Source organism: Rhinatrema bivittatum, chromosome 15 (genome assembly GCF_901001135.1).
Source record: "Rhinatrema bivittatum chromosome 15, aRhiBiv1.1, whole genome shotgun sequence".
In the NCBI taxonomy this organism is placed as follows: domain Eukaryota; kingdom Metazoa; phylum Chordata; class Amphibia; order Gymnophiona; family Rhinatrematidae; genus Rhinatrema; species Rhinatrema bivittatum.
Genome location: NC_042629.1, coordinates 31,284,784 through 31,343,369, shown reverse-complemented (window position 1 = coordinate 31,343,369; position 58,586 = coordinate 31,284,784). Strand labels below are relative to the sequence as shown.

The 58,586-nt window shown below is 45.4% G+C and overlaps 1 long non-coding RNA gene and 2 other non-coding genes across 3 annotated transcripts; all 3 read left to right on the top strand.

Moving 5' to 3' along the window:
• Positions 1 to 3,704: 3,704 nt before the first annotated feature.
• Positions 3,705 to 52,425, top strand: LOC115076936. The gene is made up of 3 exons (XR_003852903.1): positions 3,705 to 4,029; positions 26,473 to 26,738; positions 51,314 to 52,425. It is a non-coding gene; the product is annotated as an uncharacterized LOC115076936 (long non-coding RNA).
• On the top strand, positions 17,103 to 17,218 carry LOC115077130. The gene has a single exon (XR_003852959.1). It is a non-coding gene; the product is annotated as a U5 spliceosomal RNA (small nuclear RNA).
• A 171-nt stretch (positions 52,426 to 52,596) lies between the features above and the next one.
• On the top strand, positions 52,597 to 52,710 carry LOC115077129. The gene has a single exon (XR_003852958.1). It is a non-coding gene; the product is annotated as a U5 spliceosomal RNA (small nuclear RNA).
• Positions 52,711 to 58,586: the final 5,876 nt, after the last annotated feature.

Sequence of the window (58,586 nt, the reverse complement as noted above, 5' to 3'; positions counted from 1 at the left end):
CACTGGCTGGGCTCACCAAGTAGGGCTTGCCTGGCTGAAACCGGCTGGGCCTGTAAAATAACAAAAACCTAACTCCTCTCTACCTTTTGTACTCCCGTATTAACCCCAAAGGATTCCCTCCTCAGCTGTACCTGGGAGCTATTATATAGCATTAGTAGTGGGATAGCCATGGCAAACCCTGCAGGAGGGGGCTGCATCTGCATGGACCCCCCCCCCCCCCCCAATATCCATCCTACTCTGACTAGCTGACACTGTCACTAAATACCCAGGGCTTACTGGTAACCTGAGAAGTGCCCGGGTTACAACAGTATCTACCATTTTGCCTGGCACAGACGTCAGATTCACTGGTCTGTGGTTTTCCGGATCCCTTTTTAAAAATTGGCGTTACATTGGCAACCCTCCAGTCTTCAGGTACCATAGACGCTTTTAATGATTAGTTTACAAATTACTAATAGCATGCCTGAAATTATTGGGGTAGATTTTAAAAGCTGTGCGTGTGCGTCCATGTGTGCACGCTACCCGGCACGCACACATGGACATGCGGTTTTATAACATGAAATCGGAGCTTCCCTTCCCCCTAGCCTGACCTTCCCACCCCTTCCCCTAACCTTTTCCTCCCCAGCCCCATTCTAACCGCCCCTTTAGTAAAGCCCCGGGACTTACACGCGTCCCGGGGCTTTATGCGTGTCGCCGGGCCTTTTTAAAATCCGGCCCATCATTTTTAAGTTCTTTCAGCACTCTTGGATGCATACCATTTGGTCCAGGAGATTAGTTTGTCAATTTGCCCTATAACATCATCCAGGTAAACTGAATCAATATCTTTGAATATCATCTCTGGCATGAGTATATATCTGTTACCTTCATATTGCAACAGAATCAAACATTTTGAAACTAAATCCCATTATTATTTTATAGACCTTCATAACATCCCGCGGTCTCTTTGGGCATTTCTGCTCTTTTTCAAGCTGCTTAAGGGATCATCTTTAATCATAGGTCTTTAAAGTCCACTCCTATTTTTTCTTTTTATGTTTTTCTATAAGATATACCCTCCGGTATTAATATGAATTTTGTAATATTTCCCTTTCAGGGGTAGTTCAGTCCAGTTCGCGGGGGGTACAACCCTCCCGGTGTTGATGCAGAGTACAGTTCGACGTGTCCACATTTCGCGTCCAAAGCTGCCTCAGGAACTCCTCTGACTAGATATAATTACTTCTTTATCTGAATGGGATATCCGCATTTACTCTTCAAATACCTTTAAAAAGACAAAGTGTTACAACTATAAAATAATAATGGGATTTAGTTTCAAAAATTTTGATTCTGTTGAAATATGAAGGTAACCGCTAATTGACATCTTTATAATATTTATAACATTCGTCAATAATTAAAAACAAGAGTAGTATATGACAATATATCTTAAATCTTCCTCAGTGAATACTGAAGCAAAGTATTCATTTAGTCTCTCTGCTATGGCTTTGTCATCTCTAAGTGCACTTTTTACCCCTTGATCGTCTAATGGTCCAACTGATTGCAAGGCAGGCTTTCTACTACTTGGAGCTGGGAGCCTGAACCTACAGTGTAGCATATGCTGGGCGGGGGAGAGGAACAGCGGCTGATGTGGCCGAGAGATGAAACTATGCTGTTGCATGGGGAGGAGGGGAGGCACAATGGGCCCAATAGCTGCCAGGGACCTGAACCTGCAATGTAGCATGAGGCAAGGAACTGAAGGGCCAACTGTGGCTGAAAGCTAAAACCTACACTGCAACACAACTGGAGGAGGAGGAAAGCAGGGTTATCAAAGCCCGAGGAGCACGTGTGTCCTGCTACTACCCTGGCTGGCCTTTCCAAGAGATGACAGACAGCTCCAACAAGAGTGAATAGTTTGGTTGAGAGCAAGAAAGGAAGACTAAGGATAATTGCATGAGGCAAGAGAAGGGGAAAAAGGATTGAAACAGTTCAGTGCTTCTCAACTGGTGCACCAGAGCAATGTCCTGGCAGCAGTGGCTCAATGTTCTTCTCTGCATGGTTTTATCCTCCACTCACACACATATATACATCCTCCAAGACCTGAAGAGCAGGCTTGGGGTGGTGGATAAACTCAATTCTCCTAATCAGCAAAATGAAACGAAGCCAGTATAGAGTATTGCTGCTTGCTGTTACAGTGAGCATTTTTAAAACTCACAGGTTGTTAACTTTGCACAGCCAGTCACTTGTGAGCCTTAAACATGCTCATGGTGACAGCAGGTAGAAACACTTTATATTGGCTGGCATCTACCCCCCATCTCAACCCTACTCTTCACTTCATGAGGAGGGAGAAGGGGGAATGGAGCAGTGGGCCTGAGGGAAGCCATCACTGCTGCAGGCCCTGGCCCCAGAAAACAGGGCAGATTATTTGATCTGTGATGCAATCAGGCATTCCCCCCCCCCCCCCCCAAGAGCCTCCCTGCTGGGAAATATTTTGTCAGGGGACACGGCAAAGGCAACTAGCAAAATTGGGTTTTAAAAGATGTTTGGAAAAAGATTACTATCCATGAAAAGATGTAAGAAGAAATAAATCTAATTTTTGGAATCTGCTGGGTAGTTGGGACCTGGGCTGGTCTCTGTCAGATAGGATGCTGGACTTGCTTGGACTCTAGTCTGACCCAGCATGGCAATTCTTATGCTTGCCCTGCTGGCACAGATGGAGAAGAGAGGCAGGAATAATAGCAAGGGATGACCGAGGAATGCAGAGGTAAGCTAAGGGAAAAGGGGCTGAGTGAAACTAGGGTGGACTGATTGGGAGAGAGAACTTTGGAGCTGGCGGCAGTCAGCCCAGGTATGGAGTTCGGGAGGGGGGTGAGAAGAGAAAAGGCCTTGGAGGAACAGGTTGCGTTATGGGGATGAGCATAGGAAAAAGGTGAGAAGGGGAGAATGGAGGAATCAAGAATGGAAGAATACCCTCAAGATGGAGAGGGGATGAGAAGGGGGGGGGGGGGGGGAAAGAGTTGAGGAAGGGATAAAGCATACCTGGGAATTCGCTGGGTTGGCATGGAGACTCCGGATTTTTAAAGAAAACCCCGAGTCCCCTGCTGCTGGAGAGAGCCCAAATGAAAAAGTGGGTGGAGGAGGAGCGTATGCTCTGCGCCTCAAGGAGGAGCAACTGCCCCCGCGCGGCAGGAGGAAGAAGAGCAGCAGCGTAGGCCCCGCACAGGAAAATGAAACAGGAACAGTGTTGGGCCCAATACCGCAGACAAACATTAATCCCATGGTCCTGGGGAAAAAGATGTGGCTAATGAGGAGCCAGGTTAGGAGAAAGAATGAGAGAGAGAGAGAGAGAGAGTGTGTGTGGACGCTTTTCCCTAACAGCAAAAGGAGCAGTTACTCCGGGCCCCGTATAACAAGGAGCCCAGGGTGCAAGACCAGCAGCCAGTGGCAGCATTCACCGCCGAGGCAGAGCAGCGCTGCATTTTGAGGCCTCCCCGGTAGCACTGCGTTCCCTCGCCCCGCCCCCAGCTCACCATCTGGAGCCGGCACGTGAGAGGGTCCGTTTTGTCTTTTTCGGGCAGCGCGGGGCGGTCAGGTCAGCGAGGGCGGCAGAACAGGACCTGAGCCCACCAACCTCCCACCCCCTCCGGAGACCCAGCCAATCGCTCCCTGCCAGCTCATCCCTCTACCTGGCCGCGGATAGGCTGTTCTCTCGATGCAGCACGTGCCAGCGTCCCGAGCTCCAGCGCAGCAGCTTTTAATTACACCGCGCTACAGGCATTAGGAGGGGGGCCCCTGCTAGAGTTGGGGCCCCGCTGATTGAGGGGAGCCTGGGACTCCCCTGCTTCTGCTGCCGAAGCGATTGTGGTTGTGAGGGAACCTGCTTTTCCCTTATCTGACACAATGGGGGAGCGATAGAGACAAGAATAGGACTGGTTTTGGACCTGGGGAGAGGTGGGGGTACCTCAGAGGGAAAGACAGTCCTGGCATTTCTCCTGGGGGCTTGTGGGGGAATGAAAGGAGGAGAGTGCTGGCTTTGGACCCACTGAGAGAAGTAGTGGAGTACTGGTAAGTTTCAACCTTTCCGGGTTGGTTCTGGGATAAGGGAGAGCATTGTCTGGGGGAGGGGGATAATTTGCAAGAAAGGAAGAAAGAAGAGAGGGCTGGGCTTGGCTCTAGGGACGGGAGAAGGGGAGAAGCGCTGGGGTTCAACTTCGAAAGGTAGGGAGATGGGATGGGAAGAGTGCTACTGAGTTTCAGCGTTGGGGGGGAGGAGAGTGCTAGGTTGGATCTGGGGAGGGGAAAGGAGAGAGCTGACTTTTTGAGAGATGTGAGCTGGGTGCAAGACCTGCTTTCCCTTTCCTTGCTGCTGGCTGTGGGAGCTGCCAACCCTTTTAGCTACCGTGGTACTGTGCTGCCATCTGACCTGCACTGCCTGCTGCTGCCCATAGCAGTACTCTGGGGAGGGATAGGGAGTTATACCATCAATAGGTAAGTGGATGGTGGTGGACAGAGTATGGGGAGAACTGGGGAGCAGGGGGTGTGGTTTGGATGAGAGGAAGGGGTGGGGGCAAGAAGGAGAGAGACAAGAGGTGGTGGTGGGGTGGAGGGAAGAGAGAGGATGAAGGAAGAGGGATGGGTATAGGGGAAGAGAGGAGGAGGGAATGGGAGCAGGGGGAGTGGCTAGTGGTGGGAAGGGAAAGCATGACTTGGCAGAGGTGAGGGCTAGGAGTAGGGGAAGGGAATGGTGGCAGGGTTGGGGAGAGAGAAGAGGGGACTTGGGGCTGGAAGAAAGAGGAGGGGGCTGACCAGAGAAAAGAGATACTGTACCTAGTTTAGTCCTGGGGGAATTCTGCATTACTGCTGAGCACAGAATTTGGCAGATCCCGGCATGCTGCAAGCTGAGGCAGCCCCGCTCATGGAGAAGATGGAGCAGGCCCAGTATGCTGTGAGTGGAGGCCATCCTGCTTGCAGCAAAGACGGAGAAGGCCCCAGTGAGAGTGAGTTTGTGTGTGTAAGATGGTGAGGCGGGGGATGAGAGAGAGCGCATATGTGAGGGTGCATGGATGCCAGAGAGAGGGAGCCTATGTGAGGAGATTGTGAAGGAGTGTGTATATGTGTGTGAGAGATCGGGAGCTGGTGTGTGTGAAAAAGGGATTGTGTGTATGTGAGGGTGCTTGCTTGTTTGTGAGAGAGGGAGCCTGTGTGAGGGTGTGTGAATGTGTAAGAAAGAGAGCCTCTGTGAAGGGACGTGTGTGAGAGAGGGAGCCTATATATAGGGGGGACTGAGCGAGAGAGGGAGCCAGTGTGCCGGGGTGTATAAGCGAGAGACAAATGTAGCCTATGTGAGGGTGTATGTGTTGGGAAAAAAAGGAAGCCTATGTGAGTGTACAAGAGAGAGAGGGAGCCTGCATGAGGGTGTCTGCGTGTGAGCGAGAGAGAGGGAGCCTGCATGAGGTGTCTGTGTGCGAGCGAGAGAGAGGGAGTCTGCATGAGGGGGGGTGTGTGAGAGAGAGGGAGCCTGCATGAGGGGGTGTGTGTGAGAGAGAGGGAGCCTGCATGAGGGGGGGGTGTGCGAGAGAGGGAGCCTGTATGAGGGTGTGTGTGTGTGTGCACAGGAGAGGGAGTCTGAGGGGTGTGCGCGCGCGGGAGAGGGAGTTTGTATGAGGGTGTGTGTGTGCGAGAGAGGGAGTCTCAATGAAGGGTGTGTGTGTGTGTGTGTGTGAGAGAGAGTGAGTGAGGAGATGTGTGCGAGAGAGAAGAGGAGTCTATCAGTGTGTGTGCGCGCATGCAAGAGGATTCTGTATGGGTATGTGTGCGAGAGAGAGGGAGTCTGAATGAAGGGTGTATGTGTGTGTATGTGTGAGAGAGAGTGAGTGAGGAGGTGTGTGCGAGAGAGAAGAGGAGTCTATCAGTGTGTGTGCGCACATGCAAGAGGATTCTGTATGGGTGTGTGTGTGAGAGAGAGGGAGTCTATCAGTGTTTGTGGGTGCACGCTCACACGAGAGGGAGTCTTTATGAGGGGGTGTGTATGTGTGCGAGAGAGGGGGGGAGTCTGTATGAGGGTGTGTGCATGCGAGAGAAGGGGACCCTAGATGAAGGGGTGTGTGTGCGAGAGAGAAATGGAGCTCTGTTTGAGGGTGTGTGTTGTGCCCTAGAGAGAGGGAGATTGTGTGTGTGTGTATGTGAGAGAGTGAGAGAGACAAGGGTGCCTGTGTGAGAGGCAGTACTTAGAGAGGGGTCAAACTCTGGGAGTGGAGCTAAAGTGGAAGGAGTTGAGCTAGAGGGGGAGAGGAGAGAGAGTGACAGATGGAGGAGTTGGGGCCTGAGAGGGCAAAGTGAAAGGAGACTGGCCAGGGGAGTAGGGAAAGAGGGAGGATGAGACACTCTTATAGTGAACTTCTAGGGTAATTTGCTTTAATAAACTTTTTCTGTATTATATTTTAAATTAATTACTTCAAGACTGTCCATGTATATTGTTATTTTGACCAATATAAAGTATACAGAATTTTAATTTTTTGTGAGCAGAATTTAACATTTTTTTGCACAGAATTCCTCCAGTACTAGTTGATGTTGTATACGTGTGTGTTGGAAAGGGGGGGGGGGGGGGGGGGGGGGGGGGGGGGTGGATATTATGTTGGGGCCACCGAGCCTTCATTGGTTTTCTTATGGGAAGGGACAGATTTCTCCCTTCAGCCCTCTCCTCTTTCTTTCTTTCTGCCCCAGCCACTTTCCTTTGGTCCTACCTTGCTTCTCTCCCCCCTTCAGCACCCACTTCCCGCCTCATCTTCTCCTTTCAGCCTCTTCCATTCCCTATCCCCCTTCACTCTTGCTCTCAAACGTTCTCAGGTATGCAAAGCAAAAAAATTGTTTTTATCCTTATTATTTTCATTACTGGGTCTTTGTGTCTGCTATTTTAAATATTTTATTGGTATCTAGAAATTTTTTATTTTTTAATTATTGGATATTCCACTCATCTACTGTTTTGAAATAATCTGTTCTTTTTTTTAGTGTGGTTTTACTGCTACTGATTTTATATTTCTTGATTTGTTTTATAAGGATGGGTGATGTTTCTTTCCTTTGTTGCACTGCATACAGAGACTCTGGCTTGTTGCAGTTTCCAATTCAGTTTTGGTCTCTCTATTCTTTGTTAGGTGAGGGTCAGCACATGTGATTCAGGTGAGGTTCTCTGCTGGCGTGTAGTTTCTGTGTAGGGCTCTAAGGCAGCCTGGCTTGGTCCGTTTTCCTAATAGGAGATGTATTGGTGTCTTAAGGCCTGGTGTAATAGTTTCAGTGTTGCCTTTTCTTACTGTTTGAGTACTAGAAATTGGTGCTGTTTTGGTGTGAGCTGTTTACTATTTATGCAATTTCTGTTCAGACAGAATATGTATCTTTTTTTTGTGTCATTCTTAACAATAAAAATAATACTGGACCTTTATTTTTTATTTCGGTCGTAAATTGTAATGAGCAATGTGTCAAACATGTGAGCATGGTCTGTCAGGTGTGTCACGATGGGAAAAAGGTTGAGAACCACTGCTCTAGAGTGAGGGTATACTTAATAAGCCTTTGTTTGCGGATCTCAGGTTGTGTTGTGGGGTATGAAAGTGCATTGAAACAATCGGCCAGGCTGTCTTTTTGGTTTATGATTTTGTGAGTTAAACATAGTACTTTATAGTAGATATGAAATTTTATGGGTTAACCAGTGTAAGGATTTTAAAACTGGAGTAATGTGATCATATTTCTTGCTTCCTGTAAGCACCCTTTTTGTATATTTTGCAAAATCTGCAGGGATCTGATATACAATTCAGGAGTCTCAAGGTTTGAGAATATTAATGTAGTGTGAAAGTCCTGTTGGGACAAAAGGGGTTTTAAATGGTTTTAACAGCCCTGGTTTGTTATAACCTTCTCTATTCACATTGTTGATGTGTTTTTTCATTATTAAGTTACAATCTGTTACTATTTCCAAATCTCAAGCAAATTCAACAATTTTTATATTCTGTGATTGTATAGGGAAAGACAAAGAGGAATTTATTGTTTTCTTCCTACCTAGCCACAGAATTTCTGTTTTTGTAAGTTGAGGACCAGTCTTGTATGTGATAGTAGTTTCTGACTAGCAGCAAAGTTAATTTTTAATGTGTTACGCTTATGCTCAATTGAAGTATCAACTGGAATGAATCCATTGTGGGCACACAGCCACCTCTCCTGGGCGCCCGATGCATTCGAGCACGAGGGGGACACTCAATTCATCCCTGGGGCGTCCTTTTTAACGTGGCAACTCATTTAAATATTGGCATCAGGCACCCAGGAGACGTGGCTGTGCGCACATTGGGAAAACGGACGCTCAATACGAGCACCCATTTTAATGCTCGTCTTATTGCATCGGCCTGAGAGTGTTTTGCCAGTGTATTAGTAATGTCAAATTTCAGCAGGATTGTTCAAGTGGAAGAGTCCCCGAGGACTGTTGTGTATAGTGAGCTATAGGGGGAAATGCTTTGCACCCACTGTGTGTGTAGGTGGAGGAGGGGGGTCTGTGGATGCAATATTTACTTTTATATGGCTTATGTGAAGAATGTATGTAAGAGAGAATGACATTAAGGGCGCGGATGGGGGCAGAGTTGGTGGTGGGTGGGTGGGGGGACGACCACAATTTGCATGCCTCCTCCCCTCAACCAAAGGGATTTTCTAGTGGGAGATCGGGTAAAAACATTACATGCCTGTGCTAGATTGGGAATCACTCAGCTTAGGCATGTCTTGGGAGGAGATACAGTTATGTCTTTTTATCCCTTGCAGGAGCTATAGCATTTAAGTAGTAAGAAGTTCTTTGCTTATTTGCAGCTGAGACATATTCTTTAATTAGGCTTGTTTATTTATTTATTTATCTTTGCAAAATTGCCCCACACTAGTTCAGCTTGGGTAGCAAAGACTGCGGCATCTTTCTTAGCAGGAGAAAGCTACATTATCTTAGCTATATAGAACTCTCCCAAAAGTATCTTTTGCCTGACTCCTGTGCTCATTTGTTAACTTCATGCCATAGGTATGCTCTTACAGCAAATGGACTGCAAGGTTGTTTTAAGAGACTTTGGCAACTGACAATGTGTGTATGAGAGAGATGTATGTATGTTTGTTTATTTATTTAAAAACTTTTCTATACCGTCGCTAAGTTATACCATTGCAACGGTTTACAAATAGGCACATAGACTAAGGTAAGTAAATCTAGGATATCGTACATTCTAACAGGTGCCAATATTTCTTCATTTATTTATTTATTTATTTTTAATTTTTATATACCGACATTCTTACATCAGATGTAAATCATACCGGTTTACATTAAACAGAAAAGCAGGAAATAAATTTCCATAGTCTAATACAATGAACATTTCTAATTAAAATTGTTAACAAGCGAAAAGATTTTGTTTATGATTTTGGTATTCATACAGCTTACATATCCTCAATCATAACTCATAAAAGAAAATTAATAGACTGATTTATGTATGAAGTGCGGCGATGCCCTTGGTTATGGAAGTTGTTTTGTTTGACGATGTCTCTTCCTTGAAAATAAGGACAACGAGGAGAAATTATTTGTTCAAAAAGCTTTTTTTTCTTGATGAAGACTATTCTATAAGCTCAGAAGGAGACTTTCTAGCTGTCCTTTTGGCTTTGCATAATTTTTCTTCATAACACTATGCAGATGGAAAAAATGGCTAGCAATACGGATTTTCTGCAAAGGAGATCGTTTTATGGCTACCTGAAATAGATATATACAGAGTTTACCTGCATGCTCTTGTAGTGTTATGGTTCTGGCTGCTGCTCAGCCTCCCCTCCACTAGGGCATCCCTGGCGAACTCTGCTCGAAACTGTACCCTCTGGCACGTCTTTGGTCCCTGGCCTGTGCTACAGCCTCCGTGCCACTAGAGGACCTCCATGAGCTCTCAACCCTGGCTGCCCAAGCCCTTCTCTCCTGCCATACCACACCCAGACTTCTGCCCTACTTAATTCTGTCTGCTCTTCCCCTCAATGCTTAGGCAATGAGTCCTCCTTGACTCCCTGCTTTAGCCACTCTCACTTTGCGGCCTTCCAAGGCCTTTCCTCATGTTCTTTTGTGGCCTCTGGCTCTTCTGATTCTAGATCTGCCTCGCTTGTTCCCGTGGCCCTCGGGCCTTCTGATTCTGCCTTCTATCTTGCCCTGAGGCCAGCAGGCCTTCTGAATTTGCCTTGTTTTTGTGGCCTAACCTAGGCCTCTCTGTTCCCTGACCTCTGGCCTAGCCTGAGACTTCCCAGGTCTCTTCCTGGTGTTCTGGGCTACTCTCTGCTTGTGCCATGATGCCTTCCTATCCTGTTGTCTTTGGACTCTGTTCCAAGTTCTGTGTGTCCTATTCTTGTCTTGTCTTGTCTTGTCTTGTCCTAGTCAGTTTCACCCTAGTTCCTGTGTTCCAGTTTCACCCTTATGTGCACTCAACTCCCAGTTTTTCAGTTCGATGCTTACCTGCATCCAGTTCCACGTTTACTTGCACTGTGTTCCTGAGTTCACTCTTATCTCCATGCAGTTCAGTTTGTTCCTGAGCTCCAGCCGAGCTTGCAGTTGGCTCCAAAGCTCTGGCCCAGCCTGCACTTGTTTCTTGTTCTAGTCTCTCCGGATCGCCTACACCTACTTCCAGCTTGCTGTCCTGTGCCACTCCTGGAGGTGATGTCCACAACATCGCCTTTATTGCTGCCCTCACAACACGTAGTTGGTTTCTTAAATTTAAGCGTTTTAAGAGGATCTGCTTCTTTCTCACAGTTTATCTTTGAAGTGAGCTGGACTGCTGAGACCTATGTACTCTGGTTTATTGGAGTATCTCTTAGACTGAATTATAAGAGAAGGGTGAGAGGGAGACAAAACTGTTTTAGGATAGGAAGCTTTTTCTGGATCATAGAGAGATGTATTATGTAATTTTAGTGAGGGTATTAGGAGTGTTTAGAGTTGATTGCTCAATTTGTGTTGGGAGGAGAAAATTTGAAAAAGTTAAGAACATAAGAACATGCCATACTGGGTCAGACCAAGGGTCCATCAAGCCCAGTATCCTGTTTCCAACAGTGGCCAATCCAAGCCACAAGTACCTGGCAAGTACTAAAACATTGTTACGCGTGCCGTCCGCGGCAGACCCGCGGCACGGCCCCCTCACCTTTCCACAAGGACTCCAGCCTCTGGTTCCTCTTCCCTGGCAGCGGTGAGCCACCAGCTCCGTCCTCGGACCTCCCCTGGTGGCTCCAGCTCGGCCACAGTCCCCGGCGTTCCTGGTCATACTGCTACTGCTCCTCAGGCCTATTTGCGTGGCCTGCGGAGAGATGCCACTACCCATGTTGTGCCCCTTCCTAGGCGCGTGCATCGCTGATCCTTAAGTAGGGACCACGGATGATGATGTCAACCTCTTCATATTATTTAAGCTCAGGCTCTGCTCCATAGCGTTGCCTTTGCAACAGGTCTCCTTGCTGGTCGAGTACTCATTGCTATTAAGAGATTAATCTCTTCCCTGCGTTCCTGATCCTCGTCGTTCCTGTTTCCTTGTTCCTGCCCTGCTTATGTTTTGGTTTGACTACACGGACTTTGACCCTGCTTCGCTTGAAAATTGTATTTTATTTTGGCCTTGTGTACCTAAGGAATCAATGTGCACTGGGTTCTTGTTTGCACATCTTTTATGTAATACAAAGTTTAAACATAAAATAAGTCATGTAATAGTATAGCGTCTCTCTGTTCCTTTCATGGTGGTGGGATCAATCTGTTGAAAAGCAATAGGGGGCCCATCTACAAAGTTTGCCCAGGGCCCTGTAAGTAGTTAAAGTGGCCATGTGTGTGTGTGTGGAAGAGGGAGAGGTGTGCATGGGTGTATATGGGTGGATGAGAAATGTGTGTATGTGAGAGTGTACAAGTGAACATGTTTGTGTGAGAGAGAGAGAGGGGAGTGTGCACACATGCTGCTATCAGCCTCCTTCCAGTCCTCCACCCCACAACAATCTCCGTCACTGGACATCCAAATGTTCCCAGGATGAGAAAGGGGGAAGAGCATCTGGAGGTGGGGGGGGGGGAGGAGGGGCGGGTGAGGAGGGAAGAGCCTCTGGAGGGAGCATATCTTCATATCTGAGAACTCTCCAGATTTGGCCTGAAGACTCCAGAATTCTAAAGAAATTGCAGAGTCCCTAGCCCATCACTGGAAAACTGCAGGTGCCTTGCTGGCTGAAGAAGCCTGTGTGGGTCCCAAAAAGGAAAACACCTGGGCTCGCACAGACTGGAAGGAGTTTCATTGGACTGCGGAATAGAAGAAGAGAGAGAGAGTCCAATTGGCCTGCATGAGCAGGAAGAAGGGCACTGGAGTCCAGCCCACGTGAACAGGAAGAAGGGGGAAGTCCCATTGGCTCATGCGGCAGAAGGAAGGGGAGGAGCATCAGTGGCCGCAGGAGTCCCAAGGAGGAGGTTACTGCCACTGGTAGGTTTGGGGTGGGGAGAAAATACCGTTTATGATAAGCAAACTTGCTGCTTCAATTATTGCAGCTCGTGTCAGCCTACTTATAAAAATGATTTGTGGAATTCAACAGGCAGAAAATATTGCTCAACTATTTGTAGGGTCTAAATTAGCCAGTTTTAAAAGTTCTACATTGGCTCTCTATCTTATATTCTCCATTTTAAGATTCTAATATTGGTTTTAAGGCCAGAACAGGTATAGCTCCATTTATTCTTTGAATTATTATATAAAGTGGTATGTTCCTTCACACAGTTTATGATCAGCTATGACAGCATTTCTTGAGACTTCCTTTCTGTCAACAAGAAGACTCACCAGTACTAAGAAGGGGCCATTTTCTGGAATTGTTATAAGCTAGATTCACAATGCTGATGATTTTTGAAAGGCTTTTATGAGTTATTTTGTTTTTAGGGATTTTTTGGCTCTGATTTTTGCTTAATTTTAGACTTATTGATCCTATTGTAGGTTTATGATATTCAGTCTTTACTCTTTGATTCTATTTTACACTTAGTTTTGGATGTTTTAACTTGGTGTTTTGATATTGTTGTATGCAATGGGCAGAAGGAGGTCAATTAAATTTATCTATCTTGGCTGCCTGGTGCCCCATCCTTTATGTTGTTGGTTTGTCTCTCAGCACTGCTAGGCCCTACCTATGACATAATTTGTCACAAATGAACAGAGAAACTGATAACAGGGGCCATGGCCCCACAAAAATTTGAGCTAGCAAATTAAATTAGCCTTCTGGCCACAGTCAACAACATCCCCAGTCTCCTCCTACCGGCATGAAGAAGACAATTGTCCCCGATGCGGTCAGAAGAAGGACTGCCACCGCTCTAGAAGAAAGAGCGTTATGCCTCCTTCCGCAATCAGAAGCCACATTGATTTCCCACCCTGCTTCCTTTCCCAGCAGTCATGAGCAGGAGGGGCAGCATGGCCAAGGAATGGCCCGGAAGTAGCAGTAGCATCCTTCTCCTCCCTGCAGTCAAGAGAAGCATGGCCAGCCCAGACTGGAGCAGCAGTATCAACTTCCCCCAGCACTCGGGAGCAGGAGAAAGAGCAGCACCCTGTGGGGCCAGAAGTAGTAGCATCGGCCTCAGGCAGTGAGGAGCAGGAGGAGTAGTGAGCCTAGCCACTGGAAGAGGCAGAGTCTGGTGGTTGGAGGAGGCTGCTGCTGCTGCTCCTCCTCCTTTTGCCTTCAGAGGGGGAAACAAGTGACAAAAACATGTGTGTATGAATAAATATTTGTGAACGTGCATGTGTTGAGCATATATGTGCCTTTGTGTGAATGAAAGTGTGCGTGACAGCATGTGTGTGGATAAGAACATGTGTGTGTCAGAGCGCCTATGCGTATGTGTGAGAGGAGAAAGCTTGTGAGCAACAAACCCCTCCATCCTCCTTGTCCCCTGCTAATCCATGACAATTTTAGGACATAGTAACATAGTAATGAGGGCAAAAAAAGACCAAAATGATCCATCTAGTCTGCCCAGAAAGCTTCCCAAGGTAGTAACTGCCACTCTGTGCAGGTTTAGCATTTTTATTTATTCCCATCCTCTAGCCTTTTAGGGATCCACAGTGTTTATCCCATGCCCCTTTGAAATCCTTCACAGTTTTAGTCTTCACCACTTCCTCCGGAAGGGCATTCCAAGCATCCACCACCCTCTCAGTGAAGAAATGTTTCCTGACAGTGGTTCTAAATCTTCCTCCCTGGAGTTTCAAATCATGACCCCTGGTTCTACTAAATTGTTTCCAATGGAAAAGGTTTGTTAATGACCATGGATCATTAAAACCTTTCAAGTATCTGAAGGTCTGTATCATATCACCCCTGCTCCTCCTCTACTCCAGGGTATACATGTTCAGGTTCTTCAACCTCTCCTCGTAAGTCATTCAATGGAGACCACCCACCATTTTGGTTGCCCTTCTCTGAACCGCCTCCATCCTGTCTCTGCCTCCTTTGAGATACGGTCTCCAGAACTGAACACAGACATCTGGAAATCAAAAGTTCCTAGATATGTAGAGTGGAGGATTATTTAATCCTTATTAGTTTTAATTATTGGATTTTATTTTATGTATCTACTGTTTTGAAATTTTATATTGCTGTTTGGGAAATTTTTAAAGCATATTATGTATTTTTAATTAATGCATGTTTCCCTTCATTATCTGTTAGAAATAGTCTTTTAATTAGTATGGTTTTACTAAAATGATTTTTTATGTCTTGATTTTAATATTTTCTGAGGAATGGTGATGATCTTGTTTTCCCATTGTTGCAGTGTACTAGAGTCTGGCTTGTTGTGATTGCCACTTCTGTTTTTATCTGCATGATTCTACTTAAACTTTATGGTTTCTTTTTTTTCTGTATTTGGTGAGGGTCTGCTTGTGTTCTACATGCGTAACCAAAAATGTGTGTGACAGACAGAATGGAAGGTGTGTGTGTATATTTATGTCCGGAAGAAAAAGAGAGTAGAAAGATTGTATGTGGATGTTTTTGTATGGGAAAGAGAAAGTGGAAAGGTTTTGTTTGTGTCTATGTCTTTATGTCTGGGGGACAGAGAGAGTGAGTGGAAGGATTGTGTGTGTCAGAGAATGAAAAGGTTTTGTGTGTCTGTGTCTTTGTGTTTGGGAGAGAGAGTGAGAAGGATTGTGTGTGTGTGTGTGTGTGTTGTTTTTTTTTCTGGAGAGAGGGGAAGGGTTGTGGGAGTGTGTCTGAGAGAGAGAAAGTGTAAGTGGAAGGGATGTATGTGTTAGTCTGCCTTTTGTTTCTGGGAGAGAGAGACTGAGTGGAAGGGTTATGTGTATGTGTGTGCCTGGGGAAAAAAGAAAGCATGGAAAGGTTGTGTGTGTCTTTGTATCTGGGGAGAGAGAACGTGAGTGGAAGTGTGTATGTTCATCTTTGTGTCTGGGGGAGAGAGAGAGAGTGGAAGGATTGAGTGATGTTTTCGGGAGAGAGAATGGAAGGATTTTGCATGTGTCTTTGGGGAGAGAGGGACACAGTGGAAAGGTTGTATGTGTGTCTGGGAGAAAGAGAGTTGGAAGGGTTGTATGCGTCTTTGTGTCTGGTAGAGAGAGTGAGTGGAAGCGTTGTGTATGGATGTTTTTGAGAGAGTGGAAGGATTTTGTGTGTCTTTGGGAGAGAGACAATGGAAAGGTTGTGGGTGTGTGTCTGTGTCTGAGAGAGGGAGTATGAGTGGAAGGGTTGTGGGTGTGTATCTTTGTGTCTGGGAGAGAGAGTGAATAGGAAGGGTGTGTGTGTCTGGGAGAAAGTGTGGAAGGGTTGTGTTTGTGTCTGGGAAAGAGTGAGTGGAAGTGTGTGTTTCGGAGAGAGAGAGAATGGAAAGATTGTGTGTGGATGTTTTTGTCTAGGGGAGAGAATAAATGGAAGTGTTGTGCGTGCATATTTGTGACTGGGAGAGAGTGGAAGGATTGTTTGTAGATGTTTGGAAGAGTATGGAAGGGTTTTGTGTGTGAGAGAAAGAGAGAGCGGAAGGGTTTTGTGTGCTTTTGTCAGAGTGGAAGGGTTGTATGTTTGTGTTTGGGAGAAAGAATGAGTGGAAGGGCTCTGAGTGTGTGTGTTTTGTGTATGGGAAAGAGAGTGGAAGTGTTTTGTGTGTGTTTGTGTCTGAGAGAGTGAATGGAAGGAATGTCTGTTTCAGAGAGAGAGAGTGTGGGTGTGGGTGCGCTCTGGGGGGGAGAGAGAGTAGTAGGGTGTGTTGTGTTTCTGTGTTAGAGAGAGAAAGTGGAATGTGTCTGTGTCCGGGAGAGAGAGAGAGTTGACTCTTTCTTTCGGGAGCAGCCTTCCACCCCTCCCAAGCTCGTGAAAGTTATAGCGGCTCTCTGCTACTTTGAATTCAGGTTTTGTGGCTCCTGATGTGTAAACGATTGTCCACTCTTGATCTATAACAATTCATGTAAAATTGCCATACCAATATTGCTGTGAGTTTGAGGCTAGGGATCTAATTTAAACAGCAAACGTCTCTTCCTTTCCTTCACTTAATGAGGCAGGCTGCAGGCAATGAACTAAACTGATTGGCTGCAGGCAGGGGTAGGAGAGCAAGCTCCACCTCTTCTCCATGCCCTACCCCCGTACACAAATAAGGCGGGGGCCGGGGGAGTGAGAATCATTCCGGTTGAGTTGATTGGATGCAGGAAACTAGGAAGTGGGACTGGAAGGTGGGCAGTCAGGAAAGGCTAGTTACTTTAAAGTTCACAATTAAGCTTGTCCCCTGTCTATGCTGCTGCACATGAGGGGTGAATCAGTGAGGAAAAATATAGTTTTGCGGTTCATTGGTTTAGTGATTTTATATTGTATCATGTGCAAAATTATTTTACAACGACATATTTCTGGAGGCACTGCAGCTCAACAAATGGCGGGGGAGGGGCAGCTGGTAGTGTGGTCACTTGATAGAGCACTGCTGATATTTGCATACCCATAATGCTTTGCAAAACAGTGCTTATATTATACATTTATTAAATGCTTGCGGTTATTATAATCCAGTATATTGTTCACTTGAATATGCAGTGACCAGTTATATTTTGTTTTTATCCAGAATGTATATGGTTGTATATTTTTCTTTGTTATTATATAATACTCAGTGTAATGTATTTGGACTTTGCTTTTTGTGTCTTGCACTGTGTGAAGACTTTTAAAGTAATAATCTCTGGTTTCTCTTCATCTCGAATAAATCTTTCGCCTTTTACTAAAGATTTCCGTGGAGAGGAACATGAATGAGTTTCACTCAATTTTTGAAAGTCCTACTTCTGGTGGGGCTAATAAATGTGTTTAAAAATAGAAAAATATATCTGTTGTGAGTTAGTGTTAATATGTTAGTTTATGGTTTGCTATCCATTTATTTTAGGTGTACTAAAATTGTATGGGAAGTTTTTTTTTTTTAATTCCCAATGGCTATAAAAGAATTTTTTGTGGGTTTTTCCTGGTTTTCACTCAACTTTTCTTTCTGCTGGGGGGTGGGGAGATTACCTTTCTTGCACTTTGGCATAGGTGCCTGGAGAAAACAGGCAGGACTCCCTGGATGAGTGTTCAAAATAATATTTATTGATATTGATTGGAGGAAAATCAAAAAAAGTATATAAATAAAATGCCCAAATACATCCAGATTCCTCGTAGAAGTTTAAATGATGTATCCCTCTTTTTACTGAAACTTGGAACTTGTAATCCACGCATGGTAGGCTGGGGTATCCTAATCAGAGCAGATTTCTCTTTTCCTAAACAGTACCTGAATCCGGAAGGGCACTGCTGATCTTCACTTGCCTGTGTCGCAGGGTGGAAACTTCGGCTGGGGGTCTGCTGATGGTTTTCTTTTTCAAACTCTGTCAATGGGCAAATAAGGGGGCGGTGGGGGGCAGCAAAAAAAACCCCTTCCTTCCCACAAAATAGAAAAAAAAACCCCCATAAAGGGTTTCACTTGCTGGGCACTGCAACTTCCTGTTGAGGGGGGTCGAAGTGGTGCACAGGTCCTTCCTGCACCTCTGGAGAGGGGGTTACAGCCTCCCAGAAAGGTGCAGGTCAAATCGGCCAAAATATTCACTTTCAGTCTAGGAAAAATTACAAAATTCACTGTTTCCCTCACTTTCCCTCCAGCCTATCATCAAGATCTGGCAGGGCAGTGTCGCTCCCTTCTTTTGCTAAACTGAGGGCCTAACTCTGGAGAGCACACTGAAACATGTCCTTCCTTTTTGAAATCAAAACTACACTGCCTCCTAATCACATAGTCTAAACCCCTCCCCTGCCTAACAGACTGCCGGTTCCTACAAGCCTCTGGGGGAGGAGCAGATGGACTAAAATTAAAGACTGGGGACTAGGCTTGGTGGAGACCTCATAGTCTCTACATTTGGATGCAGTAAGCTAATAGCACTTTAAAAAAAAAGCCTGTAACCCAAAAATGCATGTTTGTAGTCACAAAAACATTTACTTCAATGATCAGTATGCTTGGTAATGAACAAAGTCTCAGCATGATTATTACTTTATTAGTATTGTAAGTTTTATTGCTATTTTAGACATCTTAGTTTTAAATATCATTTTTATGATCTTTTTAGGAAGAATGTTGTATTTAAATCTCTTAAGGACATAACTTGTCTTAGTATATGATTTAGGAAGTATGAGATTAACATTTTAATGTGTTGTGAATGATTTTTTATTTACTTTACTAATTGTAACATTTTAATGTTAGTAATTTAAGTGTTAGGAACAAACATTGTATTAGTGATTTATGTTTTGATGTAAACCGTTGTGATGGTACCCCTCTCTGAATGACTGTATACAAAACTCATAACTAAATAAATAAAAATGCACATAAACCTTGTTTTCTGCACAGAAATTTCCTGAGTAGAGGTCCTGGTGCGAGAACTTAAGCTTCTGCCCATAGACTAAAGTAGCACTGGAAACTTTACATTCTCTTAGGACAAGCAGGATGTCATTCCTCACATGTGGGGTGACATCATCTGATGGAGCCCGGCACGGAAAACGTTTGTCAAAGTTTCTAGAAGCTTTGACCAGCAGACTGAGCATGCCCAGACTGCTACTATCCATGCGTCCACACAGTCTCTTCTTTTCTGCAGTGCAGTTGCCTCACAGTCCTCCAACTTTTTCCAGCTTTTCCTCAATTGTTTTTCCAAATCCTCGGGTCCCCCCTTCACGGTCTGTATCTCCTCGGTATGGTAGGTCCGTTTTGGCCAATTTTTCCAACCTTGCGCTCTATTCCCGACTCCCCACCCCTTGGTGTCAGTTGGTCATCGACCGCTGCCAGGTGTTTTTTTCATGGCATCGACTGGTTTTCGTCTGTGCCCCCAGTGCTCGCAGACCATGTCTATCATGGATCCACACAAGGTTTGCATCCTCTGGCGGGGGCCTCGCATGACGTCCAGAGGTGCCATCTGTGCGACAAGATGACACCTAAAGGGCGTTGGGTGCGCCTCTATAAAATGGAGAACATTTTCGGGACCCTGAAGTCCTCCAGGCCTGCGTCTGTCCTCTCAACGCCTAGAGATCGCTGGGAGCCGTCTGAACCACTCCCCCTCACGGCCCCTCTAGCTAGTATCTCCAAGGATCGGGGAGGGCATCAATCCTCAATCTCTCCGCTCTCCTGGACCTCGGGGTCATCGGCTTCCTCAGCGCCAGGGAAAGACCAGGCCAAGCGCCAGAAACGATCCCGTAAGCATTGACACCGTCCAGACACTGTTCCAGTTCTGGACCGGCAACGGCGGCCGCCAAGCCACCATCGAAGTGGCACCATCCATTGGAGGTCCCATCCTCTGGTGCCCCCGATGGCCCGAGGCATTCCCCCACGAACACTGGTGCAGGGCGCCATGCCTCAGGGATCCGAGGAAGAGCTGGTGATGCCTTGTCCCCCTCCATCAGTCCTGGCCACCCAGGACTTCCAGGAGGAGTTGGACCGCAGGGTATAATCGGCGGTGCTCAAAGTGCTGCAAAGCGTTGAGCTGCCGGTGCCACCGGCTCCCATACTGGTGCCCAAGTCTCCGCCTTCGATGTTGGCACCATTGCTGGAGCGTCTGGATGTCCATGGCGCCCTACCGATACAATTGGTGCTCGAAGGTCCTAGATGCCCCATCAGCCACCAATGCTCTCCACCGGAGCGATCCCGATTCTCGGGTCCTTCGAGGAGGAAGATACGGCCAGTAACATGTTCCCTCATTCACTGTTCCCTGAGCCTTTGCCGGATTCCTCTGGCTTGCCATGGCTGGTGATCCCCCCTCCATACCGGGGGGACCATCAGTGCCGACGGTGCCCGTACGGCCTCCAAAGCCAGAGCTGATGGACCTTTCCTATGGCGTCCTGGTTCCAGTGAGGAAGAGGGGCCCTTTGACCACTGGGGTAATGACTCAACAGACTCGTCCTCAAATTATTCCGAAGAGCCCTTTTCGGAGCCCTCTTCTCCGGAGGAGCGGCGCCAGTCACCGCTCGAGGACTTGTCTTTTGTGGGGTTTGTAAGGGCTATGGCTGAGGCCATTCCCTTTAAACTCCTTTCGGAGGTAGATGCATATCACAAGATACTGGAAGTCCTCCAGTTCATCAACGCTCCAAAGGAAATTGTGGCAGTTCGAATCCACGATATTTTCAAAGAACTCCTCCGCACATGGGAGCTCCCCATTTCTGTTTCCCCCGTTAACAGAAAGGCCAATGCCACCTACTTGGTGCAACAGGCCATGGTGTTTGATAGGAGCAGCTCCCACACCAGTCAGTGGTCATGGAGTTCACCGTAAAAAAGGCTCGCGTTCCTGTACCCATGCCTTTGCTCTTCCAGGACGTGAGGATAGGGAGCTGGATGCACTGGGAAAGAAGATTTTCCAAGGCGCCAGGCTGGTTGTCCGCATTGTCGCCTATCAACTCTATATGACCCATTACAACTGCAATCTTTGGAAACGAGTCCAAGATTTCGTGGAGGGCCTTCCCCAGCAACAGCAGGAGCCCTTGCCGCTATCGGCGTGCTGGGTCTGGAAGCGGAAAAACACGAGGTGCGTTCCATTTACGATGTTTTTGAGACTGCAGCCCAGCTTAGCCGCCATAGGCATCGGTGCCAGAAGAATAACTTGGCTCCAGACCTCCGGCTGGAGGTCCAGGACAGGCTTGCTGACCTCCCCTATGCAGGCGAGAATCTGTTCGAATATAAGGTCCGGGATGCGGTGGCCAACTGAAGGACCATCATGATACCCTTCAGCAGCTGTCTGCTAGTGCCTCGGAAGGGCCATCCTCAGCCAGGAAATCCTCCAGGCAGGGTTCTCGAAAATTCTTTTATCGGCAGAGGAAATATTATCTTCCGGCCGCTTGGACTCGTCCGCCTTGAACTAGTTCCAGGGGTTGTCTCCGCCAGCAGTGGGCCCCTAGACCCCAACCGGCCCCCCCAGCAAGCCCTGGCCATGGGCTTTTGACTGGCATCGAAGGAGCGTAAGTCAGCTGGCAGTACCCCTGGCGCCAGATCCCTCAGTTGGCGGCAGGCTCCTCAGCTTCGCCTGTTGCTGGGAAGAGATATCAGACCGCTGGGTCCTCTCCATCGTTCACCAGGGGTACCATCTGCACTTCAGCTGGCAACCAGAGACCTCTCCTTCATGTCCATCATGTGGTTCATATGCCTGTTTGGTCGTCCTTCAAATGGAATGATCTGCCTTCCTTGCAGTGGGCGCAGTGGAACAGGTCCCTCACCATCAGCAGGGGCAAGGGTTCTACTCAAGTTATTTCCTCATCCAGAAAAGGAATGGTAGCTAGTGCCCCATTCTTGACCTCAGGGCATTGAACAATTTTCTCGTAAGAGAAAAATTCAAGATGGTCTCTCTGGGCATGCTGATCCCACTCCTCCTAAGAGGAGCCTGGCTTTGTTCCCTCAACCTCAAGGAGGCATACGCACATATTGTGATTGTCCTCACCACTGGAGGTAACTCCGTTTCGTGGTGGGGAATGCACATTACCAGTACAAAGTGCTGCCCTTTGGGCTGGCATCGCCCCCCCCCCCCCCGCATCTTCACCAAATGCTTAGTGGTGGTGGCTGCCTACCTCAGGCTTTGCTCGGTCCATGTGTTTCCATTCCTGGATGACTGGCTGGTCAAGAGTGACTCTTGCTCTGGTGCATTGCAAGCTCTGGCCTTGATAGTGCAGACCTGGCAGACCGTGCGGTTCATTATAAACTTCCCTAAGTTGCTGCTCTGTCCATCCCCCTCAGCTGGACTTCATAGGCACCAGGTTGGACACGGCACAAGCGAAAGCTTTTCTGCCCAGGGACCGGGCAATTGCCCTTGCCTCGCTGGCTACCCTCATCTGTGACAACAGAAGGGTGCCAGCCCTCCTACTCCGCCTACTGGGCCATATTGCGGTCTTCGTCCATGTGACTTCCTTAGCCCGCCTCCACATGAGGGAGCCCCCAGTGGCGGCAGGCATCTCAGGATCTAGAGGCTCCTGTCACAGTCACGGATCCTCTGAGGATATCTCTGGCCTGGTGGGAAGATCTTTCCAGTCTGGAACGCAGACTTCCCTTCCAGCCTGTGCTGCCCCAGCTGACTCTCACCACTGATGCTTCTCCCCAGAGGTGGGGAGTCCACACGAATGACCTCCGCCTGCAAGGCCTTTGGACCGCCGTCGAAGCCCGCTGTCAGATAAACTTTATGGGAACAATTTATGTAACATTGTCTATTTTAGTTTTTGTACAGCAGGTTAAGCTTGCATTGTAACAGTGAAATATGTTGGACAGGGATCAGGCCTTCACCTATTTTGCCTACCCGTAAAGTTGCCATAGAGTATGAATATAAAATTCTTCCTTGCTGTGAGCTATCATTTCTAGATGTATTCAGATCTGTATAGATACATAGAAGAGACATCCCATGCCCAATGGAGTTTACAATGTAGTTATCTGCAAACAATAAAAAATAAGACTTTAGGAAATGTCTTAAAGAAAACGTAGTTCAACAAGACAATGATCAGAGGAAAGCCAGGCTTAACATTTAAAAACACAGTCTGAAAAATGTTTTTTTAAATCTTTTTTTCAGATGTAAGGGGGAGAGGATTTAAGATGCAGCATGTTGGTAGCATGGCTCTGAGCAGCTGTGTCTTACTGGCTCTGTTCTCTTAGATATTGCTATACCGTCTAAGCAGAAAGGGAAAGTTTGGGTTTTTCTCTCTGAAACCCAGCTTCTCCCAGATCAGTGTTCCATCAAGTTTGCTATCAAATCTCCTTCGGAGGACACGATCCCCATTGACGGGCTCACAAGAGGAGTGTCGATCTCGTCCGGGGAAGTATCCTTGAGTCCCCTTGATCTCAGACCACCACCGGTGCAATGTTTCTCCTCCCCACTCGCATCCCTGACTGATGACCTTATCGGAGCCATGTCAGAGGATGCTGCTGCGGGTGGAGTGTTTGGAACTACGGTTTCAACATCGGAGAAAGTGAGTTCTGTAATGGATCACCTGGGAACTTTGCAAACGGGTGGTGAGTCCACTTTTTCTGTTCCTATGGCGATTCAGTACCCTTCTGTTTCTTTACATCATGTGGGCGGTTCACAGTCTGTAGCAATATTTTGCAAGCCAGCCATGGTAACTTCGGACTCCATTTGGGAGTTAGTAACCAAGTTGGGTTTTGAATTCCACGCGTGCTCTACCAAGGTCTCTTCAATTTCTTTAAAACTGGACTCTCTAACCTGGCATCATCTCCCACTTGACAGCTCATACCAATAGGATTCAAACTTTGGAAGATGACATGGAAAGTGTCCAGAATGTTAATGCTACTATGATCCAGGAACAAGGAGCTTTAGCTAGGAAAGTGGAATTTTTTGAAAACCGTTTAAGGCATCTAAATCTGTACTTTTTAAACTTTCCTAGAGTTATTGGAGAATTACCAAGAATCACCTTCCGGAAATATTTAACTGAAATATTACATATTTCCCCGAAATATTACATATTTCCCCAGAAAATATTCCTTCCTTTAAATATTTTTTTTCGTTTCAACGTTCCAGATTTACTAAGGTGCAATCTCCACTAGATTTGGAAAATTTAACTGTGTTCCTGGAATCCTCAACTATTGACATTGCTTAAAGGACGTTTTTGGTTTCATTTGTGTATGAACAAGATATAAGTTTGGTTATGCGCAGTTATTTTCAGAATATGGGGGTTAATTTTCTGGGTCAATTTGTCCAAATTTTCCCTGACCTTGCTAAAGCTACTCGGGATCAGAGAAAGAGTTTTCTAGCCCTGTATCAGGAAACTCAGTCTTTGGGTGCTTCATTTACATTGAGATATCCTTGTAAATGTATTGTTAAGCTAAATGCTGATTATTGCATCTTTTTTGCTCCTGAACAACTGAGAGTATTTATAGATTCTAGGAAACAGATCTTGTCTCCTTCTCCCCTAGATGTGAGTCCTAGTACTTAGATCACTTATTTTGTTTTAGGAGGGGGTATTTACATGTAATGCCTTTTTCTTTTATGGGAATGTTTTTTTCCATGATTTTTTTTCCCCTGCGTTCTCATTAGAATCTCCTCCCCTTTGATATCTGGATTTGTGGTCTTAATTGGAGTGTCATTTTTCTTTATACTGTATTTCTAGTTGTGTTTTTCATTCTTATGGTTTGTGTGCAAAGTTTATATACTTTGTAACTATGATAAATGATCATTAAATATAAAGTTAAAAAATATTTTTAAAAAATGTTTTATTTTAAGCATACAATGCTGCAAATCGGAAAATACAGATGGACCAAAGTAATAAGGTGTGCTTGACAGCATGCACAAGGTTTAACCATGGTTATGTGCACTTTTTTGTGTGTGCAAACTTTACTGTTGGTGCAGGAAAGAGTTTTGCACACACCAAATATGCATAAATTCATGTGCATGCAAGTTAGCACTCCCTTCCCCACCATGTAAATTTAATAGTAATTAAACTACCTAGCTACTTTGCCTCCTCCCTGCCTTCCTTATAATATGTTAGCATCAGCTTAAGGGCTTCTGATTTGTTTTAATTATGTTTTACAAGCCGTTAAGCCCGTTAAAACGGGCTACATTACATTTTGTTTTCAGTCCATTTTCTAACACAGCACCCTTCTACACTTTTTCTCCCTCTCTCCCCCTTCCCCTTCCCCTCGTTCACTCCTCCCCTTTCCTCCACTCAGTCTTACTCACCCTCTGTCTCCCACTGCCTTCTTCCCCTCACTCTCACCTCTCTCCCCTTCCCTCAGTCACTCCCCACCCTCTCTCAATCCCATCCCCTCCCCCTCAGCCCTCCTCCACTCCCTTTTTCTCTGCTCCACAACTTCTTACCCTTCCACTTACTCACATCCCTGTCTCTCACCTCTCCCTCATTCTCCCTCTCCCCTTCCACTTACTCACATCCCTGTCTCTCACCTCTCCCTCATTCTCCCTCTCCCCTCACTCTTCCCCACCCCCTACCTCCCTCCCTCCCACACACTCACCCACTCCTCCCTCCCTCTCACTCAGGCCCATTCTCCCCCTCCCTCCCTCAGTCCCTCCCACTCAGTCCGTCCCTCCCTCGCTACTGGCCACCGCCACCGCCGCCGCTACTGCCGCTGCCGCCGCCGCTACCACCGCCCGCTGTCACCGCCGCCGCTACCGCCGCCCACTACCACCGCCGCCGCCGCCGCTACTGCCACCGCCGCTACCGCCGCCCGCTGCCGCCCGCTGCCGCCGCTGCCACCCGCCACCATGTTTTTTTTTCCCCTTATCCTGCCTAAGACCGACGTGCTCGCCCGCACATGCGCAGTAGAGCTGCTCTCTACTGCGCATTTGCGGCACGTCGGTCAGGCATCATTTATCTAGTTAGATTGTTTTTAGTTTCTCTATGGATTCATGTTCCCTGCCCTGAACTTTGGAGGGTGTAGGTTACAAATAAGTTTTAAATAAATAAAAATAAATAGCTTTTAAATCCTGGTATACTTCTGTCTGTGCTGTTCTGATTCTGACCAAATTGGGGCGCACTAAGCTGTAGAATGTGCATATTCTACATAAAAAAAAAAGAAAGCTCTGAGAAGAAGGGGTTTAGATGGGATTTAAAGACTCACCTTTTTAAATCTTCGGCCTGATTGTCTGCTTTTAGCCTCATTAACTAACTTTTTTTTTCTTTTTTATCTATTGCCTTTTTTTATGAAATACCTCAAGTCTCTTCTCCTGTATGTTTCTTATTAGATTGTAAGCTCTATTGAGCAGGGACTATCCTTTTTTGTGTTTGTACAGTGCTGTGTATATTGTGGAGCGCTATAGAAATGTTAAGTGATAGTTGGTGAGGGCAATGTATCCTCCACTGAACTTCCAACTAGTTGCAGCTAGTAAAATGTTATACAAGGGTGAGAATTTTCCTAGAAACTAAGTAATATTAATGACAAAATAAATAGGGTTTAAGGTTTTTTTTAAATATGTAATCAGTGTCAGGTATTAATGAATCACTTTTAGTGAATTGATATGTGAGAGTGATTAGAGGAACAGAGTGATTACTTCTTCACTTTTCCACTTTGGTTCCTCGTCAGACTGAATGTTCATTATTTGCTGGATTTTATTGTAGGCTTCAACAGAAAAGAGACAAGGAATAAGGATGGACGAAGGATAGCAGATTCATGAAGAGACAAACAATAAAAAGAAGTGCATGCCAGGTGCTGAAGTAAAAGAAAAGTTGGGGCAAGGAAGAGTGGCTACAAAAGCTCTCCAGTTCCTGTCTAAATTCTTCAAGCGGACAGGTGATATTTCATTTAGAAAAGAAAATGAAGGTTCACACCAGCAAGACAGAGGAGGAGACCTTGGAAAGTGAAATGAGTTATGAAGACTCTCCAGGTAAAATTTACAGTGTTAATATATTTATTTGCAGGTAGTTAGGGAAATGAATCCTAGTCTCTCATGTGATAGGCAGGGATATTCACCACTATACTAACGAGGAGTTGGGGGCTACTGCAGTGCAGTCTCTCTGTACCTTAGACTGTGCTATGCAAAGAAACAATAAAATAGGGTTTACTCTATCTGAAAGGAGCAAATAGTTTTCATTCTGTTCTGATACTTTTTACAAGAGTGCGGAGGTAAAGGTTTCTGCAGCTCCCCTTCAGAACCCCGGTCTCCCGCTTGACAGGCGGGGATACTCACCTCTGTACTAACAAGGAGGAGCCGTTGGGCCTCTAGTCGGCCGCTCTGTGGTATTTGAGTGAGATCCCAGGGGCAGGGCTGTGAGGCTCTTGCCGTGTTTGAGCAACTAGCACCCTGGCTGTGGCTCTGAAAAGTGATATAAGCTATGAAGAAGAGGAACCTGGATAACTTCATATCACAGGCAGGCCACACCACTTGGCCTCTCCCATACCACATCCCTCCTTCTCTCAATAAACATCGCCACTCATTCCAAATACAAATTTATTAATACAAACTCAATTTCTAACAGATTATATCTAATAACAAAACACAGTAGAATAAATAGGTCACAGCTTTAAAGGAACTGAATTCATGTAGAACAGTATAAAGCTTACGCTCGCAATAATACAGCAATCACAACCCAGGGAGACCTTTTCTGTGTTTAGATTATTATTCACTTTCTTCCCTCATTGAGCTGCACCAGACGATGTCTGGAGCATTGGACAGCTGCACTTAACTGTCCCTATCAATCATTTCCACCACATCCCTAGGCCGTCTGTATTCCTGGCCTGAGCCCTTTATCCTTGGTGTCCCCTATCTAATGGCACCTCAATTTTCCTCTTTCTTTTTGGCTGGTAATTTGCCCATTGCTGCTGTGACCAGATTCTACCCTGGCTATTGACCTGGAATTTGTGGGTATGGTGGGTGGGATCAAACTTTCTTGCTGGCTTCCTGCTTCTGCCCTGCTGCTGCTGCTGCTGTTTGCTTGCCCTGGTTCCTTTTTATCCCTTCTTTCTCCTTCACCTCTTACCTACCTTGAACAACTATTCCTGCTATGTTAATTACCAGCCTTCCTACTATACCTGCCCCGGGCCTGGTCCTACCCTGAATTGCTAGGAACAGTATGCTTTTTCTTTACTTCTTAGGAATTTTATTTCCATTTCAACAAAAACATTTCAAAAACTTAACTTGTTTTTTTTACTTTTTAGAAAATTTTATTCCCACATTATTTACCTTATCCAGTTCATCTGGTTCTTTTCTGCTCAAGGGGTACAGAGCCCCCGGAAACTGGGGCTATGGAGCTCAAAACCTGGATTGCTTGCTGTGGAGTACTCTCCCGGGGGCTGCTGGAAACAATATGCAGATGAGTCTTCCAGTCCTCTTCTGCCTCTATAGTATTTTTTTTTTCTTTCTCCGACCTTTAGCTACCATGACCAAGCGGAATATAAAAAAATCTAAATAAATAAATAAAATAATAACTGGCATGCTAATTGCCAGCCTCTCTTCTCTACCTGCCCTCTAGTCTTTATCCCATCCTATTTGTTGCTCTCCCCAGGGGTCCTAATAGATGGAAGTTGGGACCCCATCAAACAAAATGTGATGTGGCAAGGGGAGGCCAAAGGTGATGGCCACCAAGGGGTGGCCATGGTGACTTTGTTCCATGGTAGATGGGCAGGATTCTTGTTTTTGCTTTCTCTCCCAATAGTACATCTATTCTGTCAATGTTGATAATTTGCTGCTTTCTTTGCATTCAGACAGGTTAATCCATAAACAGTGGGTTATGCATCTTTACCAGCAGATGGAGACGGAGCAAAGCTGACGTCATGGTATATATATATATATATATACCCCTGCTCTGACATCAGCCCGCCAATATTCTACTAGGGATTGCTTGTTTTAAAAAAATAAAATGAGAGAAGGAAAAAAGAAGAGTAATCATGCACTGCTTCTCCTGAGGTGGTACCTTATGGTCCCTCCCTCAGTCAAGTTTTCCTGAGGTGATATGTGCGGATCCCTCCCTCAGTGGAGTGCCTCAATCCGGTAGCCGGTTTTCCGGCGTGGACTTAGCTGCCAGGAGAGATACAGCTGAGAGGCTAGCGGATGCAGGAAGTTGAGCTCGGCAGTGAAGGCATTAGCCATTTCCCCTTGCAGCCGGAGGCCAACTCTGTACTCAGCCTGGGATGGGCTGAGCTCAGGTAATAGGATGTAAAAAAATAATATAATACGTGAAAGGGATTCCTCTCCCCTTCTTCTGGTCTAGTCTCTGAACCTCTGCGTATAGCTCCGACATTCGTTCTCACCTCTGTGAGGGGCTTGGGAAGTTGCAGCAGTTTTGGCAAGTTGAGCAGCCTTTTTGCTAGGCCCCGCTCTCAGGCTGTTCTGAGATGCGTGGTAGGCCGTGGTAGCAATCACGTGCCTCCTTACATGCAAGTCTGCCGCGAAACAGTGACCGACGTCCATCGCACCAGTGTGTCCAGATTGAGCGTCCGTCTGGACCGCGTGGATTAGGCATCCAAATTTTGGGTGTCCATAGTTTGTGCGTTCCTCAGATCCTAGCGCCTAAGCTGTTCATCATAAGAGAAGTACACACTTATGGGATGTCTTATTTTAAATATAAGGGTCCCATACTTGGGCACCCTAATTTTGGGCATCCTGTTTTTGGATGTCCTGTCTGGGCTTGCCTAGTACAGGATGCACAATTGTCAGATGCTTGTTTTCAAGCATGCTGCTAGTGGATGTCTTATCCGGGGTGCTGATAGCAATAATCCTAAGCACCTGGCGATTTGCATTGCTTGCCATATTGGGGGATCACAGCAGAGTATTCCCTCTAATCTTATCAGCGCTGCTTGGAGTTTCAGGGAGAATTGTCTCCTTCGGATTTGACTGAGCCCAGCCCTTCCCCCTCAGGATGCAGGAATGGGATCAGAGGGGGATCTGTCAGTTTTGCCTGGTTTTTAGGATCTCCTATCTTGAATTTCAGCAGGGGAAGTCTTCTCAGTGGAAGCCTCTCCGATGCCTCCTGGTTTTGGAATTTGTTTCAAGGGCTGCAGACCCTCCTAATGTTCGGCAGAAGTGGCTAAACTTGGAAGTTCAGGAGTGCAGGCTGTGGAACCCCCGTAAGTCTGGTGCCGTGGATAAGCATCGGAGTACGCCCCTGCCTGCTGCGGTTCCACTAATGGGGACCCTACTGGCTTTGATGATGAGGGCAACCCTTACTCCCTGGGGGATAGAGAACTTCTTCCAGGTTTGGAGTCATATAGATGGATCGCCGGCTCTGATTTCCCAGCCACTGATGATGCTGGGAGTGCCGGGTGTTGGTTCCATATCTGAGCCAAAGAAGAATCCGTTTTAGTGCCTTGATTGGCCTTGAATGGGTTGCTCTGGAAACATGTTAATGGGGGACTAGCCTTGGTAGGGCTGTACCCTCTGGATCTGACAGTGAGAGAGAGCAGTTGAGTTTTCCAAAAGTGGATGCAGTGGTGTGTGCAATCTCCAAGTGGATCATCCTGCAGAAGGGGGAGGTGGCATCGGAGAATGCACAGGATAGGAGAGTTGAGGCTATCCTTATGTAGGCCTTGAGGCGTGGTCATTGAATTGCATTTAGCCTCTTGCTGTTCCCTGGTGGCTCATGCTTGTTTACTTCTATCTCAGGAAGTCAATGAGATTGGTTGGAATACCAGGGCAGTGATGGAACAGACTGCCACCCTTTTGGTGAATGCAGTGCTGCGCCTTGGTCTTTCTCTATGCCAGAGGGGTGGCTTCAGTTTCAGGGGCCACATGTCGGCTGTGGCTGAGATTGGTTGGCTGCTACAATTTCAAAGTATAACATGAAATTGTCCATAAAGGATCACTCTTGGTCTGGAGTGAGTTAGAGTAAATGCCAGTAGGCCGGGTGAGTCCCAAGTTCCTTGTTTACCAGAGGATTAAAAGCAGGTGTTGTGCTCTTTTGGCAAGAGGGGCCGTGCTAGGGGTTTCTAACGATTTCAACCCTAAAGAGAAGCGCCTTCTCATAGGGCTCATCCTCTGAGTAGGTCTCTGTTCTTTCAGCCCAAGTAGTTCAGACATGGAGTATACTTGGGTGGCAGACGCTTCCCAACCCCTCAATGAAGGTGTGCCGACCCACCTCCTGGAACTGGCGATAGAGGTACGCCTGTCTCCTCTTATCGGGGTTAGGTCAAGATCACATAGGACCAGTCTGTTCGGGAGGTGAGGACTGACCATGCTCTGGAGTTCTGCTTTCTTGGGACGACTTCATGGCATCTCTTTGTGACACCAAAAATGAGGCTGGCAGTGGAGGTTACATTGTTGAGGCCTCTGAGTTGGGGAGCCATTGTTCTGGTGCTTAAGTCGCAAGAAAATACAGGCCGTTATTTAATTTATTTCATTGTACCCAAGAAGGAGGTTTCCTTTTGCCCATTCTGGTCCTAAAGGAAGTCAGTAATCATTGTGAGTGACTCATTTACGCATGGAAACCTTACGCTCAGTGATAATACCAGAACAGTCGGGGGAGATTACAATGTCTGGATTATCAGAGGTATACCAACATATTCCCATTCGGCTGGAGCATCATCGCATTGCGGTTTGATGTTCTGGGGCGACTATCAGTTTTCAAGCACTACCTTTCTGTTTAGCTGCTGCGATCCTGGTGGTGGTAGCGACAGTGTCGAGACAAAATGGTATTCTGGTCCACCCAATTTGGGGCAAGGAGAGAGTCTTCAGGCCTTGTGCCAAGGTGGTTTCCTTGCTGCAATTTCTAGATTTGGTGGTGAACTTGACCAAGAGCAAATTACAGCTGTCTGAAGCTGGATTGTCTTGTGTTCGTTTCAATATGAAGCTAGGCAGGGTGTTCCTGCCAGAGGCTGCATTCAGAAATGAATAGCGCAGGTGCGGCTATTGACAGAAGCAATTCGCTTGGCAGTATGGTCTTACCTGAGGGTGTTTGGTTGATGATAACCACCCTAGAAGTGGTTCCAGGGACAAGTGTGTATATGCATCGTCCTCTGTGCACATTGCTGTCACTATGGAATCCACAGTCAGGACTTCTCGATGTGGCTTCAATTACCTGTGAAGACTAACATCTTAATGCACTAGTGGTTGAAAGTGCATCATCTAAGGAAGGCATTTCCCTACGAACACCAGGCTGACTGGTACTCGTGGGAGGCTCACTGTCAGGAGTTGATGGCCCAGGAGTGCTGGACTGCAGAGAATTCTTTCTGGAGCATCAGTCATCTGGAAGCATGTGCTGTACAGTTGCATGCTTGCGGTTCGTTGACTGCTGGCAGGGTCAAGCGCTCCCAGTAATGTCTGAAGCTGCGATGATAGTGGCATGCATCAATAGCCAGGAAGGCACCAAGAACCAGCAAGTATCACAGGAAATATTCTAGCTCTTGCAATGGGCAGAAGTACATCTTCAGGAAAGTTATGCCTCCCACATTATGAAAAAGACAATAGAGCCGATTTTTCAACAGAATCTGGATACAGGAGAATGAGAATTGTTGGGCAAAGCGTTCCAGCTCATAGTGGGCCATTGGGGCCTACCGTTTATAGACTTGCTAGCGACGCTGTTCAATGCAAAGTTTCCTCCCCTTCTTCAGTCGAAGGGGATTTCTGAAGTCCTTGGACATTGACATTCTTGAGCAGAAGTGGCTTGAAGATAAGCTTCAGTATGTCTTTTCCACTGCCCATGTTGGGCAGAATGATTGGAAGATCAAAGGACACATGGGACTGGTGCCTCTGGTGGTTCCAGATTGGCATAGGAGGCTGAGGTATGCAGATTGCGGAGGCTCCTGATGGACTCTCCTTTTCAGTTACTGGTCCATAGGGACCTGCTACGTGTAGGTCCATCTCTATTTTGTCTTTCGGTGTGGCCCTTGAAAGGGCTTGGTTGATAAAGTATGGTGTGAGGAACAGGGCATTCTTCCTTGTTGGGTTAAGAACCTGCTCATTTTAGAATTCTGAGGATGGGTCTCTTTAGGGTGAGGTCCTTAAATTCTTGATGGTGCAGGTGATAGTGTTTGCCTGTTTTCAGGGCTTTGGTGAATGGCAGACTCCTATCTGCTCATCTGGACGTGGCCCGGTTTTGTAGGGGATGAAGCTTCTTCGTCCTCCCTTGCGGTTTCCAGTACCTTCATGAAGTCTTAATCTGGTTTAAGAATATTAGCAAATTCCACTTTTTGGCCTCTGTGTGGCCTCTGCGTAGCCTCTCCTTGAGATTTAAAGTCTTGAAGATGTTGTTTCTCATGGTGAATTTTTCCACGTGTCAGGTCCGAGCTGCTGGCTCTTTTTTGCCGGGAACCATTCCTGAGGATGTCTCCAAGGGTGATCCAACTCTGAATTTCCCGGCTTTTTTGCTGAAAGTGGCCTCAAATTTTCATTTTAATCAATCAGTTTCCCTGCCATTGCTGGACAGGGAGAGAGATGTGGATGAACATCATCTGTTGTGGACATTGGAAGACAAGAGGCATCTGATGTGGTATAGGAGGTTATTAAAACCTCCCAGGAAGGTTGACAGCCTGTTTGTTTCCTACGGTGGAGGTAAACAGAGAGAGTTGGCGAGGTGGGCTACGTTAGCCCATTAGGTTAAAGAGGTTATCATGGCCACATATGTGGATGCTGAGTAGCCATTGCCTAAACAGGTTTAAGCTCATTCCACTAGAGCTCAGGCAGTGTCATCGAAAGAGATTAGATTGTAGTCTCCTGTGGAGTTTTGCCGATCTGCAACGTGTTCCTCACACACTTTTTTCAGGTTTTACCACCGGGATGTGTAGGCCCGGGAGGACGCAGCCTCTATGCATGCTGTGTTACTTAGACTGTGGGCAGCCTCCTGCCCTGTTCGGGAGTAGCTTTGGTACATCCCACTGGTTGTGGATTAACCTGTCTGAATGCTGAGAAATGAGAAATTACTACTTACCTGATAATTTCCTTTTCTCTGATGAAGACAGGTTAATCTACCTTCCCGCCTTAGCTGCCGGTTTGTTTCTGTTGTTCTCCTCAGTGGCTGCATTCTGGGGATAATTGGTACGTGTCAGTTTTAGTGATGAGTGATGTTACACCTTCTGGCTAAGCTCAGTGTTTCCTGTTGCGAAGTGCTTGAGTGGCTGTCTGTTAATGTTTATAATCAAGTATTAGTTTGCCCACACTTGGTTTTTGCAAAGAATACTGGCAGGGTGATGTCAGAGCAGGGGTATATATACCATGACGTCAGCTTTGCTCCGTCTCCATCTGCTGGTAGAGATGCAGAACCCACTAATTGTGGATTAACTTGTTTTCAATTGAGAAAAGGAAATTATCAGGTAAGAAATAATTTCTCATTATTGTAAGTGTAACCCAAGAAGTACTATGCTGAATCAGGCAAAGGATCTATTGAGCTCAGCACCTCATCTGTCAACTCAGTACTGATTGTTAGGAAGTAGCCAGCAGATCCCAGAGTAAATCCATTTTTCTGTTGCCTAATCCCAGTGATAAGTGCTGCCTGGCTAAATTGTACACCACATAGAACATTAGATATGTCTATAAGATAGGTCTATAAGTGTGTAAATAAAATAATTGTTTTTTGGACTTCCAGGAACTTGTCAGATTCCCTTTTAAATGCTACTATGCAAGTTGCCTTGACCACATCCCCCAGGGCAATAAATTCCACAGCTTGACTGTGGCCTGGGAAAAAAACCCATATTCTAATATGTTTTAAATCCATTATGTTTTGGGATTTGCCGGGTACATGTGTTATCACAGGACAAGTAGGATGGTAGTCCTCACATATGGGTGACATCATAGGATGGAGCCCAATCACGAAACACTTTTGTCAAAGAACATAAGAACATAAGAAATTGCCATGCTGGGTCAGACCAAGGGTCCATCAAGCCCAGCATCCTGTTTCCAACAGAGGCCAAAACCAGGCCACAAGAACCTGGCAATTACCCAAACACTAAGAAGATCCCATGCTACTGATGCAATCAATAGCAGTGGCTATTCCCTAATTAAAATTGATTAATAGCCATTAATGGACTTCTCCTCCAAGAACTTATCCAAACCTTTTTTGAACCCAGCTACACTAACTGCATTAATCACATCCTCTGGCAACAAAGTTTACAGAACTTTGGCCCCTACTGGGCATGCCCAGCATGGCACCAACCCTGCAGCCAGCAGGGGTCCCCCCTTCAGTCTTTTTTCTGCGCAGCAGTAGCCTCGCGGTTAAGGAGCTCTGCAGAGATTCCTGACAGGAATTTTCCTCACGGAATTACTAAAAGTTAATTTGCCCCATGGGGTCCCTCCTTTAACTTTTTCAAGCCGCGGTACTCCGGTAAGTTTTTATCCATTTTTCATCTATTACCGCCGAGTTTGGCCCTCGCGGCCTATTGGCCGTTGACCGTACCGCGGCTCAATTTTTTCCATGTCCATGGCGTTGGGGTTCCGTCGGTGCCCGGACTGTAATCGTACCATGTCCATCACAGACCCCCATAAAGTCTGTGTAATGTGTCTTGGATGAGAGCACGATGTCTTGACCTGCACCATATGTGCCCTAATGACACCAAAAGGTCGCAAGGCCAGAATGGAGAAGATGGAACTTCTCTTCCATGCTCAAACCCCGACTCCGTCCATTGCATCGACGTCGTCAGAACTGGCTCCGTCAACTTTGCGCCAGCATCGACCACTGCCTGGTGACCGTTTGACGTCGATGACATGTCGGCCTTCGACACCCTCTACTCCCCCTTAGGACCGAGAGAATCGGTGAGACAAACATCGACATTGAAAGTCTCGGACCATCTAGGGAGCAAAATCATCGACCTCACCATCGTCCGAGCTGCCGTCGAAGAAACCCCATCCAGAAAAGGCACCGACCTTTTCGGCGACCGGGTCACCGAGGCAACCCTCACCCAACAGGGTATCGGGAGCCGCGCCTCCGCCTTTAACGGTGGTCCCTCCGGCTATGCTTCTGCCTCCTCCTTCTGTTCCGGAGCCGGGGCTGCTTGCTTCAGGTCTCCGAGAAGAACTGGACCGGATGGTTCAGGAGGCCATCGACAAGGCGATGCAACGACTCCAGGTTCCTCCGGCACCGACACTGGTACCGATTGTGGAACTGACCACCAACCCAATTCCAGCAGCGTTGGCACCGCTGCTGTCCAGGATGGAAGCACTCATTGCCGCTTTTCTACCGATGGACCCCGGGTCACTGATGGCTCCGGAGCCCTCCCCACTTACTTTGTCATCGGGAGGAGAAACACCTTTCCGCATTCCTCCATCGGGAGTTCTGCCTCAGCCATCGATGGTGATACATCCCTCGCCACCGATCCAACCATTGGTGCTGATACGCCCGTCGGCGCCACCGAGCCATCCATTGATGCCCTCAGTGCCTGCGCTGGTGCCTTTGATGCCTTCATCGGTGCCTCCAATTATTTCTTCGGAGCTTAGACCAGGACCCTCTGGTATCCCACCACTCTGTCCCCCTCTAGCTCCTAGGAGGACAGGTGCTGATCCCTATGATACCTGGACTGATGATTCCTCCCCAGACACCGATGATTTGCCTTCACCCACTGAAAGTAGAAAGCGTTCTCCGCCAGAGGACCTTTCCTTTATAAATTTGGTGAAGGAAATGTTTGAATTGGTTCCTTTCCAATTACAGACTGAACAGGATGATAGACATCAGATGATGGAGTTGCTTCAATTCCTGGATGCTCCCAAGGAAATAACCTCCATCCCTATCCACCAGGTTCTTCTGGATCTCCTCAAGAAGAACAGGGAACATCCTGGCTCCATTGCTCCAGTCCACAGAAAAGCTGACACTACCTATTTGGTGCAGTCAGCTCCAGGTTTTCAAAAACCTCAATTGGATCACCAATCTGTAGTGGTAGAATCTGCACAGAAAAGAGCAAAAAGATCAAAACCTCACACTTCTTTTCCTTCTGGCAAGGAACAGAAGTTTCTAGATGCCATTGGTCGCCGTGTCTTCCAAGGATCAATGCTCATCTCCCGAATTGCCACTTATCAGCTCTATATTACCCAATATAATAGGGTCATTTTTAAGCAGATACAAGATTTAACAGACTCGCTGCCTCAGCAATTTCATGAGCAACTCCAAACCCTAGTAAACAAAGGGTTTGAGGCAGGCAAGCATGAGATCAGATCATCCTATGATATCTTTGATACTGCTACTAGAGTATCTGCATAAAAAATATTCTGCTCATATAATAACTCTAATCATATCTTTTAATCAAGATTTAAAGTGACCTCATATTGATTAAAAGATATGATTAGAGTTATTATATGAGCAGAATATTTTTTATGTTGAATTCTTGATTTCTGCATCTTTTTTGGGTTTCTTAACAGTAGAGTATCTGCAGCAGCTATTTCGGCAAGGAGATGGGCCTGGCTCAAGTCTTCTGACCTTCACCCTGAGGCACAAGAGGAGGTTATCTGACCTACCCTGTGTAGGAGATAATCTGTTTGGAGAACAGATTCAATGGAAGTTGGCGGAACTTAAGGACCATCATGAGACTTTCAGACAGCTCTCTCTGATACCTTCTGACTACTCTTCAAAACAGCCCTTCCAAAAGGACTCTAAAAAGTCATTCTTCCGCCCGAAGAAGTCCTACCCACCACCAGCCAGATCCCATTCCACGAGACCTTTTCAAAAAGCCCAGTCTCGTCAGACACGGAAACAAAAACAGCAAGCAGCTCCTCAACCAGGTCCTGCTTCAGGTTTTTGACTTCTACCTAGAGAGCAACAGCCAGCTTCCATTGCCTCACATACCAGTGGGAGGTCGATTGTACCACTTCAACAACATATGGCACTTAATCACTTCAGACCAATGGGTACTGGCGATAATAGCTCAAGGTTACCATCTGAACTTTCTCTCCGTGCCATCAGACTCCCCACCTCTACTGACATGGAGAACATCCGATCACTCCATCCTTCTGGATCAGGAGGTCTCCCTCCTTCTCCAGTCCAAGGCAATAGAACCCGTACCCTACTCTCAGCACGGCCTAGGATTCTATTCCCGGTACTTTCTAATCCCCAAAAAATCAGGAGGCGTTCGTCCTATTCTGGACCTACGGGCCCTCAAACAAGTACCTCCAGCGAGAGAAGTTCAAGATGGTAACCTTAGGCTCGCTTCTTCCTCTTCTACAAAGAGGAGACTGGCTGTGCTCTCTTGTCCTCCAGGACGCATGCACTCATATTGCGATAACTCCATCTCATCGCAAATACCTGAGGTTTCTAGTAGGCCCCAAGCACTACCAGTACCGAGTGGTTCCATTCGGCCTAGCGTCTGCGCCACGAGCCTTCACGAAATGCCTCGTAGTGGTGCAGCCTTCCTAAGGACTCAGGGTGTTCACTTCTACCCCTGTCTAGACGATTGGTTAATCAGGGCTCCCACTTAGCATGCTGCTCTGTTGTCCCTCAATCTAACCTTACACACTCTAATTTCATTAGGATTTCTAGTCAATTATGAAAAATCCTCTTTAGTCTCATCTCAAACCTTGTTGTTCATTGGGGCAGACTTGGACACCTTGCAGGCAAAGGCTTTTCTACCTCGACAGCGAGCTCGCACTCTCGTATCTCTTGCGCACCAGCTGTAGTCTCAGCACTCCGCGACTGCACACCACTTTCTCATTCTCCTGGGACACATGGCATCCTCAGTGCAAGTCACACCAATGGCCCATTTGGCCATGAGAGTCATGCAGAGGACTCTACGGTCACAATGGGCTCAAAGCATTCAGCCCCTGTCGACCATTGTCCACGTAACCGACTCACTCCGTCAGTCTCTTGCCTGGTGGAGAAATCAGAACAATCTCCTCCAAGGCTTGCCCTTTCAGGCTCCAGACCCTCAATTAACTCTCACCACCAATGCTTCTAACCTCGGCTGGGGAACCCATGTGGCCAATCTGCAGACACAAGGATCTTGGTCTCCAGAGGAAGCCAAACACCAAATAAATTTCCTGGAGCTTCGAGCAATCAGATATGCTCTCAGGGCATTTCAGGATCACCTCTCAAATCAAGTTATCCTGATCCAGACGGACAACCAGGTGGCCATGTGGTACATCAACAAACAGGGAGGCACGGGCTCCTTCCTTCTGTGTCAGGAAGCTGCACAGATATGGGCGGAAGCTCTCTCCCATTCGATGTACCTCAGAGCCACCTGGTTGCTGGGAGTGGACAATGTGTTGGCAGACAAGCTGAGTCACATCTTTCAACCGCACGAGTGGTTTCTCAATCCCTCAGTAGCGAACTCCATCTTCCGACAATGGGGATATCCTCAAATAGACCTCTTTGCGTCTCCTCAAAACTGCAAAGTAGAGAACGTCTGCTCTCTCATTCGCAGCAAACACCAGAGACACATTCTCCCTCTCGTGGGCAACTGGCCTACTTTATGCATTCCCTCCACTTCCTCTTCTCTCAAAGACTCTCGTGAAGTTACATCAGGACAAGGGACCCATGATCCTGATAGCACCTCACTGGCCACGCTAAATGTGGTTTCCAATACTTCAGGATCTCTCCATTCGCAGTCACATTCCCTTGGGAAAAGACCCGCTTCTGATCACTCAAAACAATGGGTGCCTCCGCCACCCCAATCTTCAAGCCTTGTCCCTGACGGCATGGATGTTGAAAGGTTAATCCTTCAGCCACTTAACCTTTCTGAACCAGTTTCCCGTGTTTTGATTGCTTCACGGAAGCCTTCCACAAGAAAATCTTACTCTTACAAATGGAACAGGTTTATGTCTTGGTGCTCTTCTCAGTCCCTTGACTTCTTTACCTGTCCAATCACGAAGTTTTTGGACTATCTCTGGCACTTATCAGAGTCAGGTGTAAAAACTTCTTCCATCAGAATGCATGTCAGTGCGGTAGCCGCCTTCCATAAAGGTATCGGGGATGTTTCTATATCAGTACAACCCCTTGTAACACGTTTTCTGAAAGGTTTGCTTCACCTCAATCCTCCACTGCGTCCTCCGGCCCCTTCTTGGGACCTCAATCTGGTTTTGGGTCGGCTCATGAAACCACCATTCGAGCCTCTCCAATCCTGTGATCTTCGCTATCTCACATGGAAAGTGATTTTCCTTTTGGCAATCACTTCAGCTTGCAGAGTTAGTGAATTAGAGGCCCTAGTTACCTATGCGCCTTACACTAAACTTCTGCAGGACCGGGCAGTACTCCACACTCACCCTAAATTCTTACCCAAGGTAGTTTCAGATTTTCATCTAAATCAATCCATCATACTACCTACCTTTTTTCCCAGGCCCCATTCCAATCCAGGAGAACAGGCTCTGCATACCCTTGACTGTAAACGGGCTCTAGCGCTCTACCTAGACCGTACAGCTGCCCACAGGGAAAGCACTCAATTGTTTGTATCTTTCCATCCTAACAAGTTAGGGAAGCCTGTGGGTAAGCAGACTCTCTCCTCCTGCTTGGTGGACTGCATATTCTTTTGCTGTCAACAAGCAGGCATTCCATTTCAAGATCATGTTAAAGCACACTCTGTGAGGGCCATGGCGACTTCAGTAGCACACCTACGATCGGTGCCGCTTCCTGACATTTGTAGGGCTGCCACTTGGAGTTCTCTCCACACCTTTGCAGCCCACTATTGCTTGGACAAAGCCAGAAGACAAGATTCCATCTTCGGCCAGTCTGTCCTTCGTAACCTGTTTACAATGTGACGTACCAACACCCTTCCGCCTGCCTGGTGGGGTTCAGGATGCCCTCTACCAAATTTTATCCCAGTCCTAGTGCTTTGCACACCTGGGTACATTTGGTGCATTTCTCAGACATCCTCAGCTCGGTACTCACCCATATGTGAGGACTATCATCCTGCTTGTCCTGTGAGAAAGCAAATGTTGCTTACCTGTAACAGGTGTTCTCACAGGACAGCAGGCTGTTAGTCCTCATGAAACCCGCCCGCCGCCCCACGGTGTTGGGTTCGTAACGTTTTCTTTTTTTATTTTTCGGCACTGTCTGTAACTTTTAAACAAGAATGAAGGGGGACCCCTGCTGGCTGCAGGGTTGGTGCCATGCTGGGCATGCCCAGTAGGGGCCAGTCAAAGTTCTGGAAACTTTGACAAAAGTGTTCTGTGATTGGGCTCCATCCTGTGATGTCACCCATATGTGAAGACTAATATCCTGCTGTCCTGTGAGAACACCTATTACAGGTAAGCAACATTTGCTATTTCTACTGGCTGCTGTCATAGACCTTGGTCTGAGCCAGCATGATGCTTATGTTCTTTGTCCCCTAGTCCTTGTACTGCTCCGCCCCATTCATGCTTTTTTAAACCTCTATCATATCCCCTCTCTGTCATCACTTCTCCAAGCTGAAGTGCCGTAATTTGTTTATACTTTACAGAAGCATTATGAACACTGGTCCATTTTCCATTCCTTTTGGAATAATGCCTAACATTCTATTTGCTTATTTAACCACCACTGCCATGCACTAAGCTGAGGATTTCAGTGTATTGTCTGTAGTGATGCCAAGATCCACTTCCTGGGCGGTGATCCCTAATGCAAAACACTACAGTATCTGTAGCTACGATTATTTATTTTTCCCTTATGTACATCACTTTGCATTTGTCTACATTAAATATAATCTGCCAGGTAGATGCCCAGTTCCCTAGTTTGGCAAAGTCTTTCTGCAGTTCCTTGGTCTGCTTGCCTTGAATATTTTTGTGTTCATCTGTAAATTTGATCACTTCGCTTCCTTTGCCAGATCATTAATGAATAAGTTAACACTGGTCCGAGTACAGATCTCTGGGACATTCAACTATTTACCTCTTTCCATTGGGAAAATTGACCATTTAGTCCTTCTCCTTGCTTTCTATCCTTTAGCTATTTTTCCACAGTAATATATTGCCTCTTATCCCAGGATTTTTGGATTTGTGGGAGTCACTTGTAAAGGACTTTATCAAATGTATTCTGAAAATCCAAATAGAAACATAGAAATGACAGCAGAAAAGGACCAAACGGTCCATCCAATCTGCCTAGCAAGCTTATGGTAGCATCAAAGGTATCAGGCTTATTGGTTAAGGGTAGTAACAGCCACATCAGCAAGTTACCCCTAATCTTATTCGTTTTCCCAGACCTTAAAATTTAGTGTCCTTGTTGGTTGCTGTCTGAATCTGATTCCCCTTTTCTTCTTTTCCCCTTACTGTTAAAGCAGAGAGCAATATTGGAGTAGTATCAACAGTATGAAGGCTTATTGGTTAAGTTACCCCATGCGCTTTTTTCTTCATTTCCATCCTTTAGTCTTTAGGGATCCACAATGTTTATCCCATGCCCCTTTGAAATCTTTCACCGTTTTTGTCTTTACCACCTCCTCTGGAAGAGCATTCTAGGCATCCACCACCCTCTCCATGAAGAAATATTTCCTGAGGTTGGTTCTGAGTGTTCTTCCCTGGAATTTTATTTCGTGACCCCTAGTTCTACTAATTTCTTTCAAACGGAGAAGGTTTGTTGATTTTGCATCATTAAAACCTTTTAGGTATACGAAAGTCTGTATCAACTCCCCTGCACCTCCTTTTCTCCAGGGTATACATATTTAGGTCCTTCAACCTCTCCTTGTAATTTGATGGAGACCCCCTCACCATTTTTGTTGCCCTTCTGTGGACCTCCTCCATTCTGTTTCAGTCCCTCTTGAAGATACGGTGTCTAGAACTGAACACAGTACTCCAGGTGAGGCCTCACCAAGCACTTGTACAAGGGCATTATCACCTCCTTTTTCTTACTGGTTATTCCTCTCTCTATGCAGCCCAGCATTCTTCTGGCTTTAGCTGTCGACTTGTCACATTGCTTTGCCGTTTTCAGATCGCTAAACACCTATCACCCCAAGGACCCTCTCTTGCTTCGTGCATAGCAGCCCTTCACCGCCCATCACATATAGCTCTTTTGGATTACCACACCCCAGATGCATGAATCTGCACTTCTTGGCATTGACTCCCAGCTGCCTTATCTTCAACTATCATACAAGCTTCCTTAAATTGCATCTCATTCTCTCTACTCCTTCCAGTTTATCCACTCTGCTGCAGATCTTAGTATTATTCTTCTATCCTTTCTGCAATGTCGCTCACAAAGATATTGAACAGAACTGGGCCCAATACTGATCCTTGTGGCACTCCTCTTAACACTGTTCTCTCTTCAGAGTAGATTCCATTTACCATCACACATTGCCTTCTATCCGTCAACTAGTTTGTAATCCACTCCAACACCTTGGTGCACGCTTCCAAGCTTCTCATTTTATTCATAAGCTTCCTGTGTGGAACCGTATCAAAAGTGTTGCTGAAATCCAAGTAGATCACATTGAGCGCTCTTCCTCGATCCAATTCTTTAGTCGCCCAATCAAAAAAATCAATCAGATTTGTCTGACAGGACCTTCCCCTGGTGAATCCATGCTCCTTGGGTCGAGCAACCCTTCGGATTGTAGATAATTCCCTATCCTTTCCTTTAGCTGTCTCCATTAATTTTCCCACCACTGAGGTGAGGCTAACCAGCCTATAGTTTCCAGCCTCCTCTCTGCTCCACTCTTGTGAAGCAAGGCCACCACTGCTCTTCTCCAATCTTGCGGCACCACTCCTAAGTCCAGGGATCTATTGAACAGGTCCTCCAGTGGACCCGCCAGCACATCTCTGAGCTCCTTCAATATCCTGGGATGTACCTTATCCAGACCCATGGCCTTGTCCACTTTCAGTTTGTCTAGCTTTTCCCATACATTCTCTTCTGTAAATGGAGTTTTGTCTACCGTACTACTACCCCAGCCACAGTCTTGTCTGTCCTTCTCCAGGGTCGTCTTCTTCAGTGAATACTGAATTGAAGTAATTGTTTAATATTTTGGCCATTTCTTTGTCACTATACCCCCATTGATCTTTGTCTCCTTTTATGTATAATCTGTTTATTGTTTTTCAGATGACAAAGCGTATCGGTAAAATTGTTACAACAGTTTCAAGTAGCTTCATTAGATATATTTTTAGAGAGGTGTTTTGATAAGTAGAATGTCCTTCACATGTTGTTGTTCCCTCTTCGCCCCCTCCCCCCTCCCAGCGGTCCCAGCTATGGCTGAATTTTATGATGTCAAAAGAGAATTAACTATCATACTGCGAGTTCATCAAGATAAGGAATCAAGATATGGTTTCCAAAACTGGAGAAACATTTTTTTTATCTCCTGCAGTTTTTCTTGCATACATATTTTTCATAATTAGTAGATTATGCATTTTATATACCACTGTTCCAGAGTAGGCGCTTCCTTATGTATTTATTGTATCAAAATACATTTTTTAATTATACAACAAGCCTTGTGCAGATACAATAAATGGTAACTATCAGACATCTCGTACTCATCAAGTATATCTAGTAGTCCTAGGGATGTGTCTAGTGACACCTCCTTCCCAGCCCATTTGGAGATATGCTAAAAAACAGAGGATCAAAAGTTTTTAATGTTTGTACATGTCCAGATACAATGGAAAAAGGTTCCTTCTGATGCCCCACACTTCAGACAGATAGGGTTTGATTGCTCGTAATGTTGAACAGTAGAGCCTGTGTACCACTTAGAAATGTGTTTCTCGGAGGTTGGCACTTTCTATTAATTTTCCCTCCCTAATCAGAGAGAATCTAATATCATCTTCTAACAAGGTCGTTACTAGGTCTTTTGCCCATTTTGCTGTGAAAAAGGAGAGAGGATCTGTTTTCTAGTGTCCTACTAAGCTTTTATATAGTTTTGAGATTAACCCTTATTGAGAGGCAATGTTAATAACTGTCCCTTCAAGTTTCCCTGCTTTGAATTCTTCTTTGTTCTGTAATAGGGATTCAACATAGTGTCGTATTTGTAAATAGGCATAAAAATCTTTATTGTCTAAGTCGTATTTGTTTTTTAAGGTTTGGAATGTGTGTTCCTTGTCGGGATTCTAGTAGTAGTTGGCCGATTCTAAGTCCAGCAGTTTCCCATTTATGGAAGACAATATGGTCTAGGCCTGGTGGGAAGTCCCCATTTCCCCCAAGTGGTAGGAATATTGAGGCTGTGGGGGATAATTTGTATTTGGTTCTTACCCATTTCCAGGCCTATAGAACAGATGTAAGCAACAATGTCAAGTCTTAATCTGTGTGGGAGTGCGTGTTTCCCCCATACAGAAGATATGGTAGAGCTAATGGTTACTAGGCCCCCATCTAGTTGAATGTCTGTCATATTGTTCTGCTCCCCAAGCCAGCCCCTGATTACTCGTATAAGGCAGGCCATGTTGTACGCCCGTAGGTTTGGTAGGTTGAGTCCCCCATCCCTAAGGCCTATCTGTAAGCTCATTATTTTCATTCTCAGTTTTTTCCCCCTCCGGATAAACAGAGATTAATTTATTCCACAGTAGGATATCTTTCTTTAGGATCCATATTGGCAAGGTTTGTAGTAGGTATAACTACTTTGGTAGGATAATCATTTTGACCAATTGGATCCTGTCATACCAGGATAGTGGGAGAAGCTGCCAGATGTCCAGCATGCATTTTGTACTGTTCATCAAAGGATAGGTATTTCTCTGGTAGATCTTGAATAGATCTCTAGGTATCTGAATTCCCAGATGTTATTTCTTCTTTAGCCCAGCCCAGAAGGAACTCCCCCTTGCCAGTTGCGTTGCAACTCACCAGATAGTTCTAAGGCTAAGGACTTGTTCATATTGATTTTCAGTCTTGAGACTTTTGCAAACTCATGCAATAGGGACATCAGTTGTGGCAGAGAGATGAGTGGGCGTTCCAGCGCTACTAACAGATCATCAGCAAATAGTGCCAACTTCACCTCTCCATCCCCGCATCCTGAGGTCCCATTTCAGTCGTTGTGCTAAGGGTTCCATGTTTAGAATGAATTAAAAAGGGGAGAGAGGGCATCCTTGTCATGTACTTCATTCTAATGGGAAGTATTCTGATAGTTTTCCGTTAACCAGTATAGCAGCCATCGGGGACTTATATTGAATACGTAGCATTGCTAAGAATTCACCTGGGAATCCGTATCTTTCCAACATTGTGAATAGGAATGACCAGGATAGGTGGTCAAATGCTTTTTCAATATCATAGCTAGTCAGGATTGGATTAGTGTCTTTTGTCTCGCTGCTCACTGTACTTGCCAACATCCATCAGATGTTCATTGCTACTGTTTGTCCCTGTGCAAACCCTACTTGTTCTGGGGAGACTAGGTTTATGCTCAATAGCCGATTTGAGAGTATTTTCGCCCTTAAGGGCTGGGCAATATGTGTTTGGAGGATTTTTAAAAAATTCAGCTGAAAAGCCATCTGGCCCCGCGGTTTTGAAATGTTTTAGTTCTCTAATGACTAAGAATTTCTTCCTCCTGGATGGATCGTGACAAGTTTCTGTATTTTCCTAGCCAATTTGGGGGAGGTGAATGTTGGCACAGAAAGATTCCAAAGAATACGGATTTTGGTCCCCTTTGGCATATAGGGTTGCATAAAATTTTTTTAAGAATTGTGCATATTTCCTTATTAGACTGACAGGGTTTATCTTGCTCATCCCTTAGGCTCGGGATAAATGTGAGCGTTCTGAGGCTTTGGTCATTCTGGCCATACGTTTCCCTATTTTATTTCCAAATGGGAATAGTTTGTGCTTTTGGTATACCAGAGTGTTCATCATTCTCTGGTGGATCAAGGTTGCAACTTGGTTTTGTAAAGCAAAGAAGGTGGTCTTAGCCTCAGTTAGGTTTCTAGTCATCTGTTTTTGTGCCCCCTCTAGTTGTTTGCCCAAGCTTACCAAATCTTTTAGTTGCTGTTTTTTGTGGGAGGTGTAAGACATAATAGCCTCCCACATAACCACTTTGGCGGTCGCCCAATATAGCTGAGGATTATTCAGGTATTGTGCATTGTGTGCAAAGTTCCCCCATTTATCCCGTATAACTGAAGTCTTCCGATTCTATTAGGTGGGAGGGCATGCGCCACATATATGTGGAGTCTTTTCTAATAAGAGTATTGTAGTACCACTGGAGCATGGTCTGAGATGTTAAATGGTCCTATGTACACCTGTTATACTTTGTGGAACCATTGTTCAGATATTAGAATGTAGTCTGTTCTTCTTTGGCATAGATGTGCTCTAGAGATGTATGTGTATGTCTTTTCCCCAGGATGTAGGATGCGCCAGGCATCCACCAGTTCCAGAGTAGTAGTGAGGAAAGGGATTCCTTTCTTTTCTCCAAGTGTTACACCAGGTGTCTTACTATCCCTGTCTACTGCTGGGGTTGCCACACAGTTGAAGTCACCTCCCACTATCAGAGGGATGTCTCCAATATCTATCAGGTGGCCTGCCAGTGTAGAGAAAAATTTGTGATTGTATACATTCGGTGCATGGATGGAGCATATTCCTAGGGTTTCTCCAGATATCTGGCCCACACAAATGATGCCATCTTCATTTGCTATCACTTCTTGTGCTGTGAGTGCCAGGTTTTTGTGACATAATACGGCTACACCTGCCTTTCTGGTGTTTGGGGAAGATGCAGCATAGCATGTGCCTACCCAGTCCCTATTTAACTTACTATCAGGCTGATACAGTACAGTGCGCTCCGGTGGAGTGCACTGTTAACCCGCGATTAGACGCGTGTTTTCGACACACTAGCTTTACCCTTATTCATTAAGGGGTAATAGCGCGTCGAAAACGCGCGTCCAACCCCTCCAAACCTAATAGCGCCCGCAACATGCAAATGCATGTTGATGGCCCTATTAGGTATTCCTGCGCGATTCAGAAAGCAAAATGTGCAGCCAAGCCACACATTTTACTTTCAGAAATTAATGCCTGGCCAAAAGGCTGGCGTTAATTTCTGCCGGCACCGGGAAAGTGCACAGAAAAGCAGTAAAAACTGCTTTTCTGTACACCCTCCGACTTAATATCATGGCGATATTAAGTTGGAGGCCCCAAAAGTTAAGAAAAAGTAAAAAATTAAAAAAAAAAAAATTAAAATGGGCCCGTGGCTCGCGGGTTGAAAACCAGATGCTCAATTTTGCTGGCGTCCAGTTTCCGAACCCGTGGCTGTCAGCGGACTTGAGAACAAACGCCGGCAAAATTGAGCATCGGCTGTCAAACTCGCTGACAGCCGCCACTCCTGTCCAAAAAGAGGCGCTAGGGACGCGCTAGTGTCCCTAGCACCCCTTTTTGCCGTGGACCCTAATTTAAATAAATGAATTTACTGTATCGCGCGACCCGTATGTTTTTCAGGTGACAAATGCATTTCCTTTATTAAGGCTATAGAGGTGTTTTGTTGCTGCAATGCACGAAGGATTTTCTTTCTTTTGATAGGGGAACTGATTCCTGCAATATTCCACTATATTATAGTGTTAGCCAGGGTGTAGAAAGAAGGGCCACTTGTTCCAAAAGAGATAGTACCTTCAGAGGAGGAGTGCTCTCCAGCTTAAACACTCTCCATTGTTGTTGCATAGAGCTCGTATTCCTCATTCAGCTGTAGCATCCTGTCCCCCTCTCCAATCGACCCCTCCCTGTCTCTCCCCCAATCCTCAAGTGAAACTTGGTTGCAGAACATCAGGTTTCTCCCTCTCTCTTGAGGTTGACTTGTACATTCCAACCATTCATCTCATTCATTCATTCTCATACAGATGCATTTGGGAGCCACCCCCTAAGCATTTCTTCCATTCATGCATACCCAGCATTCATTCATAATATCTGTAAGGTGATTTCACATATGATGTTATCAAAGATATCTAAATTAGGTTGAGGTTTTGATAGATTCGTTTGTCCTAAGCTATTACCTTGTTTCAATAGATTAGTTTGTCCAAAGCTATTACCTCGTAGAAAAGTCTTGCCGTTCAAAAGGTATAGGATTAGGGAAGAAGGAGGAGGAAGAAAAAGAAAGAAGATGGAGGATGAAGAAAATTTAAAAAGGGTAGATAAAGGGAAGGAAAGTGAGGTAGAAAACTGAGCTTGCTAAGTTTCATAAACTGCACATATTGTAAAAAATATGTCAGTGAGAGGTATGAATATAGATACTGGTAAATCTTAAATGCTGGAGGATTTCTGATATAGTTACATATATGATAGAGTTTAGCCGAGGTCTTATTGTAGCAAGGTTGTCGAAAGATATCTGTGGTGCGATGCAGAAATCGATTATTGGCAGAGAGATGATCAGATGCCAGCGGATTCCTGGTATGTTTACCTGTACCACATAGTTCAGCTGAGGTTTCGCTCCCCTGTGGTTGACCAGAGGTATCTGTGACGTGTCGTTAAATTCAGTTCCTCAGCTGAGTTCGTTGTGAGAGTTCTCCTTGGTATTTCATCCATGTTAAGTGTTCGACCACGCAGGTCATTTGTGTCAAGGAATCATTTGATGGCTTCAGCAGTCTCGAATTTGAGGTTGTCCATCCCAGGAGAAGCGTAGCGTGGCAGGGAAGGCCAGGGCGAATCGTATTTTCTTCTTGATCAGGTATCTGTCATATGGTGCCATTTTGTACCTTTTGGCCACCACCCTTGCGGCGTAGTCATTTTTTGGCTACCACCCTTGCGGAGTAGTCATTAAAGATCAGTTCTTGCCTCGTGCAGTAGGAATTTAAGATTTTTTGTTTGTCAGTGAAATCAAGCACTCTGACCATTATCGGGCGAGGTTTATCGGGTAGGTCTCCTCAGGCGCTGACCTTGTGGACCCTTTCAAAGCAAATCATCAGGAATGCGGAGTCTAGCTTAAATTCTTTAAGAAACCAGGAGTACATTAAGTCCATTAGTTGCTGTTCTGGTATGTTTTCTGTAATTCCCAAAATCTTTAAGTTGTTGTGGTGGCTGCAGTTTTATGGTCGTCAAGTCTTTCTTGTGTTGTTTGGACCGTTCGTTCAAAGTCCACCATTTGCCAATCTAGTGCTTGTAGTTAACAGTGTTGTCATGCATTCTGGCTTCAGTATCTGAAGCGTTTGGTAAAGTGCGAGAGTTTAGAGTCGATGGCTGTGACAGCGGAATTGTTTGTCTAGTTTGCCTTCCACGGCTGCTAATTCCCCTGTGGAGATTTCATGGATAATAGCTGCAGCATCCCATCCGGCCTAATCTGAAGTTGTAGCAGCTGCCATTTCACTTTTGGGCTCCATCGTCTTAAGCTTGTCTTTGTCTTTTTTGGTCGCCCTAGTGGACATAATAGGCCACAGTTCCTTTCCGTGGAGTTCTTGCTCCGTTATGGTATGCTTCTTCCCGGAGATAGTGAGAGAATTTTAGGGTTTTTAGCTCGGAGAGGGGGGTGGCTGCTGGAGCTCCAATAGTGCACGTCTGCTCAGCTCACTGCATCACTGGAAGTCTCTTTGTCTCCTTTTAATTTCACTATGCCACTTCGGACGTTTCTCCTTTCTCTGATATATCTGAAAAATGTTTTGGCACCTTGCTTTACCTCTTTGGCAATCCTTTCTTCCACTTGACTTTTTGCTTTCTTGATTTCTTTCTTCATATCTCTCACTTTCACCAGATATTCTTCCCTGTGTTCCTCTTTTTGGGATCCTTTTTATTTCTTGAATGCTGTTCTTTTTGCTTTATTTTTATCAGCCACCTCCTTTGAGAACCAGATCGTTTTCTTATTTCTCTTACTTTTGTTTACTTTTCTAACATATAGATTTGTTGCTCTTGTTTGTCCTTTTAGTTTGGCCCACTGTGGTTTATCCTTTCATCAGTCTGTATTTACTTGAGTTATCCTAATTTGAAAAATTGTCATCATATTGGCTACCCTCCATCCCTCAGGCACAGAGGTGCTGCATAAGTCGTGAGGCACTATAGAAATGTTAAGTAGTAGTAGAATGATAAAACAGGTTTCCAGTAGCAGGTTTACTATTTTGTTTTTGAGTTCTTTTAGAAACCTGGTTTGAATATCATCTGGTCGTGATGATTTGCTACTATTTAGTTTGTCAATTTGTTCTAGCACCTTTTCAAAATCCACACATTTTGTTTTAGTACCTCTGAAACATCACCAACAAAGAATATATTCCCAACATCCTCCAGTGTAATTCAGTTTCTCTGCTAGAACCTTTATTTTGCCTTAGTGGCCCTTTTATTTCTGGTCATCTAATGGAATTGAGCCTGCATTTTTTTTTTTCTTTTTAATTTGCATTAATTTTGGTGACTTTGCACCTTGTGGGGTTTTGAGCTTCTTGGCCCAGAGCAATAGCTGCAGGCACTCATTGCACAAAATTGGGAGAAGGGAGAGGAAAACTGTAAACCCAAGTGGTCTCTATTGGGCAATAACCTGTATTCTTCTGAGCCATGATGTGATATTCTCCCTCCCCCTCCTGCCCCCTTTCCTCCCAGCAATCTTATCTGCCTACACTATTTGTAAATATTAACTGCAATGACTCGTTCTGTTTATATTTGCAATGTTTGACTCTACCAAAGTTTGATAACTATCATCTGTATACCCATCCAAGTTCAGCATTCGCCCTGTTTAATGTATTTCCTTATTGTTACAAGTAACATGTAAACCGATATGATGTTACGACGAATACCAGTATAAAAAAACATTAAATAAATATGAAGCTGTCAGTAGGTACTCACTGAGCAGGACATTCATTTTGACCACATTTCTTTCTTATAGAATTGAGAACCAAAATTTGGATACTCTAGGGGAGAGGAGAGATGAGACATGCAGGACTGGGGGTATGAGAGACATCCAAGAGGCAATCTTCAAACTGCGAATTGAGACAGATGGTGCAGACATTTTATCTGTGGCCACTTGCATCTACTTTTTTTGCAGGTGGATTTTTGCTAGAAAGGCATGTGCAGAGATTTGAAAATGCCGTTCCCTGATTTACACATGTCCCTGGAATACCTCCTCAAAATGCAGCTAAAAGCTTGTGCTTTATGCAACCCAGCTACATTGAGGCAGGGCAGTTTTCAGACTGCCAACTAATGTGAGTAAAAATGCTTTTTATCTGCATAAATTGCTTTGAAATTGTAAAATGATTAACATAAAAGGGAACAAATCATGAAATAAGTTAAGTAGGGTTACAGGTTATGGCGGCTGTTGCTCCACTTTCCTCCACGATTATAAAGAGTGGGGTTTTTTTTTCCTGCTCATTCTTTTGTGATAAAGATAAATGTGTGGGAAGTCTCTTTGATTTTCTCTGTCAGCTTTGGGAAGTGTGCAGCACTGATATCTTGGTATTTTGCACAGCACAGGAGGAAATTCATTTCCGTTTCTTTAACTCTAGTGTTGCACTGCATGCAGAGTCTAGCTGTTGTAATTCAAGCAACTAGTGACATTCTTCCCACCCCCAACAAGTGGAAGGACAGGTCTGACTGGCTGCAGGCAGGAGAGTAATCTCCGCCTTTGCTCAGTGTCCTGCCTCAGTGTAGGACTGTAGAAAAGCCAGCAAGGGAATCACTCAGCTTGAGCTGATTTGCTACAGGAAACCAGGAAGTGGGACTGGAAAGTGGGCAGACAGGACATTGCTGCACAATGTCAAAGCAAATTGGTGAAAAAAATATGATCCTGCATTTTGCAGTTCATGGATTTGATTGTAAATCATAGAATGTGTGAGATTATACAAAGATGATAAATTATGAATCTGGCAGCACTGCTGTGCTGTAAAGGGAAGGGGTAAGGGTAGCTCCTTGGATGGTTCCTTGCTTGCAGCACTGCTGACATTTGCATACCCATAATGCTTTGTAAAATATTGATGTGTTGTACACATTTCAAATGCTTGTGGCTACTATAACTGATCCATTATGGTATTCACTTGAATATATAATATTAAAAATGCTATGGTTTTATCCTAAAGTATATAGTTATATATTTCTCTTCATCATAAATCACTCCCTACAATATGTTTAAGTGTTACTGTTTGTGTCATGCACAGACAGAGATCTTAAAGTCATAATCTCTGGTTTCTCTTCAAATCGAACAAATCTTTCGCCTTTTACTAAAGATTTCCGTGGAGAGGAACATTAATGAGTTTCACTCAATTTTTGAAGGTCCCACTTAGTGGGGCTAATAAATGTGTTTAAAAACAGACTTATGCACTATTGGTCACAAAATATATAAAGCTAATTATTTTGGTTACTTACCTAGTAGAGGGTTAGTGCTGATTCTTTAAGAAAAGAATAAAATGTTACTTTGAGAAGGTAGAACTATAATTTTTTTAAAAATGTGTTCTTTGTATCATGGGGGGAGGAGGAAGTACACCAATGGTAGTTTCCATTCTGCTCAGATATATTTTTCACTTTCAATTTTTCTACAAAAGTTAAAAAGCTCTCTCAATGATACATTGCCTTCTGTTGGCTGGAAGAAGTTAAGAAGAAACAAAATGCAGGGGTCGGTTTCTCTCCTCCAGGCCTGGTTTTGGGATATTGCCTTCCGAGGGCAGTATAGATGCAATGCTTCCTGCAGGAAAGATTCATCAGTGCTGTGTGGCAGAGGGCAGCTCCTGGACTAGGCCCTGGAAGATGGTTTGTGAGGAAATCAGTGATTAGATAAGCAGGCTGAATTAGCCATGCTTTCTGGGAACACCCCCTGGCGACTCTCGGCAGGAACTTCTAGCAGCAGAAAGTTTTGTTCCTGCATGCCTGCGCGGTGCCTTTCTGCACGGTCAACGGTCTCCCCTCAGTTTTCGCTTTTCCCTGCGCAGTGATCGGACACGGGTTATTCTCCTTCTCTTTTCTATTATTCTCACTAACTGTGAAGCCCAACAGCACTTTTCAGTGTTAACCATGGCTCCAAAAGCCCCTGGATTTAAATTTTGCCAATGTGGCAATTTTGCGGCAATTTTGGCAATGCGGCAAAATTATGTCCATGTCAGACTGTGTCCGCCATCGCCCAGCTCTTCCACTGAAATTCCATATGACCCTCCACAAGGAGGAATTATGCAGCCAAATGGTCACGATACCGCTGCTGGTGCATAATCGCTTCCTTGGACCCCTTCCGTGCTTCACCAGAACAGCTACTTATAAACCTTCATCTACTATTTCATTCTGGTCTGGCTATCTCATCCATCCGGGTACACCTCAACTGCCATAGCACACAGCGAAGGCAGCGGAAATAATTTAGTAAAGGTTAGCCAGGCATGTCGAACTGGGGCTATGAAAACAAGGAACAGGGGGGGGGGGGGGGGGGCAAGAAAGGCAGTTCCCTCTGCGCAGCTTGGATCACATATCTCAAATCTAGGGGAGCAATAAGGGTTTTCTCTGCTTGTAGGTTCACATCGAGTAACCAGTCCCATGCCACTCTTAAATTACTGGCTAAATTGTAGAGCCCCAAGTCTGGGACCCCCATATCTCCCTTCCCCCATTGGGCCTTCAAGCGGCTAAGCGGGATGCATGCCTTTTTACCATGCCAGATATAGGCCCGCACCGCTTTCTCCATGCACAACAGATCCTGGCGTTTTAGCGTCAAAGGTAAGTTCTGGAATACGTAGAGCCACTGGGGGAGAAGCATCATTTTGAACAGGTTAATTCGGCCCCCCAACGACAAAGGGAGGGACTGCCAGGCCTGTAGTCGTGCTTGGGAGTCAACTAGCAAGCGAGCTATGTTTAAGGAGTAAAGTTGAGACAGTTGGGTAGATTTTATTTTTATTTGTGTTTTTCTATACCGGCATTCACGGAAGTTCGTATCATGTCGGTTTACATAAAACAAGGGGTGAGCAATACATTATAACGTACATAGCTAAAACGTAAGAGTATACATTACAAAAGTATAACAAGTGCATAGAAGAAAAAGTTACAATAAAACAGGGGTTATTCTAACTGGGATTAGAGTTAGAGGAGAGATAAAAAGTTTAACAAGAAGTAAAACATTGTAGTGATTGGTTGGTATTGTCTGTTTCAGTTTAATAGAAGATGCTCAGTGTTGCTGCATTTGATGGAAGTGAATCATTAAGGGTCCGGAAATGCTTTCATGAACAGCCATGTTTTAGATAGCCATACTCCCAGATATTTAAGCTTTCCCTGTGCCACATCAATGGAAATGTACCCTCCTAGGTCTCCTGCACTGTAGGGGGGGATGCTAAAGCTTCTGACTTGTCTGTGCTAAGTTTGAAGCCAGAGAAAGAGCCAAACTCTTTAAATACCTGTAAAAGGGGTGGGAGGGATGCCTGAGGGTTAGTTAAGAACACTAATATATCATCTGCAAACGCAGCATACTTAAATGTTTCTGTATGAAAACGGACTCCCCGCACATCCCGGGTCAGCTGAATCGTATGCAGGAGAGGTTCAAGTTGAAGAAGAAATAGTAAGGGAGACAGAGGGCAACCTTGCCTCGTGCCTCTACCGATTGGAAATTCCTCTGACCTCAAGCCATTGGCTACTATCGCCGCAGTCGGGTTTTCATAAAAGTGAATGGCAGCCGTAAAAGATCCCTCGAACCCCATATATTAGAGAATATAAAATAAATAATCCCATTCGACTCTGTCAGTTGCTTTTTCGGCGTCAAATCTTACTGCTAGATAGGACTCTTCTGCCTGAGCACAAAGGGCCGTTACCGTCAATACTTTCCTAATGTTAGTAAGGGCATATATTTCCACACGAAACCCACCTGGCAGGGGTCTATTAAGGAAAGAAGTAGAGTCGCCAATTTGTCAGCCAAAATCGTAGTCAGGAAGTTTTGATCTTGATTTAACAAAGAGATGGGCCGATATGAGGTAGTAAACAGGTGATCCTTCCCTGATTTGGGAATGAGGGTGATATGTGCCAAGTTAGCTAGTGTGGGATATGAACCAGCAGAAATGAGAGCATTACAATTTTGAGTGAGCGGAGAGACTAACAAGTCCATCAGCGGCTTGTAAAATTCCGCTGTGTAACCATCAGGGCCGGGAGCCTTAAAGCGCTTTTCTTGCCTAATGGTGTGCCGAACTTCCTCCTCCAAAACAGGTTGGTTTAACCAGTGTTGTTGTGCCGGAGTCAGTCACGGCAGTTTAAGCGAGGAAAGGAAGCGTTCACAGCCCGCTGGGTTCCAGGATTCTGACCGATAAAGGCCAGTGCAATAATTTCAAAATGTTTTCAAAAGTGTAGGGGTGTCGAAAGCCATTCTGCCAGAAGGGGTTCGAATGGTGTTATAAAGCGGGAGCTCCTTTGAGTTTGAATTAGATTAGACAGTAGCTTGCCAGATTTATTACTAAATTGGAATAGTTTATGTTGGTAATAGACTAGGCTTTTCTTTGCCCTTTGATGCAACAAGGAATTAATGGTGCCCTGCAAAGTGAGAAAACTGTCTTTATTGACGCGAGTGTTGGTGTTGGTCAGGGCATGCTTCACCAGTTGGTAAGCACTCAGGGACAGTAGCTGTTTGTCTAACATTTTTCTCCTTCTCACTGTGTATGAAATGATAACCCCTTGCAGCACTGCCTTCGCTGTGTACCAAAAGAGGATTGGGTCTGCCAAGTGGTCTTAAGTTGCAGATAATCCTTCCACTTTTCCCGGAGATATTCCACAAAATGGGTGCTATCAGCCAGGTAATACGGGAATTTCCAAAGAAAAGCCTGTGGAAGTTTGTGAGGTCCTACTAGTGATACCCACACCGGTGCATGATTTGAAATTACTTTATCATCTATGTGGGCCTCTTGCAATTTGGAGAAAATATGGTTACTTACAAGAATATAATCTAATCTAGATGGCGTGGGGTGCGCCTGCAAAACATGGGTAAAATCCTTTTCCATGGGATGCAGAGTCCGCCAGGTGTCCACTAACTGCAAAGATCTTTCAAGGAAGAGGATCCAATTGCCAGAATTTGGGACAACTTTGTGGGTTGTGTTTTTATCCAGCTGTGGGTCTCGTACAGAGTTAAAATCCCTGCCTACTATGAGCACATGTTCCGCATAAGAGAGTAAATGGCTATAGATTTCTCAAAAAATCGGGACTGGGGTTATTGGGAGCATTTAAGTTGCAAAAAACATATGTTATTGCTGGAACTCAGTAACTAAAATTATATCTACCTCTAGGATCTTTAATTTCTGTTTGAACCTTGATAGGGACATGTTTCCCAATTAAGATCACGATCCCTGCCAACCTGGTTATAGCGGAGGCGAAGTGAACAGCACCCACCCAGCTCTTACACAATTTTGTATGTTCCAAGTCGTTCAAATGTGTTTCTCCACTGACTTTCTCCTTAGGGTCGTCAAAATTTTTGAATGTTTAATTGGGAGAGTTAATGCCATATACATTCCAGGAGAAAATTCTAGTTCTACTGCTAGCCATCTGGGAGTGCAGCAACATATTCTATGAAAAAGTGTGAAACATTTTGCACAATGGGGACCCTCCCAGCTAAGGCCCCCCCATCTTCAAACTATCGCCCCACAATCAAAGTGAGTGATTAACAGAGTGCCATCGTGGTCTTGAAATACAGTTTGGAAATTGTAATTGGTGTATTCCCCTCTGGATTTCCCATTCCCCTCCCCATCACACACAAACCCGCAAACTGGTGAGATCACAAGTATGCATTTCGTTCCTCACCCCCCCTCCCCTCCAACGTACAATGTATCACACATTTAGGGACCTCAAACAAACCCCTGAAAGGGGATTTGCAAATAGTAAGATTGACATAACAAAGATAATAACACCAGATAGTAGGGCACTGTGCATTAATGTCTCAGTGGAATAAACAAGGAAGGAAACTGGTAATGCAAGCAAAAAATTAAGGGCATCTCCTCCAAATGCCTCATCAGGAATAAACTGCTATCTGCAGGGGCAGGTGCCCGCCAACTTATCCATTGAAACTCCAAATAGAATAGCTGCAGGGGCAAGTTATGCCAACTCCACTCCTTCATGGCGAATGCCGCATGGCAAGTGTCGCAGGGCTGCAAGCCGCGCACCATGTTTTAGAGACTGATGCCGCTGTTAGGCTCTGTGGGATGAGCTTCCGCTGAACGAAGAAATGTTTGGGCCTCCTTGGGCACGGAAAACCAGCGGATGCCCTGCGCCGTAGATACTCACAAGTGGGCCGGATAGATTAATGTGGCCTTCAGACCTAGGGCATGCAGCTTAGCACAGAAGGGAGCCATGATTCTGCGCTGTGCACTGAGAGAGGCCGAAAAGTCTTGAAAGACTAGGATCATTTGATTGTCATAGTTAAGAGACTTACCCACTCGCAGTGCCCAAAGGATGTTGCTCTTATGCACAAAGTTAAGGATCTTGACAATTACTACTCTGGGCCGGGCGGTACAGTCTCTTTTAGGCCCGAGGCGGTGGGCGTGCTCAATCCTTAGAGGGCCATAAGAACATAAGAAAATGCCATACTGGGTCAGACCAAGGGTCCATCAAGCCCAGCATCCTCTTTCCAACAGTGGCCAATCCAGGCCATAAGAACCTACATTTTACATTTAATAAATTTATTAATCACCTAACACTGCAAGGCCTAGGCGATATACATAAAAACATACATAATAATAATAAAACAAAACATAAATAATACACTCATTTAAATCAGGTTTCATAGAAACCATGTCATATTGCACAGATCTAACATTAGAAACTTGTCCGTACAAGAAGGTTCACTAAATGACATACCTTATGGTGGAAGTAACAGAGAGATTCAACAAAAAACACTCCGTGAGCTCACTTTAGCATGTTGGAAACATTCATATTATATTTATACAATATTAAATGCATGGGTAAGCAAATAACTCTTGAATGCCATCTTAAATTTTTTCACATCTTCCAGCGCACGGATTTCAAAAGGGATAAGGTTCCATTGAACTGGAGCCGCTATAGAAAAAGAGGTTTCCCTAGTATTAAAGAGTCTTGCCTGTCGAACTGAAGGAATCTCTAAGTTTAATTGTGAAGATCTTAAAGATCTGACAGGATTATGAATACGTAAGAGCGCATTAAACCAAACAGTTGACTCAGAGACACGCAGTTTAAATACTATCATACCTATCTTG